This window comes from Tetrahymena thermophila, assembly GCF_000189635.1.
Source record: "Tetrahymena thermophila SB210 genomic scaffold scf_8254662, whole genome shotgun sequence".
Lineage (NCBI taxonomy): Eukaryota > Ciliophora > Oligohymenophorea > Hymenostomatida > Tetrahymenidae > Tetrahymena > Tetrahymena thermophila.
Window position 1 is genome coordinate 1 of NW_002476429.1, and position 56,407 is coordinate 56,407.

Below are 56,407 nucleotides of genomic sequence, written 5' to 3' on the forward strand. Positions count from 1 at the left end.
TTTTTAGTTGATTATTTGTATTTTAAATAAAAATTATTAATAAAATTTAATTAAAATAGTAAATAAATTAATTATTTTTGAATAAACTATTTAATACCATATTTCTTCCATTATTGCTATTCTCTGATAATTATTTCAGTAGTAGGAAATAAATATTTATTTAAAAAACCAAAATAAAATTTCAATAAAAGGACTTGAACAATTATTGGAGAATCTAACTTATTTAATTATTTTTATATAACTTTCTTTATAAAATTTACTTTCTCTATAAAGTTAAATCTAATTTGGAGATGAAGGATTAAGGCAGCTAGCTTTTTGTTTAAAAAGAAGCAAAATAAGAAATTTTTATCTTTATTTTGATTTTGATTGGTAAATTTTAAAAATATGAATTATGATTTAATTTTAACTAAATATCACTTTTTATCTTCAAAATTTTTGTTAAATCAACCTAAATTTATTATTAACTTAAATTTTAAGCTTTAATTATTTTTATTTATCTTACAGGCATAGACAAAAAGAGTCCCCATTTATTTAACTAATACAATCAATTAGAAAAAGCAGAAATTTAGTTAATTATACTCTTGCTTTTTGAAAAAAATATTCAATTTTATATTTTGTTGTTTTTATCAATTATTTATATACAAATAAGTATCTATCTATCTGTTTTGATTTTTATTAAATAAAATATCTATCTATCTATTGTGAATATTAAAACAAACAACAAAAAAAACTTTTTTAATTTATTTATTAGCTTTTTTTGTTTTATTTATTGATTTATTGATTTAAAATTTTATATTTTATTTAAAAATTTTATTATTTTATTTTTTTTAGTTATTTACACAAGCATATTTTTAAAAGGAAAATCTAAATCATAAAAAATAATATTTAGAAGTAAAGTATCTTAAATTAATAAGATTATTTGCCTTTTGTTTACTTTATTCGTGATAAAAAAATGGTGAAAAAAGAAGAACAAATTAAAATTATTTGAATAAAATAATATATAATATTTTTTAGTCAGATAATTTAGTCTAAAGGATAAATATATAGATTAATTTTTATTTTAATATTTAAATTAATTTTTGTAAGTTAATAAATAGCTTATTAAATAGAATAAAATTTAAAAATTAATACTTAAATCCTGAGTTTCGCAAAAAGTGATCAAAAATTTATTAATTGTTAGCTTCTTATTTTGTCTCATAAAATTAAATAAATGAGAAGATTTTATATCATAGATATAAATTAGTTGTATTGATAATATAAATTAATATTTTTAAGCATATCAAAATTTAAATAAAAATTAGTAAATATATAAAATATTTAAAAACATTTTAAATATAAAGACGAAGTGTATCAGTAAATTCATAGTATTTTCTTGTTTTATAATATTAAATATTGCTAATTCAGGTATTGAAGTTTGAATGCTAAGTAATTTCTTAGCCTCCTTGCTTTTTTTATTTTAATTTGTCAGAATTTATCTGACAGATCAATCTACCTTTGATTTTATTAAAAACAAAGGCCTTTTATTTAGTTTTTGCGAAAAATTAATCTTTTACACAATTTCCTTAAATAAAAATCTACTTATATTAGAATAATACTAATTAGAATTTTTAAGGTAATGATTAAAGTAATAGCTGATTAATTTAAATTATTAGATTAATAGTAAAGCACTTGCAACATTAAAAAATATTCATCACTATTTATTAGTAATAATTTAAATAATATTAGAAGTAAACATAATTAAAGATTAATAATAAAAAATATATTTTCTGATACATACATTCTAATAAATTAAACTAAAAAGAGTTAGTAAGTATGTCATCAAAATATTTAAAAATTAAAATTTTAAAATAGTTATATTGAATGGCTCTTAAATTAGAATAAAATTGAGATAAAGTACTTAAAAAAATTATGAAAAATTAAATTTTATAGCAATATTTATTGAAGAGTCAAAAATTTTTAACAAAAATCTTTGAAAAAATAATTAATTTAAATTCGCTCAAGGTTATCAAATCTTAATTAAGTGAGTTCATGATATATTTTAAAATAAATGATTTATTTGAAGATAAAATTATAAATATTTGTTAAATATAAAAATATAAGGCAAAAGAAAAAATAAATAATGGATTGTGAATAAATAAAAAATAAATTTAATAATGAATCACTTCAATATTTATCTGAACTCAAGCATAAGAATGATTATTTAATATAATAAGCTGAAGAACGTAATTAAATTAAAAGGAAAATAGGTTAACTTATACAACAATTGAATGAAAATAAAATTAGTTATAAAAAATAAAATAAAAATAAAATAGGTAGATTTGACATTTCTAAAATTGAAAAATGGATATTCTGCAACTATGCAAATGCTATTACAAAATTATAAGCTAAAACCTAAAAATAAAAAGATGATATTTTATATTCGCTAATTTAAATGAACTAACAAAAAAAGAAAAAATTAATGAAAGACAAGTTAGTTTATACTTAATAGTAAAAAGGAGATATATTATATTTGTTTTAAAGACATATAGCAAGATGCCATTCAAAAATTCAATGGTTTAGATGCCACTAATTATGAAATAGATTCTTTAGTTATTTATTAAAAAATCTGATTTTGATATTTTATAATAGAGTTATAGTTAATTAATTCATAATTTAATTTATAAAAATCAAAAATAAATATTTTTTTACATCAAAATTTTTAAATTTAATTAATTACTAGAATTTTTTCAAATATGACTAACTGGTCATCTCTAATTCCTACTATATATGTATTTTTTAAGAATATGTTTTAAATAAAAATGTTAAATTAATTTTTCTGTGATATCTATCTCTTCATAAAACCAAATTTATAAATAAATATTTGATAATTAATTAATTAATTATTTATTATATTTTATTTGTTCTTTTTATCTATTTATTATTAATTAATTAAATTTCATAAATTGTTATCCAAAATTTTTGAAAAAAAATAAATGATATAATAGATTAAATATTATAAAGAATTAGAAGAAGTAATTATTTGTTTTTTAATTAATATTCTTTAAATTTATATAAATTAATAAAAAAAGCTTCTAAACTCTTCACTTTTACCTCATTAGGTTCTCGATATTGATCTTAGGTATATTTTATACATTTATATTATTTTTATAGTTTTTAATATTTTTTATATATTTAACTTTCAATTTATTTTAATAAATAATTTTTATTATTGAAATTATCATCACCCCATTATTAAAAACAAAAATTATGAAGTTATCTTAACTTAAATTTTTAATTATTTATAATTCATTTTTTTTTTCTTCATTTTTGCTATAAAAACTTACATTTAAAAAAAGCAGTTTATTTGTTTTGGATTATAATATTTTTAATTATAAAAGTTAATTTAAAATACTTAATCTTATTATTCCATATTTTTTCTTCAGTTTTTCCTTCTAATTAACTATTTAATAATATATTTTTTCTTCAATATTTAAAAAGGAACAATTAAATTGGTAATGGAGGTGCATCAGGCTTAGGCTCTTCTTTAGCAAATTGCATTAATCTCTCAAATTTGACACTTGACCTTTGGTAAAAATAGTTTATTTGTTTTGGATTGTGATATTTTTAATTGTAAAAACTAATTAAAAACAATAAAGCTCTTTTTTCTTTTTCTTTTTATTGTGCTTGCATTTCTTTTCTCCTTTCTTTGTTAATTTAAAAACTCATCATTTTATTTTAAAATTTAGCTTTTATTATTAATTCATATTATTATTTCATATTTTTTCTTCATTTTTTCATTCTAATTAACTAATTAATGATATATTTTTTCTTCAATATTTAAAAAGTGGAAATTATATTGGTGCAATGGGTGCATCAGGCTTAGGTTCTAGTTTAGCAAATTGCATTAATCTCTCAAATTTGACACTTCTTCTTTTGTAAAAACAGTTTATTTGTTTTGGATTGTGATATTTTGAATTATAAAAACTAATTAAAGACAATAAAGCTCTTTTTTCTTTTTCTTTTTATAGTGCTTTGCATTTTTTTTGTCCTTTATTTGTTAATTTAAATACTCATCATTTTATTTTCAACTTTTGCTTTTATTATTAATTCATTTTATTATTTCATATTTTTTCTTCATTTTTTCATTCTAATTAACTATTTAATGATATAGTTTTTCTTCAATATTTAAATAGTGGCAATTAAATTGGTGATTAAGGTGCATCAGGCTTAGCTTCTGGTTTAGCAAAATGCATTAATCTCTCAAATTTGACACTTGATCTTCTGTAAAAATGGTTTATTTGTTTTGGATTGTGATATTTTGAATTATAAAAACAATAAAGCTCTTTTTTCTTTTTCTTATTATTGTGCTTGCATTTTTTTTGTCCTTTCTTTGTTAATTTAAAAACTCATCATTTTATTTTCAACTTTTGCTTTTATTATTAATTTATATTATTATTTCAAATTTTTTCTTCATTTTTTCCTTATAATTAACTATTTAATGATATAATTTTTCTTCAATATTTAAATAGTGGCAATTAAATTGGTGATGAAGGTGCATCAGGCATAGGTTCTGGTTTAGCAAAATGCATTAATCTCTCAAATTTGACACTTGATCTTCGGTAAAAATGGTTTATTTGTTTTGGATTGTGATATTTTGAATTATAAAAATAAATTAAAAACAATAAAGCTCTTTTTTCTTTTTCTTTTTATTGTGCTTGCATTTCTTTTGTCCTTTCTTTGTTAAATTAAAAACACACCATTTTATTTTCAACTTTTGCTTTTATTATTAATTCATTTTATTATTTTTTATTTTTTCTTCATTTTTTCTTCTAATTAACTATTTAATGATATACTTTTTCTTCGATATTTAAAAAGTGACAATAAAATTGGTGATGAAGGTGCATCAGGCTTAGGTTCTGGTTTAGCAAAATGCATTAATCTCTCAAATTTGACACTTGATCTTCGGTAAAAACAGTTTATTTGTTTTGGATTGTGATATTTTTAATTATAAAAACAATAAAGCTCTTTTTTCTTTTTCTTTTATTGTGCTTGCATTTTTTTTGTCCTTTCTTTGTTAATTTAAAAACTCATCATTTTATTTTCAACTTTTGCTTTTATTATTAATTTATATTATTATTTCAAATTTTTTCTTCATTTTTTCCTTATAATTAACTATTTAATGATATAATTTTTCTTCAATATTTAAATAGTGGCAATTAAATTGGTGATGAAGGTGCATCAGGCATAGGTTCTGGTTTAGCAAAATGCATTAATCTCTCAAATTTGACACTTGATCTTCGGTAAAAACAGTTTATTTGTTTTGGATTGTGATATTTTGAATTATAAAAACTAATTAAAAACAATAAAGCTCTTTTTTCTTTTTCTTTTTATTTTTATTGTGCTTGCATTTTTTTTGTCCTTACTTTGTTAATTTAAATACTCATCATTTTATTTTAAAATTTAGCTTTTATTATTAATTCATATTATTATTTCATATTTTTTCTTCATTTTTTCCTTCTAATTAACTAATTAATGATATACTTTTTCTTCAATATTTAAATAGTAACAATTAAATTGGTGATTAATGTGCATCAGGCTTAGGTTCTGGTTTAGCAAATTGCATTAATCTCTCAAATTTGACACTTGATCTTTCGTAAAAACAGTTTATTTGTTTTGGATTTTGATATTTTGAATTATAAAAACTAATTAAAAACAATAAAGCTATTTTTTCTTTTTCTTTTTATTGTGCTTGCATTTCTTTTTTCCTTACTTTGTTAATTAAAAAACTCATCATTTTATTTTAAAATTTAGCTTTTATTATTAATTCATATTATTATTTCATATTTTTTCTTCATTTTTTCATTCTAATTAACTATTTAATGATATACTTTTTCTTCAATATTTAAATAGTAGCAATTAAATTGGTGATGAAGGTGCATCAGGCTTAGCTTCTGGTTTAGCAAAATGCATTAATCTCTCAAATTTGACACTTGGAATTGAGTAAAAACAGTTTATTTGTTTTAGATTGTGATATTTTGAATTATAAAAACTAATTAAAAACAATAAAGCTCTTTTTTCATTTTCTTTTTATTGTGCTTGCATTTCTTTTGTCCTTTCTTTGTTAATTTAAAAACTCATCATTTTATTTTCAACTTTAGCTTTTATTATTAATTCATATTATTATTTCATATTTTTTCTTCATTTTTTCCTTCTAATTAACTATTTAATGATATATTTTTTCTTCAATATTTAAAAAGTGACAATAAAATTGGTGATGAAAGTGCATTAGGCTTAGGTTCTGGTTTAGCAAATTGCATTAATCTCTCAAATTTGACACTTCTTCTTTTGTAAAAACAGTTTATTTGTTTTGGATTGTGATATTTTGAATTATAAAAACTAAATAAAAACAATAAAGCTCTTTTTTCTTTTTCTTTTTATTGTGCTTACATTTCTTTTATCCTTACTTTGTTAATTTAAATACTCATCATTTTATTTTCAACTTTTGCTTTTATTATAAATTAATTCATATTATTATTTCATATTTTTTCTTCATTTTTTCCTTCTAATTAACTAATTAATGATATACTTTTTCTTCAATATTTAAATAGTAGCAATTAAATTGGTGATGAAGGTGCATCAGGCTTAGCTTCTGGTTTAGCAAAATGCATTAATCTCTCAAATTTGACACTTGATCTTCGGTAAAAACAGTTTATTTGTTTTGGATTGTGATATTTTGAATTATAAAAACTAATTAAAAACAATAAAGCTCTTTTTTCTTTTTCTTTTATTGTGCTTGCAATTTTTTATCCTTACTTTGTTAATTTAAATCCTCATCATTTTATTTTCAAATTTAGCTTTTATTATTAATTCATATTTTTTCTTCATTTTTTCATTCTAATTTACTATTTAATGATATATTTTTTCTTTAATATTTAAAAAGTGGCAATATAATTGGTGCAATGGGTGCATCAGGCTTAGGTTCTGGTTTAGCAAATTGCATTAATCTCTTAAATTTGAGACTTGGAATTAAGTAAAAACAGTTTATTTGTTTTGGATTGTGTTATTTTAAACTATAAAAATGAATACAAAACAAAAAAGCTCTTTGAATTTATTTGATAGCTTTTATTTAATTTATTTTTATCTTTTTTATTTGACTAATGTTATTTTATTCATTTATTAATTTAAGAAATAATTTATAATTTAAAAGTTTATTCTATTTGATATTTATTAAAAATTTTCACAAATTTATTATAAAATTTTTAGCTTAACGAATTAATCATAAGTAATCATAAGCAAGTGTCTTAAATTAAAAAGATTAGTTGCCTTTAAAAAATAATTCTGGTGATAAGCAAGTGGCGAAAAAAGGATGAATAAATATTAATTGTTTGAAAAATCGAATATTTTATGTTTTTTTACTTAAAAATAATATTACAGAATACAGCTATATTTAAAGGTACCACCTACCTTCATTCTCTGAATTTTAAAAGCTCTAAAAAGTAAAGTATAGTTAGTAAGTACTCTATAAATAAAAGCTTATTTAAGTTAATATTTAAATGCACTTATTTGGTAGATGTAATCAATATAAATTAAATAAAATTTGCTTGCAAAAAAAAACCAATGTGATTCAGAATAATTATAGATATTATAAATATTCCTATAATTACAAATCTAAAACAGAAAAATCTACTTATCAGAATTATTTTTATAAAATTTAAGAGCATTCATTAATTACTAGATTTTTTTCAAATATGACTAACTGGCCCCAAATTTATAAATAAATATTTGATAATTAATTAATTAATTATTATATTTTATTTGTTCTTTTTATCTATTTATTATTAATTAATTAAATTGCATAAATTGTTATTCAAAATTTTTGAAAAAAAAAAAATGATATAATAGATTAAATATTATAAAGAATTAGAAGAAGTAATTATTTATTTTTTAATTAATATTCTTTAAATTTATTTAAATTAATAAAAAAAGCTTTTTAACTCTTCACTTTTATCTCATTAGGTTCTCGATATTGATCTTAGGTATATTTTATACATTTATATTATTTTTATAGTTTTTAATAATTTTTATATATTTAACTTTCAATCTATTTTATTATTGAAATTATCATCACCACTAAATTAAAAAAAAATTATTTAGTTATCTAAACTTAAATTTTCTATTTTCAATTTTTAATTATTATTCATTTTTTTTCTTCTTCATTTTTGCTATTAAAACTTGCATTTAATAAAAGCAGTTTATTTGATTTATTATTCCATATTTTTTCTTCATTTTTTCCTTCTAATTAACTATTTAATAATATATTTTTTCTTCAATATTTAAAAAGTTATGATTCAATTGGTGATGAAGGTGCATCATGCTTAGGTTCTTGTCTAGCAAATTGCATAAATCTCTCTAATTTGACACTTAGCCTTTGGTAAAAATAGTCTATTTGTTTTGGATTGACATATTTTTAATTATAAAAACTAATTAAAAACAATAAATCTCTTTTTTCTTTTTATTGTGCTTGCATTTTTTTTGTTCTTTCTTTGTTAATTTAAAAACTTATCATTTTATTTTCAACTTTTGCTTTTATTATTAATTAACCTATCTTATTATTTCATATTTATCTTCATTTTTTCCTTCTAATTAACTATTTAACGATATAATTCTTCAATATTTAAAAAGTTACAATTAAATTGGTGATTAAGGTGCATCAGGCTTAGGTTCTTGTTTAACAAATTGCATTAATCTGTCAAATTTGACACTTTAACTTAAGTAAAAACAGTTTATTTTTTTGGATTGTGATATTTTTAATTATAAAAACTAATTAAAAGCAATAAAGGTCTTTTTTCTTTTTCTTTTTATTTTTATTGTGCTTGCCTTTTTTTGTTCTTTCTTTGTTAATTTAAAAACTCATCATTTTATTTTCAACTTTTGATTTTATTATTAATTAATCTATGTTATTATTTCATATTTTATCTTCATTTTTTCCTTCTAATTAACTATTTAATGATATGTCTTTTTTTCAATATTTAAAAAGTGGCAATTAAATTGGTGCAATGGGTGCATAAGGCTTAGGCTCTTTTTTAGCAAAATGCATTAATCTCTCAAATTTGACACTTGATCTTCGGTAAAAACAGTTTATTTGTTTTGGATTGTGATATTTTTAATTATAAAAACTAATTAAAAACAATAAAGCTCTTTTTTCTTTTTCTTTTTATTTTTATTGTGCTTGCATTTTTTTTATTTTTTCTTTGTTAATTTAAAAACTCATCATTTTATTTTCAAATTTTGATTTTATTATTAATTCATATTATTATTTCATATTTTTTCTTCATTTTTTCCTTCTAATTAAGTATTTAATGATATATCTTTTCTTCAATATTTAAAAAGTGGAAATTATATTGGTGCAATTGGTGCATCAGGCTTAGGTTCTGGTTTAGCAAAATGCATTCTTCTCTCTAATTTGATACTTGATCTTTGGTAAAAACAGTTTATTTGTTTTGGATTGTGATATTTTGAATTATAAAAACTAATTTAAACAATAAAGCTCATTTTTATTTTTATTTTTATTGAGCTTGAATTTTTTTTGTTCTTTCTTTGTTAATTTAAAAACTCATCATTTTATTTTCAACTTTTGGTTTTATTATGAATTAATTAATCTAAATATTTCATATTTTTTCTTCATTTTTTCCTTCTAATTAACTATTTAGTGATATACTTTTTCTTAAAAATTTAAAAAGTTACAGTTAAATTTGTGATGAAGGTTCATCAGCTTTAGGTTCTGGTTTAGCAAATTGCATTAATCTATCAAATTTGACACTTTAACTTAAGTAAAGACAGTTTATTTGTTTTAGATTGTGATATTTTGAATTATAAAAACTAATTAAAAACAATAAAGCTCTTTTTTCTTTTTCTTTTTATTGTGCTTGCATTTTTTTTGTTCTTTCTTTGTTAATTTAAAAACTCATCATTTTATTTTCAAATCTAGCTTTTATTATTAATTAATCTATCTATCTTATTATTTCATATTTTTTCTTCATTTTATCCTTATAATTAACTATTTAATATATATTTTCTTCAATATTTAAAAAGTTACAATTAAATTGGTGTTGAAGGTGCATCAAGCTTAGGCTCTGGTTTAGCAAATTGCATTAATCTCTCTAATTTGACACTTTAACTTTAGTAAAAACAGTTTATTTGTTTTGGATTGTGATATTTTGAATTATAAAAACTAATTAAAAACAATAAAGCTCTTTTTTCTTTTTCTTTTAATTGTGCTTGCATTTTATTTGTTTTTTCTTTGTTAATTTAAAAACTCATCATTTTATTTTCAACATTTGCTTTTATTATTATTAATTAATCTATTTATTATTTCATATTTTTTCTTCATTTTTTCCTTCTAATTAACTATTTAATGATATATTTTTTCTTCAATATTTAAAAAGTGGTAATTAAATTGGTGATGAAGGTACATCAGGCTTAGGCTCTGGTTTAGCAAATTGCATTAATCTCTCTAATTTGACATTTGATCTTCGGTAAAAACAGTTTATTTGTTTTATAAAAACTAATTAAAAACAATAATGCTCATTTTACTTTTTCTTTCTATTGTGCTTGAATTTTTTGTTCTTTCTTTGTTAATTTAAATAATCATCATTCTATTTTAAACTTTAGCTTCTATTATTAATTCATATTATCATTATATATTTTTTCTTCATTTTTTCCTTCTAATTAACTATTTAATGATATATTTTTTCTTCAATATTTAAATAGTGGCAATTAAATTGATGATGAAGGTGCATCAGGCTTAGGCTCTGGTTTAGTAAAATGCATTAATCTCTCTAATCTAACATTTGATCTTCGGTAAAAACAGTTTATTTGTTTTGGATTGTGATATTTTGAATTATAAAAACTAATTAAAAACAATAAAGCTCTTTTTTCTTTTTTTTTCATTGTTCTTGCATTTTTTTTGTTCTTTCTTTGTTAATTCTTCATTTTTTCCTTCTAATTAACTATTTAATGATTTACTTTTTCTTCAATATTTAAAAAGTGACAATTAAATTGGTGCAATGGGTGCATCAGGCTTAGGCTTTGGTTTAGCAAAATGCATTAATCTCTCAAATTTGACACTTGATATTCAGTAAAAACAGTTTATTTGTTTTGGATTGTGATATTTTTAATTGTAAAAACTAATTAAAAATAATGAAACTCTTTTTTATTGTGCTTGCATTTTTTTTATCCTTTCTTTGTTAATTTAAAAACTCATCATTATATTTTCAACTTTTGCTTTTCTTATTAATTAAACTATCTCATTATTTCATATTTTTTATTCATTTTTTCGTTCTAATTAACTATTTAATGATATACTTTTTCTTCCATATATAAATAGCCGCAATTAAATTGGTGATGAAGGTGCATCAGGCTTAGGCTCTGGTTTAGCAAATTGCATTAATCTCTCAAATTTGACACTTTAACTTTAGTAAAAACAGTTTATTTGTTTTGGATTGTGATATTTTTAATTATAAAAACTAATTAAAAGCAATAAAGCTCTTTTTTTTTTTCTTTTTATTTTTATTGTGCTTGCATTTTTATTGTTCTTTCTTTATTAATTTAAAACTCATCATTTTATTTTAAACTTTTGATTTTATTTTTAATTCATATTATTATTTCATATTTTTTCTTCATTTTTTCCTTCTAATTAACTATTTAATGATATTTTTTTTCTTCAATATTTAAAAAGTGGCAATAAAATTGGTGCAATGGGTGCGTCAGGCTTAGGCTCTGGTTTATCAAATTGTATTAATCTTTCTAATTTGACACTTGATCTTTGGTAAAAAAAGTTTATTTAATTTGGATTGTGATATTTTTAATTATAAAAACTATTTAAAAACAATAAAGCACTTTTTTCTTTTTATTTTTATTGTGCTTGCATTTTTTTTTGTTCTTTCTTTGCTAATTTAAAAATTCATCATTTTATTTTCAACTTTTACTTTTATAATGAATTAATTAATCTTATTATTTCATATTTTTTCTTCATTTTTTCCTTATAATTAACTTTTTAATGATATTCTTTTTCTTCAATATTTAAAAAGTAATAATGAAATTGGTGATGAAGGTGCATCAGGCTTAGGTTCTGGTTTAGCAAAATGCATTAATCTCTCAAATTTGGCACTTTATCTTCGGTAAAAACAGTTTATTTGTTTTGGATTGTGATATTTTTAATTATAAAAACTAATTAAAAGCAATAAAGCTCTTTTTTCTTTTTCTTTTTATTGTGATTGCATTTTTTTTGTTTTTTCTTTGTTAATTTAACTCATCATTTTATTTTCAACTTTAGCTTTTATTATTAATTAACCTATCATATTATTTCATATTTTTTCTTCATTTTTTCCTACTAATTAACTATTTAATGATATATTTTTTCTTCAATATTTAAAAAGTGGCAATTAAATTGATGCAATGGGTGCATCAGGTTTAGGTTCTGGTTTAGCAAAATGCATTCATCTCTCTAATTTGACACTTTAACTTAAGTAAAAACAGTTTATTTGTTTTGGATTGTGATATTTTTAATTATAAAAAGTAATTAAAAGCAATAAATCTCTTTTTTCTTTTTCTTTTTATTTTGCTTGCATTTTTTTTGTCCTTTCTTTGTTAATTTAAAAACTCATCATTTTATTTTCAACTTTTCTTTTATTATTAATTCATATTTTTATTTCATATTTTTTCTTCATTTTTTCCTTCTAATTAACTATTTAATGATATATTTATTCTTCAATATTTAAAAAGTGACAATAAAATTGGTGATGAAGGTGCATCAGGCTTAGGTTCTGGTTTAGCAAATTGCATTAATCTCTCAAATTTGACACTTTTTCTTTCGTAAAAACAGTTTATTTGTTTTGGATTGTGTTATTTTAAATTATAAAAATGAATACAAAAAAAAAAGCTCTTTGAATTTATTTGATAGCTTTTATTTGGTTTATTTTTTATCTTATTTATTCGACTAATGTTATTTTATTTATTTATTTATTAATTTAAGAAATAATTTTTAATTTAAAAGTTTATTCTATTTGATATTTATTTAAAATTTTCACAAATTTATTATAAAATTTTTAGCTTAACGAATTAATCATAAGTAATCAAAGTAATAAGCAAGTGTCTTAAATCAAAAAGATTAGTTGCCTTTAAAAAATAATTCTAGTGATAAGCAAATGGCGAAAAAAAGATGAATAAATATTAATTGTTTGAATAAATAAATATTTTCTGTTTTTTTATTACATAATATTTTTAAAAATTTTTAAATCTAAAATAAAAATAGATAAATAGATAGATTTTATTATTGTTTTTATGTTATAAATATCGTTTTTATTTTTGTAAATTAACAAATATTAATTAAATATTATCCATCAATAATATTTCTATCATTTTTTTATTTATAATAATTAATTAGATGGCATGATTCGGGGAGAATTCAAATTTTACTTTTTATATGAAAATTCTCCTAAAAATTCACTTACATTTTCGAAAACAAACAAACATTCTAAGCAAATAAAGAATGTTTTACACTTAAATTAATTTTTTAGATTATCAGATCTTTCATTTATTTAATAAATATATTTCAATATTTTATATTAACTTTCATATTTTTTCTAAACTTACTTTCCAACAATTCATTTCCATTTATCTTATTATTACTGATTATTTTTTAAAAGATATTTAGATTCTACATATTTATTAAATATTATTTTAACAATTAAATATCTTAAAAATTACCTTAAATTAAGATTTAATGTGGAGAGAGTAGGACATTTAGCTATTTCGGAAGCTACTGCTTTCGCCCCATCTGGGCCTATATTGTTATCACTAATTAAAATTTACAAAAATACTTAAATAAATAAATAAATATTCTTTTATTTTTTGATTTTTTTAATTATTTATTTAAACTATAAATTGAGAAAATGTGTAAAAAATTACTCAAGACCAAGACTTAAAGTGGAGAGAGTAGGACATTTAGCTATTTCGGAAGCTACTGCTTTCGCCCCATCTGGGCCTATAATGTTATTACTAATTAAAATTTACAAAAATACTTAAATAAATAAATATTCTTTTATTTTTTGATTTTTTTAATTATTTATTTAAACTATAAATTGAGAAAATGTGTAAAAAATTACTGAAGACCAAGGGTTAAAGTGGAGAGAGTAGGACATTTAGCTATTTCGGAAGCTACTGCTTTCGCCCCATCTGGGCCTATATTGTTATCACTAATTAAAATTTACAAAAATACTTAAATAAATAAATATTCTTTTATTTTTTGATTTTTTTAATTATTTATTTAAACTATAAATTGAGAAAATGTGTAAAAAATTACTATAGCCAAAGGCTTAAAGTGGAGAGAGTAGGACATTTAGCTATTTCGGAAACTACTGCTTTCGCTCCATCTGGGCCTATATTGTTTGATCTAATTAAAATTTACAAAAATACATAGAATTTTTATATTAATGAAAAAGTCTTTTAATAAAAGAGATTAAATATTTTTATTAACAATAAAATTACAGTTGAAAATTGGCTATCTTGCAATATAAAAAATTAGAGGTAATCTGTTTTTTGATAAAAAATAAAATAAAAAAAAGATTAAAAAAGTAATTTCTCGTCTAAATTTTCCTTATTAATTAATAGAGAGGAGGCAAATTTTGATTTTTTATTTAGAAATAAATAATTTGATGAAATTATCTAATAGGAAGTCTTTTATTTTTTCAAATTGAAAAAACGAGAATTGGAGAAATTATGGTAATAAAATAAATTTACATTTTTAAAAGAAGTAATTTCTCTAGAATAAAATTAATATCCATAATTTTAATGCAAATCCACAATAATTGTATTTAAATTTTATCTTTTTTCCTAATTAAATACTACGGTTTTTAGAATTATATCATAGATTTTTGTATTTCTTTTTATTAATTCATTTTTAACAAGATAACTTGGTTCAAATGGAATTTTAAAGCCATGTAGGGAATCAAGATTTTTTTATTTAAGAGATGGTTCCAATGTTTCAAAATTATCAATAACAGCTAAACAAACTCCTAGTGAAAAAATTTCACTCTATTAAATTTTAAATAAATAAAATATTTAACTTAATTAATATACTATTTATTTTACCTAGAATGTATATAATAAGGTGTTAAATATCTCAGGTGATATGTATCCAAGAGTGCCACACTTTTTATTATAATTTTAATTATTTTTTTTTTAACTAAAAAATTTTACTGCTCCTTTAACAGGTTGGAAGACTTTCACAATATCATCATAAATTCTAATATTTATGTAATACATTTTTCTTGCTTAATCAAAGTCAGCTAATATAAAAAAATATATTTGAAAAAAGCTAAATATTTAATATTAAAATTACTTAGTTTTATGATTGGAACTTAAGATTGACTGTCAATATAAAGGATATTCTCAAGTTTAACATCTCTATGTACAATATGATTGTAATGTAAGTAGTTAATAACATCGATTACTTGAATAGCTATTTGCATTTTCTCTTCATCATTAAGCTAAATCTTTTCTTTCTTCAATCTGTTAAAGTATTGTTTTAGGTTACCTTTAAAAATCAAAATAAATAATTTATTTGTTTTTCTATTTGAATTTATTTAATTTATTTGATACCAGAACATTTTTCAATTTCATATACTACGAAATCCTCTTTCTTGATAACATCTAGATAATAGAAACCATAGAACTTGATTACAAGAGGCATTTAGCAATCTCTGATTATTCCAATTTCTCTAATAATTTCATGCTTGGATGTAACTCTCTAGATTTTTAAAGCTGAGTGTCTTTTTTATGACTTGTTGTAAACTCCAAGAATTAAACCAGTAGCCCCAACAGAAATGAATTCGAAATTAGAATCATATTAAGTATTTTTTGAGAGTAAATCGAGAATAATTTGATATTCAAAAATTTCAAAAGGCTTTTCTTTCAACTATTTAAATTCTTAAATCAGCATTTCAAATTTTTAATCCTAAAAAATATTTTTTAATCATTAAATTTTATTAAATAATTAAATTTAATGATAACCTTGTAGATTTAAGAAATTTAAAGAAGTTCAATTTCTTCTTTTTTTGATTTTTCTACTATGCTCTTCTAAATTTAAGAGAGTTATTCTGCTTTTTTCTGTAGTTATTTCTTCATAAAAAATAAAAAAATTAATTTATGATTAATAAAAATAGTAAAATTTACCCTATTTAATATGGAAGAAATCTCAACATCTAAGTAGTTTTAATTCTAAATAATGAACTGAATGAGTAAATCGACAGCAGGTATACGATTTTTAGGATCAAATTCTAAACATTGCTAGGCTATCCTGTAAATTTAAGATTGTCTATTTATCTAAAAGCTTGTGAAAACCTTTCCAAATTAAATTTCAAGCTTTTCCTAATTTGTTGTTTTTGTGAAATCGAAGGTCTGAATGTTATCTAGTTCTAATAGCACTAAACCAACAGAAAATATATCTGACTAAATTATTAAAACAATTTTTATTTTGTTTGTTTGCATATGAGGAGATAATAATTTTTGAAATAAGATTTGTAATATTTTTAATTTAAAAAAGCTTTTGATCAAAAGAAGAATAAAAATTAAGTTAAAATAAAATAATAATTAGTAAATTAAGCAAATAATTTACAGATTTTTTGAATATTCCTTAATCTACTTCTGGTGCACAGTAAGATTGAGTTCCTTTCTATATTTAAACAAAAAATTAAGAAAAACAAATCAAATAATATTTTAAATACGAATTTTGAAAAAGAAATTCTAGATTCGTGGTTCTTTAGTGCAGATGCAAAAGCTAGGTCACCTATAATTAATTTTTTATTAAAATTTAAGATATAAAATATGCTAAAAAGAAAATCTTTTTCAGGAATTTTATAATTTATTGAGACTATTGTTAATTAAAGCATTTATTATCAAAATTTTATAAATTAAAAAACAAAATTTTAAATGCATTTGTTTGTTTATAAATTCATATTTTTAATTTCAGAATTAATTTAACCAATTAAGTTAAATTTTGTGCTGAAAACTATTTGGTTTATTATAATCTAAGTAACTTCGAAGTTTAAATTGTAATCAATTAAATAAATTATTTATTTAAAAATTAATATTTTTTTGAAGAAAGCTTAAAATTATTGCTGAAATAAATGATAATTTTATCTTATTTTTAAATTAAAAATTTTTCTAATTAAAATTTAAGAAGCTTTTATTATAAATTATACCTATTATTTTAATTAATTGAGCTAGAAATTTTACTAAAACTTTATTTTATTGCTTTATTTTAAAAAACATTTGCTTTTATTATTTCACATTTTAATTGATTTTCAAGATTATTAAAATTTACATTATGCTTATAATAAAAAATAAGCTATATTTACTTTAGCTTAATCGTCAAAGCCAAGAGATTAATACATTCTGTTAAAATATAAGTAAAATTTGACATGAACTGATTACTGATTTTATTAATACTTTAAATATTTTGAAAAATTATGTGAATTTATATGAATAAAATTGATAAATATGAATTAAATTTAAGATGATTGTGATAACTATAACTTTAATTTTAAATTTAAGTTTAATATTAATTAATAATAATTTTTTTCTTATGAAAAAAAAAATAAAAATTATAAGCAATCTGAGTATTTTCTAAATTTTAATTTCGTTTATTCAAATAATTAATTGCTTCTCAAAAATGAAATAATTACACATAAAATTAATAAAAGTAAATAAACCATTTTTACCTTAGGTTAATTGCCAAAAGAGAATGATTTATTAGCTTTAATTCCTTTTAATTTTTGGAAAAATAATTACTAATAGAATAAAATGGTAGAAGTATAAAAAAACAGTAGAAAAAATTGTTTCTAACTTATGAAATGGAAAATTTTAATTTAAAAATATAAATTGATATAAAGAATAAATAAATATAATATATGCTAGTAAGTAATGAACAATAATCTTTGTAAGAAAATAGTCAAATAGAGTTCATATTTTTTATTACAATTCATTTTTATATCTTTTATTTGATTAACTTTTCAATTTAAAATAACAAAATTGTAAAAGAAAAGTAAATAGATATTTTTACCAAAAGTCAAGATTCAAATTTGAGAGATAAGTAACACTCAGTCAAATTATTAAATAAATTTGATAAACCTTATTTATTAATTAAGTTTTAACCTTAAATATTTAGAGTTATTTGAGAGTTAATATGAAAAAAACAGAGAATTATAGATAAACCGATAGAAATTTGAATTATAAGTATCAATCTTAGATAGATATTTTAAAAAATAAATAAAGATTGAATCAATGAAAAAAATTTTGAAAATAAAAGCATTAAAGTAAATTTCATTAAAAGAAAAACAAAGTATAGAAGTTTAGCATATTTTTTTAATCAGTGATTAAAAAGGAGGGGGGTTTTTTAGTCAAAATCGTCAAAATATTTTTTTTGATGGAGAAAAATATGACTGTATTATTAATTAATTAATTAGTTTCTTTTTAAAACCAACCCTTCTTTAATTTTTTTATTATTAATTAAAATCTAAGTGAGTCAATATTTAAAAGTAATTTAATAAAAGGAAAATGGATTAAAAGAAAAAATAATTTGAATTCCCAGAAGATGTAATTAATTAAAATAATATTAACTACTTAATTTTATTTTTTATTAAAAAAAGTTTATAAAGTCTCCTATAGAAAATCTTTCTGTTCTTAAGATAATTGAAAGGTTTGAATTAAAAAAAATACATTTTTCTATTTAATATAATTAATGCTAATTAAGATTTCTTAATAAACCATAGCATAAATTTAATTGATGAGCAGATAGCTTCAAGTTTTATTTCTGCTTTAGAGAAACACGCTAATCTCTCAGCCATGGATCTTAATTTCCAGTAAAATAATTCGTTTTTTAAAATAATCTATATTTTAGAAAAATTAATTATTCAAAAAATAATGAAAATAAATTACTAAACTATTTGTTAGTATATTAAATATTTCATTCATTTATTTTCTTTTTTTAAATTATGTTGTATTCAAAAATTAATTGAATAATTTCTTCAAATATTTTTTCAATTTTTTCTAATAATAATTTATTTTCCTTGTTTTTTTTAAATAATAAGTTAAAATGAAAATCAACACAGCTAAGAGGGATTAAAACGCTTAGGTTCTGTTTTAGCTAAATGTCCTCTTCTTTCAACTTTGGAAATCAATTATTAGTAAAATTATATTTGTTTAATTTATTTATTGAATGATAAAATATCTTAAAAAATATTTAAAAAAGGACTTTAATGATTTTTTAAATTTAAAAAAAATAAAATCTGATGCATTTACTTTAATTTACAGTTTAATTTTACTTTAATATGTGCCAAAAGGCATCCATAAATTTTCTCTTTATCTAGATGTGAATGCATTTGAAATAAATTAGATAAATAATAAATTTTAAACACAGGATTTTTGAAAAATGAAAAATTTTCTAAATGAAAATATTTCTTTAATTTTATAAAAGCTAGAAAATTAAACTAAAATTTTTAAACTATTAATTATTAATTTGTTATCTAAAAAAAATACATAAAGCAAGATAGAAATTATTAAGCTATAAAATTAATGTTTTATTTAATTAGATTTTTCATTAAGAAACTAAATTTTCAAATTAATTCTATTTTTATATAAAAAAATTTTTTTTTTTTATATTAAGCGGGGATAATATTGGTAATATTGGTGCCTCGTGTTTAAAATCTTCTTTTGCAAACTGTCCGAACTTGTTAAACTTTACACTAAAATTAAGGTAGAAATAATTAATTTGCTTGCTCTTTTTCTTATTTTGTTTGATTTAATAACTTTTTTTGTTTTGACTCTTTTAATTAAACTTCAATAAATATAAATTAAAAAACACAACAACTTAAATCATCAAAGAAAATTAAATTTTAACAATAATCGACATAAAAATTATTTATTTCTAATAAAACACAATATTAAAAATATTATTTTAAAAGTGAGAATAAAATTAGTGATGAAGGTGTTTTAGACTTGAGTTTAGCTTTAACATAATTGAAGAAACTCTAATTTTTAGAACTGTGGCTTAGGTAATAAATTAAACCATTTAAAAGTTTTTTCATTATTAACCCAAATAATATCACATCTTACTCTGCCATAATGAAAATTAATCTTTTACATTTAAATTAAAATTAAATGGAATTAGAATTTTAATAGAAGTTTAAAATCCAAAAGTTTATAAACTTAAAATTTACTCTTAAATAATAAAAGCATCAATTAAATAAACGATAAAGGCGCATAAGATATTGGGGAAGCTTTGACTTAATTACCAAATCTTTCAACTTTAAAACTCTACCTTCGGTAAAAATATTTTCATTAATTTTTTGGTGCATAAACGGCCTAATTCAATAATTTTGATTACTAATCTGAGAGTACAATTTCTATTTAAATAATCCTATTTATCTATAACAAAATTTAAAAGTTACAATTAAATATGTGACCAAGGTTCATCAAGTTTAGGGAAATCTTTAGCAGCTTGCTCTAAACTCAAGAATTTGGATTTATGGGTTAGGTAAAAATAATTTATTTATATTTTAAATACTTCTGTTAATATTATCAGAAGTTATGAAATTCATTAAAGAATTTGTTAATTTTTTATTTAATTTACTATTAGGTTTGTTTATTAATTTTTAATATCGATTTTGTTTTCTATCAACATTTGTCTTAAAACTTTTTTAACTTTTTAATTTATTTTGTTCTTTAATTTGTGTTTATTATTTTATGATAAAAAGTGAAAATTAAATTGGTTACTAAGGATTATCAGCTTTATGTGGTGCATTATCAACAAAAACTAATCTCTCAAATTTAGAATTGCATTTTAAGTAAAAAAAATATAATTTATTTATTTTTCTTAAAACTTTAATTAATTTTTTTTTAATTCATGTTTCAATTGAAAATTATAATTTTTTCTAATTATTTTTTTATACTTTTAATTTTTACTTCACAATTCAATAAATATTTTAAAAATATTTAACAGTGCAAATTAAATTGAATAAGAAGATCTAAAAAATTTAACTTAAGATTTATCTGCTTTTATTCACTTGAAAATTTTGAATTTTGGCTTCAGGTAAAATTAGTTAGTTTATTATTTACATTAATTTATTTATTGATAAATAAAACTACTTGCATAATTATTACCTTTTAAAATTATTAATTAAAGATATTAAAAGCTTTATTTAATCCTTTTAATAAAATTTTATCTTAAAGTGGCTAACAATTTACTATGCAATCAAAGAAGAATCTCAAATAAAAGCTTCTAAAACTCAAGAGATTAGTGGCAAAAAATATTAATATTTATTGAGACTTTTGAAAAAGTTTTAATATTATCTTGATATGAATATAAATAAAATGAATAAATAAATAAATAAACTGTGATAGAAATTTGTGTAAAAATATTTTTATTAAAATTAAATAAAATTGATTATATGTTGCATTTTAAGTAAAAATTGATATCATAAAACAATCAAAAAAAAATAAATTTTATTTATTTATGCATATTTATATTTTTTAATTTTCTTATATTATCTAGTCCAGAATATATGTCTCCCCCCGTATAAAATCTTTAGATTCATTTATATAATTAAAATAAAATTTGATTTCTCCCTAAATTTGTAACCCCTCAGATTCCTTAATGCTACTGATGGATACTATTTAAGATTAAAATCTAAATGTTATATAAAAACTTAGCATTAAAATTATTTAACAAGATATAAAAAAACACTAAAAATTTCATATGGTTTAATCTTTTTTTTATTATTTATTAGCTATTTGTTAACTTATAATAATATGAATGATATTTATAAATTTAAAAAGAATAATAAAATCTATCTATTAATGCATCTATATAAAGGTTAAAACACTTTTTTTAAAATATCATATAATAAAATATATCATACTCAATCATACTATTTTAGCCACTTGTTTATCTCAAAGACAACTAATCTTTTTGATTTTAGACACTAGTTTATTACTTTGAATTTTTTTTCCATATAACTTTTATAATAAATTTGTGTACATTTTAAAAAAATAAATAAAATAAACTTTTTAATTAAAAATTATTTCTTAAATCAATAAATAAATAAAATAACATTAGTGGAATAAAAAAAGAGAAAAAAAATAAAATAAAATAAATTTAAGGAGTTTTTAGTTTAATATTTATTTTATGGTTAAAAATATCACAATCCTAAATAAATAAACTATTTTTACTAAATCTCAAGTGTCAAATAAGATAAATTAGTGCACTTTGCTAAAGCAGAACATAAGCCTGATACACCATTCTAACCAAAATTATTCAAACTTTTTAAATATTGAAGAAAAAATATATCATTAAATATTTAATTAGAAGTAAAAAATGTAGAAAAAATATGTAATAATAAGATAGATTAATTAATAATAAAAGCAAAAGTTGAAAATAAAATGATGAGTTTTTAAATTAACAAAGAAACTTACAAAAAAAAAGCTAGCACAATAAAAACAAAAAGAAAAAGAAAAAAGAGATTTATTGTTTTTAATTAGTTTTTATAATTAAAAATATCACAATCCAAAACAAATAAACTATTTTTACAAAAGATTGAGTGTCAAATTAGAGAGATTAATGCAATTTACTAAAGCAGTACCTAAGCCTGATGTACCTTCATCACCAATAGAATTATCACTTTTTAAATATTGAAGAAAAAATATATCATTAAATATTTAATTAGAAGTAAAAAATGAAGAAAAAATATGAATTAATAAGATACATTAATTAATAATAAAAGCAAAAGTTGAAAATAAAATGTTGAGTTAAATTAAAAAAAAGCAAGCACAATAAAAACAAAAAGAAAAAAAAAGAGCTTTATTGTTTTTAATTAGTTTTTATAATTAAAAATAAGAAAAATAAAAAAGATTAAAAAAAACACCTAATAAATACATAATAACAATATAAAAAAATATATATATAAATATAATATAAAAAAAATTTTTTTAATTTTAAGATGTATTCTGAGTGCATTTATATGTGCGAGTATTTCTATTCTATTCTATCATCAATATAATTGCAACTTTTTAAATATTGAAGAAAAAATATATCATTAAATAGTTAATTAATTAGAAGGGAAAAATGCAGTAAAAATATGAAATAATAAGATAGGTTAATTAATAATAAAAGCGAAAGTTGAAAATAAAATTATGAGTTAAATTAACAAAGAAAGAACAAAAAATAAGCAAGCACAATAAAAAGAAAAATAAAAAAGAGTTTTATTGTTTTTAATTAGTTTTTATAATTCAAAATATCATAATCCAAAACAAATAAACTGTTTTTACTGGAGATCAAGTGTCAAGTAAGAGAGATTAATGCACTTTGCTAAAGCAGTACCTAAACCTGATGCACCGATTGCACCAATTTTATTCCAACTTTTTAAATATTGAAGAAAAAATATATCATTAAATAGTTAATTAGAAGGAAAAATGAAGAAAAAATATGAAATAAAAAGATAGATTAATTAATAATAAATCAAAGGTTGAAAATAAAATGATGAGTTAAATTAACAAAGAAAAGTAAGCACAATAAAAAGAAAAATAAAAAAGAGTTTTATTGTTTTTAATTAGTTTTTATAATTAAAAATATCACAATCCAAAACAAATAAACTGTTTTTACCTAAGGTCAAGTGTCAAATTTGTGAGATTAATGCATTTTGATAAACCAAAAGATAACCTTGATGCACTTTCATCATCAATTTAATTGGTACTTTTTAAATATTAAATAAAAAATATATCATTAAATAGTTAATCAGAAGGAAAAAATGAAGAAAAAATATGAAACAATAAGATAGATTAATTAATTATAAAAGCAAAAGCTGAAAATAAAATGATGAATTTAATTAACAAAGAAAGAACAAAAAAAGAGCAAGCACAATAAAAAGAAAAATAAAAAAGAGCTTTATTGTTTTTAATTAGTTTTTATAATTAAAAATATCTTAATCCAAAACAAATAAACTGTTTTTACGCAAGATTAAGTGTCAAGTTAGAGAGATTAATGCACTTTGCTAAAGCAGCACCTAAATCTGATGTAATGATTGCATCATTTATTTGCAAACTTTTTAAATATTGAAGAAAAAATATATCATAAAATAGTTAATTAGAAGGAAAAAATGAAGAAAAAATATGAAATAAAAAGATAGATTAATTAATAATAAAAGTAAAAGTTGAAAATAAAATGATGAGTAAAATTAAGAAAGATAGAAGAAAAATAAGCACAAGTAAAGTAAAAAAGAAAAAGAAAAGTAAATCAAATAAAAAGCTAAAAAATAAATTCATCAAGTTTTATTATTTAAAATTATGTTTTAAAGGTAAAAATATTCCAATCTAAAAATAATAAGATGTTTGTATCAAGAAAAAGTTTAGAATGAAAAAATGAATAAAAAATTTCAAATAATAAAAAATGGATAATAAATTTAAAAAATTTTAAATGAAAATTAAATTAAAAAAACTAAAAAAACATTTTAAAAAAAATGTACTAAAATAGGGGACAATATCTATTAGAAAAATAAAAATTTTTAATCACAGAAAGTTAAATATATAGAAAATATTAATAGTAATAAGAATGATATTTATTAATTAAATATACGACAGATTAATACAGAGAAACTAATGAGACTAAAGTGAAGACTTTAAGAACTTTTTATATTAGCAAAAATAAATTTAAAGTTTATTAATAAAAAAATAAATAATTACTTTTTCCAATCTATTGTAAAATTTAATCTATTATATTGATTTTTTTTTTTTTTAATATTGAATGCAACCCATGAAAATTTAATTAATTATTAGTAGATACAAGAAAAAATAAATTATATGAATTTATAAATTTACTTTTAGTAAGAGAAATCACAAAAAAGTAAATTAGTGTAACATTTATTATTAAATCTTAATATTTCTATTTAAAATGCTTACTTAAAAATATAGTAGGAAATAGAGATTGGATATAAATGATAACTAAAATGCGAACTCACTAGAATGAAATAAATATTGGTGTAATTAATTAGATTCTTTTATAGTTTAAATTCATTTTAAACTATACTTGCTCACTATAAATAATCTAAAATTCAATAATTTGTATACTTAATAAGCATAAAAAAAAAAAAAATAAAAATATAAATAAATATTATAAAATAGTTAATTTAAGAGTTATTCTGAGTGCATATTTATGTGCGAGTATTTCTATTCTATTCTATCACCAATTTTATTGCAACTTTTTAAATATTGAAGATTGAAGAAAAAGTATATCATTAAATAGTTATTTAGAAAGAAAAAATGAAGAAAAAATATGAAATAATAAGATTAATTAATTAATAATAAAAGCAAAAGTTGAAAATAAAATGATAAATTTAATTAACAAAGAAAGAACAAAAAAAAAGCAAGCACAATAAAAAGAAATAGAAAAAAGAGCTTTATTGTTTTAAATTAGTTTTTATAATTAAAAATATCACAATCCAAAATAAATAAACTGTTTTTACCCAAGATCAAGTGTCAAATTAGAGAGATTAGTGCACTTTGCTAAAGCAGAACCTAAGCCTAAAGCACCTTTATCACAAATTTAATTGCGACTTTTTAAATTTTGAAGAAAAAATTTATCATTAAATTGTTAATTAGAAGAAAAAATATGAAATAAAAAGATAGATTAATTAATAATAAAAGCAATTGTTGAAAATAAACTTATAAGCTGTTAAATTAACAAAGAAAGAACAAAAAAAAAAGCAAGCACAATAAAAATAAAAAGAAAAAGAAAAAAGAGTTTTATTGTTTTTAATTAGTTTTTATAATTAAAAATATCACAATCCAAAACAAATAAACTGTTTTTACCTAAGCCATAGTGTCAAATTTGAAAGATTAATGCAATTTGTTAAAGCAGAACCTAAGCCTGATACTCCTTCATCACAAATTTATAATTTTAAGTTGTATTAGTGCTTTTATATGTGCGAGTATATCTATTATGTTCTATCACGAATTTAATTGCTACTTTTTAAATATTGAAGAAAAAATATACCATTAAATAGTTAATTAGAAGGAAAAAACCAAGAAATGATATGAAATAATAAGATGGGTTAATTAATAATAAAAGTAAAAGTTGAAAATAAAATTATGAGCTAATAAATTAACAAAGAAAGAAAATAAAAAAAAGCAAGCATAATAAAAAGAAAAGAAAAAAGAGTTTATTGTTTTTAATTAGTTTTTATAATTAAAAATATCACAATCTAAAACAAATAAACTGTTTTTACCTAAGATAAAGTTTCAAATTAGAGAGATTAATGCATTTTGCTAAAGCAGAACCTAAGTCTTGTACATCTTCTTCATCAAAATATTTTACTTTTTAAATATTGAAGAAAAAATATATCATTAAATAGAGTAAATTTCCATACGAATTTACAAAAAGAGAGTTTGATATACCGGTTTTTAAATTTAAAAAAATTAAAATTTTAAATATTTTTTATGAATTTTCCTATGAATTCACTGTGAACTCCTCTTTTTTGAAAAATACCCATTTTTTTTGGACATTGTTAGAGTCAATATAGAGGTAAAATTTTTCAATATTTATTTTTTTCAAAAAAAATGATATTTTATAAGAATATATGGCATGAAAAAATTATTTCAAATTTTACATTTTGTGAATTTAAAGCATTCTAAAAACTCAAAAATAAACTATTTAAAGCTAATTTAGCTTTATTTATTATGTTATTAAGATCTATTACATTTAGCCTTTTATAAATTAAAAAGGCATTTCACTCTAATTAATTATAGGAGGAAAAAATGATAAAAAATATGAAATAATAAGATTAATTAATAATTAATAAAATTAACATAGAATGAAAAAATAAGAAATTGTAAGTTTTAATAGCAAAAAATGAATAAAAAATATCAAATAACAAAAAATGAATAATAAATAATTAATTAAAAATTGAAATGAAAATTTTGTTAAAATAGCTAAAAAATTTTTGTTTTAATAAAAATCAATAAATAAATAATGATGATAATTTCTATATTAGAAATTATTTATTTAAACAAATTGAAAGTTAGATATACAAAAAATATTAATAATAATAAAAGTAATATTTATTAATTAAATATACATCGGACTAATATGGAGAAACTAATGAGATAAAAGTGAAGAGCTTAAAAACTTTTTTATTAATTTATATAAATTTAAAGGATATTAATAAAAAAATTAATAATTACTTCTTCTAATCTATTGTAATATTTAATCTATTATATCATTTATTTTTTTCAAAAATACTGAATAGCAATTATGAAATTTAATTTATTAATTAATTATAAATGGATAAAAAGAACAAATAAATATAATAATTATATATTTGGTTTTATAAAGAGATACCGCAGAAAAATTAATTTAGCATTCATTATTTAAACTTAATATTTGTATTTAAAACATATATATGGAACTTTTTTTGGGCAAAAATACTTAGGGAATGCCTTAATTAATGAGCATTTACAGTATATATTAAATGATATTTAATTAAAAAAATATTTTATTATTTTCTAAAAATCTAATCTGAAACCATTTTCAAAAATAAATATTATGTATGACTTTATACTACTAATTAAAAATTTTATTTTCTCTATTATCAGATCATTCATTTATTTAATAAATACATTTCAATATTTTATATTTACTATCATATTTTTTCGAAATTTAATTTCCAATAACTCATCTCCATTTAGCTTATTATTACTAATTATTTTTAAAAAGTATTTTAATTCGATAAATAAATATATTAAATATTATTTTAACAATTTAAATATCTTCAAAATTACCTTAAATTAAGATTTAATGTTGAGAGAGTAGGATATTTAGCTATTTCGGAAGCTACTGATATTCCCCCTTCTGAGCCTATATTGTTATCACTATTATAAATTTACAAAAATAATTAAATATTCTTTTATTTTTTAATTTTTTTATTTATTTATTCAAGCTATATATTGAGAAAATGTATAAAAAATTACCCAAGCCAAAGGCTTAAAGTAGACAGAGTAAGACATTTAGCTATTTCGGAAGCTATTGCTTTTGCCCCATCTGGGCCTATTTTGTTTGATCTAATTTAAATTTACAAAAATACTTAAATAAATAAATATTCTTTTTTTTAAATTATTTTTTAATTGAGAAAATGTGTAAAAATTACTATAACCAAAGGGTTAAAGCGGAGAGAGTAGGGCATTTAGTTATTTCGGAAGCTACTGCTTTCGCCCCATCTGGGCCTATATTATTATTACTAATAAAAATTTGCAAAATATTAATTAAATAAATGTTCATTTATTTTTTGATTTTTTTAATTTTTATTTTCACATTAAATTGAGAAAATGAGTAAAAAATTACCTAAGCCAAAGGGTTAAAGTGGAGAGAGTAGGGCATTTAGCTATTTCAAAAGCTACTGCCTTCGTCCCATCTGGGCCTATATTGTTATCACTAATTAAATTTTATAAAAATACTTTAATAAATATTCTTTTATTTTTAAGTTTTTTTAATAATTTATTAAATCTATAAATTGAGAAAGTAAGTAAAAAATTACTCAAAATCAAGAGTTAAAGTGGAGAGAGTAGGACATTTAGCTATTTTGGAAGCTACTTCTTTTGCCCCATTTGGGCCTATATTGTTATCACTAGTTAAAATTTATAAAATTACTTAAATAAACATTCTTTCATTATTTTTTAAGTTTTTTAATAATTTAATTAAACTTTAAATATAGAAAATGTGTAAAAATTACTATAGCCAAAGGGTTAAAGTGGAGAGAGTTAGACATTTAGCTATTTCTGAGGCTAATCCTTTCGCCCCATCTGAGCCTATATTGTTATCACTAATTCAAAATTTAAAATATACTTAAATATTCTTTATTTTTATATTTTTTAATTATTTATTAAAATTTTAAATCAAGAAAGTGTGTCAAAAATTACCCAAGCCAAAGGCTTAAAGTAGAGAGAATAGGACATTTAGATATTTCTGAAGCTACTGCTTTAGCCCCATCTGAGCCTATAATATTTGATCTAATCAAAATTTACAAAAATGCTTAAATAGATATTCTTTTATTAATTACTAGAGGTAAAGGCTTAAAGTGGAGAGAGAAGGACATTTAGCTATTTACGAAGCTACTGCTTTTGCCCCATCTGGGCCTATATTGTTATTACTAATTAAAATTTACAAAAATACTTAAATAGATATTCTTTTATTTTTTAAACTATTAATTATTTATTTTCAACCATAAATTTAGAAAATGTGTGAAAAATTAATTACCCAAGCCAAAGGCTTAGAGTGAATAAAGTAGGACATTTAGCTATTTCTGAAGCTGCTGCTTTTGCTCCATCTGGGCCTATATTATTATTACTAATTAAAATTTACAAAAATTTTTAAATATTTCGATTTTTATAATTATTTATTTATTTAAATTATAAATCTAGAAAATGCCTAAAAAACTACCCAAGCCAAAGGCTTAAAGTGGAGAGAGTAGGGCATTTGGCTATTTCAGAAGCTACAGCTTTTGCCCCATCCGGGCCTATATTGTTATCACTAATTAAAATTTACAAAAATATTTAAATAAATATGCTTTTATTTTTTAATTTTTTAAATATTTATAAAGGCTATGAATCGAGAAAATGTGTAAAAAATTACCCAAGCCAAAGGCTTAAAGTGGAAAGAGTGGGACATTTAACTATTTCAGAAGCTACTACTTTCACCCCATCTGAGCCTATATTATTTGATCTAATTAAAGAAAACAAAAATACTTAAAATATTCTTTTTTTGATTTTTTTAATTATTTATTTAAACTATAAATTGAGAAAACGTGTTAAATATTACTATAGCCAAAGGGTTAAAATAGAAAGAGTAGGAAATTTAGCTATTTCTGAAGCTACTGCTTTAGCCCCATCTGAACCTATATTGTTTGATCTAATTAAAAATTTACAAAAATACTTAAATAAATAAATATTCTTTTATTTTTGATTTTTTTAATAATTTATTGAGGCTATGAATGAGAAAATGTGTGAAAAATTACCCAAGCCAAAGGCTTAAAGTGGAGAGAGTAGAGCACTTAGCTATTTCGGAGGCTACTGCTTTTGCCCCTTCTGGGCCTATATTGTTTGATCTAATTAAAATTTTCAAAAATACTTAAATATTATTTATTTATTTAAACTATAATTTGAGAATATGTATAAAATTTACCCAAGCCAAAGGCTTAAAGTGGAGAGAGTAAAACATTTAGCTATTTCTGAAGCTACTGCTTTTGCACCATCAGGGCCTATATTGTTTGATCTAATTGAATTTGCAAAAATACTTCAATAAATATTCTTTATTCTTTTATTTTTTGTTTTTTTAAATATTTATTACTATAGCCAAAGGCTTAAAGTGGAAAGAGTAAGACATTTAGCTATTTCCGAAGCCACTACTTTTGCCCCATATGGACCTATATTATTATTACTAATTAAAATTTACAAAAAAATACTTAAATAAATATACTTTTATGATTTTATTTTTTTAAATATTTATTTAAAATTTAAATTTAAAAAAATATGTAAAAAATTACCCAAGCCAAAGACTTAAAGCCGAGAGAGAAGGACATTTAGTTATTTCAGAAGCTACTCCTATTGCGCCATCTGGGCCTATATTGTTATCACTAATTTAAATTTGGAAAAATACTTAAATACATGTTCTATTATTATTTAATATTTTTAATTATTAATTTAAATTATAAATCAAAAAAATGTTTAATATGTTACTCAAGCCAAAGGGTTAAAGTGGAGAGAGTAGGACATTTAGCTATTTCTTAAGCTACTGCTTTCGCCCCATCTGAGCCTATATTGTTTGATCTAATTAAAATTTACAAAAATAAATATTCTTTCATTTTTTGTTTTTTTCAAATCAAATATTTAAATTATAAAATGGGTAAAAAATTACTAAAGCCAAAGACTTAAAATCGAGAGAGTAGGGCATTTAGCTATTTCGGAAGCAATTGCTTTCGCACCATCTGGACCTATATTGTTTGATCTAATTGAATTTACAAAAATACTTAAATAAATATATTTTATTTTGTTTTTGATTTTTTTAATAATTTATTTAAACTATAAATTGAGAAAATGTGTAAAAAAATACCCAAGCAAAAGTCTTAAAGCTGAGAGAGTAGGACATTTAGCAATTTCGGAAGCTACTGCTTTCGCCCCACCAGGGCCTATATTGTTTGATCTAATTAAAATTTACAAAAGTACTTAGAGTTTTTAATTGAATGAAAAAGTCTTTTAATAATAGAGATTAAATATTTTGATTAAAAATAAATTACAATTGAAAATTGGCTATTTTGCAATATAAGAAATGAGAACTAATCTGTTTTTAGGTAAAAAATAATATAAAAAAGATTAAAACTGTAATTTTTCATCTAAAGTTTCCTTATTAATTAAGAGAGAAGAGTTAAATTTAGGTTTTTAATTATTTTAGGAAGTCGTTTATTTTTTCAAATTTGAATTATGAGAATTGGAGAAATTATGGTGGTAATAAAATATATATATTTACATTTTTAAAAGAAGTAATTTCTTTAGAATAAAATTAATATCCATAATTTGAATGCAGATCAGCAATAATTGAATATAAATTTTTTCTTTTTTCCTGATTAAATGCAACGGTTTTTAGAATTATATCATAGATTTTTGTGTTTCTTTATACCAACTCGTTTTTAATAAGATAACTTGGTTCAAATGGAATTTTAAAGCCATGTAGGTAGTCAAGATTTTTTTATTTAAGAAATGGTTCCAATGTTTCAAAATTATCAATAACAGCTAAGCAAACTCCTAGTGAAAAAATTTCACTCTATTAAATTTTAAGTAAATCAAATATTTAACAAAATTAATTAATATTATTTATTTATTTATTTTACCTAGAATGTAAATAATTAGGTGTTAAATATCTCAGGTGATATATATCCAAGAGTGCCACACTTTTATTTTAGTTTCAATTGTTTATTTTAAACTAAAAAATAATTTATTTACTGTTCCTTTAATAGGTTTGTAATCTTTAACTAAGTTTCCATTAATTCTAATCCAATTATAATACATTTTTCTTGCTTAATCAAAGTCAGCTAATTATAAAAAAATATATTTAAGAAAAATTGATTAATAAATTATTAAAGATTTAATTACTTAGTTTTATGATTGGAATTTAAGATTGATTATCGTCGATATAGAGGATATTTTCAAGTTTAATATCTCTATGTACAATATCATTTTAATGTAAGTAATTAATAACATCGATTACTTGAATAGCTATTTGCATTTTCTCTTCATCGTTAAGCTAAATATTTTCTTTCTTTAATCTGTTAAAGTATTGCTTTAGGTTACCTAATAAATAATTTATTTATTTTTTTATTTGAATTTATTTAATTTATTTGATACCAGAACATTTTTCAATTTCATATACAACAAAGTCCTCTTTTTTGGTAACATCTAGGTAAAAGAAACCATAGAAGTTGATTACAAGAGGCATTTAACAATCTTTGATTATTCCAATTTCTCGAACAATTTCATGCTTGGATGGAACTCTTTAGATTTTTAAAGCTGAGTGTCTATTTAATGATTTGTTGTAGGCTCCAAGAATTAAACCAGTAGCCCCAACAGAAATGAATTCGAAATTCGAATCATATTAAGCCTTCTTTAAGAGTAAATCAAGAATAATTTGATATTCAAAGATTTCAAAAGGTTTTTCTTTCAACTATTTAAATTCTTAAATCAACATTTCAAATCTTTAATCCTGAAATAATTTTTTTCATTTTTTAAAAATTTAATAAATAAAATTAAATAATTAAGTTTAAATTAAATGATAACCTTGTAGATTTAATAAATTTAAAGGAGTTCAATTTCTTCTTTCTTTGATTTTTCTACTATACTCTTCTAAATTTAAGAGAGTTATTCTGCTTTTTTCTGAAGTTATTTCTTTGCAAAAAAAATAAAAAACTAATTTATGATTAATAAAAACAATAAAATTTACCCTATTTAATATGGAAGAAATCTCAACATCTAAGTAGTTTTAATTCTAAACTATGAACTGAATGAGTAAATCTACAGGAGGTAAACGATTTTTAGGATCAAATTCTAAACATTACTTGGCTATCCTGTAAATTTAAGATAGTCTATTTATCTAAAAGCTTGTGAAAATATTTCCAAACTAAATTTCAAGCTTTTCCTAATTTGTTGTTTTTGTGAAGTCGAAGGTCTGAATGTTATCCAGTTCTAATAGCACTAAACCAAAAGAAAACATATCTGACTAAATTATTAAAAGAATTTTTTATTTTATTCGTTTTTATATGAGGACAAAAATAATTTTTGAAATAAGATTTGTAATTTTTTAATTTAAAAAAGCCTTTGATCAAAAAATGAATAAAAATTAAGTTAAAATAAAATAATAATTAGTAAATTAAGCAAATAATTTACAGCTTTTTTGAATATTCCTTAATCTACTTCTGGTGCACAGTATGATTGAGTTCCTTTCTTTGTATATTTAAACAAAAAATATAAAAAATGATTAATTAGAATTTTAAATACGAATTTTGAAAAAGAAATTCTAGATTTGTTGTTCTAAAGTGCAGATGCAAAAGCTAGGTCACCTATAATTAATTTTTTATTAAAATTTAATGTATAAAATATGTTAAAAACAAAATTTTTTGTATTAGTTTTAGAGTTTATTGAAACTATTGCTAATAACATCATTTAAAAACAAAATTTGATAAAAAATTATATTTCAAATTTATTTGCAAAATTCTAAAAGTGTTTGATTCTTTGTTTGTTTACAAATTAATATTTTTAATTTAAAAATTAATTTATAGCCAAATGCCTTTATATTTTAATAGCGTTTTTACAGCGTTAAAATATTAATAATAATTTTAATTTTAAATCAATTCAATTAAATTAAATTCAATTTTTTTATAAGTTTTTTAATTTTTAGCTTTTTAAAAATATTTTACTTCCATAAATAAAAATTAAGGGATTGAAATTTGTAACCTCTCAAATTAAATTGGTTAATATGATAGGGTATATAAAATATTTAAAATTAAATACTTTAATTGTTTTTAGTTAAAATTGAGGGCTGATTTTAAAGAAATTCATTTATCTAAGTATATTTAATTTATAAATATTGGTTTATTTATTAAGTTACCAAAATAAATATGATATTCATAAACATAAAAATAATAAATAATACATCTAACAACTATCAATATATATTTTTGGTTAAATTATCTTATTACAAAGTATTATTTTCTATTATTCAAATATTATGCATGTATTTATTCATCCTTTTTCACTACTTGCCTATCACCATGGCCATAGAAAAGATAAGAATTAGATTTGAATGACAACTAATCTTTTTGATTTAAGATACTTGCTTTTTACTTTCAATTATTATGATTTATTGATCGTATTTTCACTTTTATATTATATCAAATTAAAATAAAATACTAAAAAAATTAAATAGAAAAAAATTATTTAATTAAAAATCAAGTTTAAAATTTAAAAAAAATTAGCAAAATAAAAAAGAAAATGAAATATTTTTCAAATAATAACTAATTAAAAGAGATAAATAGATAGGTATATTGTTTTAAATTCAATTTTATAAATAAAAATGTCACAATCAAAAATAAATAAACTGTTTTTACCAAAGGCGAAGTGTCAATTTTGAGAGATTAGTGCAATTTTATATAGCAGGACATAAATTTATTGCACCCTCAATACCAATTTAATTGTTACTTTTTAAATATTAAAGAAAAAATATTTAATTAATAAGTTAGTTAGTTAGTTATTTAGAAGGAAAAAATGAAAAAAAAATATGAAATAATAAGAAATTAATTAATTAATAAATAAATAAAGCAAATGTTGAAAATAAAAAAATGAAGATAGAAGAAAAATAAACACAAGTACAATAAAAAGAAAAAGATAACAAAATCAAATAAAAAGCTAATAAGCAAATATAAAGGGTTATATTGTTTTAAATTCGATTTTATATGAAAAATATCACAAACTAAACAAATAAGCCGTTATTACTTAAGATTAAGTGTCAAGTTTGAGAGATTAGTGCAATTTACTATTGCAGAACCAAAGTTTGATGTACCTTAATCACTAATTAAATTGTGACTTTTTGAATATTGAAGAAAAAATATATAACTAATTAGTTAGTTAGTTATTTATTTAGAAGGAAAAAATGAAGAAAAAATATGAAATAATAAGAAATGAATTAATAAATAAATAAAACAAATGTTGAAAATAAAAAAATGAAGATAGAAGAAAAATAAACACATGTACAATAAAAAGAAAAAGATAACAAAATCAAATAAAAAGCTAATAAGCAAATATAAAGGGGTATATTGTTTTAAATTCGATTTTATATGAAAAATATCACAATCTAAAACAAATAAGCTGTTATTACCTAAGATTAAGTGTCAAGTTTGTTAGATTAGTGCAATTTACTATTGCAGAACCAAAGTTTGATGTACCTTAATCACTAATTAAATTGTGACTTTTTAAATATTGAAGAAAAAATATATAACTAATTAGTTAGTTAGTTAGTTATTTATTTAGAAGGAAAAAATGAATAAAAAATATAAAATAATTAGTTAATAAATAATAAAAGCAAATGTTGGATTTAAAAAAATGGGTTAAGTTAAGAAAGATAGATAGAAGAAAAATAAATGCTAGTAATGAACAAACTTTTTTACTCAAGATAAAGTTTCAAGTTTGAGAGATTAGTGCAATTTGCTAAAGCAGAAACTAAGCTTGATGCACCTTAACCATCAATTTAATTTTCACTTTTTAAATATTGTAGAAAAAATATATCATTAATACATTAATTCATTATTTAGAAGGAAAAAGTGAAAATAAAAATATGAAATGATAAGAAATGAATTAATTAATAATAAAAGCTAACGTTGAAAATAAAAAAATGAGTTAAATTAAGAAAGGTAGGGAAAAAAAAAAGTAAGTACAATAAAAAAGAAAAAGAAAAATAAATCAAATAAAAATTGTATGTGTAATTAATTATATCACAATTTAAAACAAATAAGCTATTTTTACCTAAGATCTAATGTCAAATTTGAGAGATTAGTACAATTTGCTAAAGCAGAACCTAAATTTGATGCACCAATTACACCAATTTAATTTATACTTTTTAAATATTGAAGAAAAAATATCTTATTTATTTGTTGAATAGAAAGAAAAATTAAGGAAAATAAGAAATAAAAAGAAAAGAATTAATAAGTCATAAAACCAAATACTGAAAATAAAAAAATGATTTAAATTAAGTAAGAAAGAAGAAAAATAAACACAAATACAATAAAAAAGAAATAGAAAAGATAATAAATAAATAAACAAACAAATTAAAAGAGCTTTATTGTTTTAAATTCAATTTTATATGTAAAAATATCATAATTCAAAATAAATAAACTGTTTTTACGAAAGTTCAAGTGTCAAATTTGAGAGATTAGTGCAATTTGCTAAAGCAGAAGCTAAGTCTGATGCTCCTGAATCACCAATTTTATTGCTACTTTTTAAATATTGAATAAAAAATATATCATTAATTAGTTATTTAGATGGAAAAAATGAAGAAAAAATATGAAATAATTAGTAATAAATTAATAAATAAATAAATAAACAATAAAAGCAATTATTGAAAATAAAAAAAGAATTAAATTAAGAAAGATAGAAGAAATATAAATGCAGGTACAATAAAAAAAAAAGGAAAAGTAAAAAAAAAAGATAATAAACAAATTAAAAGAGTTATATTTATTATTTTAAATTCAATTTTATAAGTAAAAATATCACAATCTCAAACAAATAAACTGTTTTTACCAAAGATCAAGTGTCAAGTTTGAGAGATTAGTACAATTTGCTAAAGCAGAAACTAAGTTTGATGCATTAAAATGATCAATTTAATTGTGACTTTTAAATATTGATGAAAAAATATTTACTTACTTAATTAATAGTTATTTAGTAGGAAAAAATGAAGAAAAAACATGAAATAACCAGAAAATAATTTATAAATAATAAAAAAATGAGTTAAATTAATTAAGAAAGATTAATAAAAATAAACACAAGTACAATGAAAAAGAAAAAGAAAAGTAAATTAAATAAAAACTAATAAACAAATTAAAAGAGTTAATTATTTTTTATGTATAAATATCATAATCTAAAACAAATAAGATGTTTTTACTTAAGAAAAAGTGTCAATTTAGAGAGATTAGTGTTATTTACTATTGCAGAACCAAAGTTTAATGTACCTTAATCACCAATTAAATTGTTCCTTATTAGATATTGAAGAAAAAATATATCATTAATTAGTTAGTTAGTTAGTTATTTAGAAGGAAAAAATGAAGAAAAAAGAAGAAATGAATTAATAAAATAAATAATAAAAGATAGCAAATGTTGAAAATAAAAAATTAAGTTATATTAATTAAGAAAGATAGATAGATAGATAGATAGATAGATAGATAGATAGATAGAAGAAAAATAAACACAATTACAATAAAAATGAAAAAGAAAAAGAAATATAAATCAAATAAAAAGTTAATTAATAAATTAAAAGAGCTCTCTTGTTTTCAATTCAATTTTATAAGTAAAAATTTCACAATCCAAAACAAATAAACTGTATTTACTCAAGATAAATTGCCAAACTTGAGAAATTAGGGCAATTTGCTAAAGCAAAACCTAAGTCTGATGCACCTTAATCACCAATTTAATTATGACTTTTTAAATATTGAAGAAAAAATATATCATTAATTAATTTGTTTTTTAGAAGGAAAAAATGAAGTAAAAACATGAAATAATTAGAAATGAATTAATTAATAAATAAATAAGAAAAGCAAAAATAGAAAATAAGAAAAGCAAAAATAGAAAATAAAAAAATGAGTTAAATTAAGAAATAAAGAAAAAAAATAAGCACAAGTACAATAAAAAAGAAGAAAAAAGTAAATCGAATAAAAAGCTAATAAACAAATTAAAAGAGATGCATTGTTTTAACTTCAATTTTATAAGTAAATATATCACAATCTAAAAAATGCAATTAAGCTGTTTTTACTTAAGTTTAAGTTTAAAGTTTGAGAAATTAATCCAATTTGATTAAGCATGACTTAAGCATACTACACCTTAATCACCAATTTTATTCTTTCTTTTTAAATATTAAAGAAAATATATATTGCTATTCTAGAATAATTATTTCTCTAGTAGGAAATATAAAAATAAATATTGAGTAGAATAGTTAATAATATTATTATGTAAATTTAAACAAAATTTAAAATGATAAAAAAAGGTATCGAACCTAAACAAACAAAAATGTTTAATCAAATATTATTTTTGATGAAGAAATCTAAATACATTTTAAATCAAACAAACATATAATCTTTAGATTTAAGCCTTTTTTTAATATATTTTATATGTAAAAATATTAATCAAAAAGAAAATATCTTTTTTCAAAATAAAATTGAATCTGGTAAAATATAAAGCGCGCGAAAAAATATGAAATTTATTTATTTAATAAATTCTTTTTGTATTTTTACTAAAAGTTAAGTAATAGTATCAAAATGATAGAAATTAGAATGTTTTCAATTGAAAATAAAAGTATCAGTTAAAATATGGTGATATTTTTAAAATGCTTTTGAAATAAATAATTTTTGGTTTAAAGAGCTAAGACAGACTATTAGCACAATAAATAAATAAGCTGGGTTATCCAATTAGTTTTATGCTTATGAGATCATTTTATTTTTTTAAGACCCTATTTCGAATTAATGAAAGAAAATATCTTTTCAAAATTAAATTGAATCTGGTAAATTAAAAAGAGCGAAAAAAATAATAAATTCATTTATTTAATGAATACTTCTTAAATTTTTATTAATAGTTTAAAAAAATGAAAATGATAGAAATTAGTATGTTTTCAATTGAAAATAAAAGTGTTAGTTAAAACATGGTGATATTTTTAAAATGCTTTTGAAATAAATATTTTTTGGTTGAAAGAGCTAAGACAGACTATTAACACAAATAAGCTGCTGGATTATCCAATTAATTTTATGCTTATGAGATCATTTTATAATTTATAGGACCTTATCTTCTAATTAATCAAAAAGAAAATTTCTTTTAACAAAATAAAATTGAATCTGGTAAAATATAAAGCGAGCGAAAAATATGAAATTTATTTATTTAATAAACTCTTTTTGAAGTTAAGTAATAGTATCAAAATGATAGAAATTAGAATGTTTTAAATTGAAAATAAAAGTATTAGTTAAAATATGGTGATATTTTTAAAATGCTTTTGAAATAAATAATTTTTGGTTTAAAGAGCTAAGACAGACTATTAGTACAATAAATAAATAAGCTGGATTATCCAATTAATTTTATGCTTATGAGATCATTTTATTTTTTTAAGACCCTATTTCGAATTAATGAAAGAAAATATCTTTTCAAAATTAAATTGAATCTTGGTAAATTAAAAAGAGCGAAAAAAATACTAAATTCATTTATTTAATGAATACTTCTTGAATTTTTACTAATAGCTTAATAACAAAATGATAGAAATTAGTATGTTTTCAATTGAAAATAAAAGTGTTAGTTAAAATATGATGATATTTTTTAAATGCTTTTGAAATAAATATTTTTTGGTTGAAAGAGCTAAGACGTACTATTAGCACAAATAAATAAATAAGCTGGATTATCTTATTAATTTTATGCTTATGAGATCATTTTATTTTTTTAAGACCCTAAATCGAATTTGTGAAAGAAAATATCTTTTAAAAATTAATTGAATCTGGTAAATTATAAAGCGCGCAAAAAAAAATACTAAATTCATTTATTTAATAAATCTTTTTTGAATTTTTAGCTAATTGATAAAATAGAATATTTTTCGAAAAGCAAAGCTGAATGCTATTTGAGTCTATTTGTATGACTATTATCAGTAATTTAAGTAAATTAAAATAGTATAATGCTGATACCAGAAAAAAATTTTACAAATATTATATTTATTGAAAAAAACTTCATATTTTTTAAGATTGGGAGGGAGATCATATAAAAATATCTTAAAAACTATGAAGAAATTATAAAATAAAATAATCTGTTCAAATTTAATTAAAACTGATCAATTATTAAGCGCGCGTGAAAAATTGCTATAAGACCTTGCTTGGTCTGTCTTCCCAAATATATCAATTTAATTAAAAAAAATACAAAATAATTAAAAAAAATTGCTTGAAAAGAAAAATGAATTTTGAAAATTTGAAAGTTTTACAAACTAGCTTCATTAAGTTATGCCTTAATTAGCACAAACCTCATTTAGAATTAAAATAAGTAGAATTTATGAATAAAAAATTAAAATATTCCTAAAATTAAATCGAAATATATGATTTTGGGCACGCTAAAGTATTTGATCATCAAGAACAAATTCATAAATTACTAATTATTTGCCTATATAAAGGATATGAAAGTTAAACTGAGTTTTACTTAAGAGTTATGAAAACTGCTGTAAGAAGTGATATCCTTTTAAACTTAGTTAACCACTATTACTTAGATGATAATCAACTTTTCTATGTTTTTGAAATGGAATGTTTTGATGAGACATTAAATGCATTTTAGTAAAAGCATTTTGTTGATGGCTAAATTATTAACTCTTTGAAAGATTAAATTACTTAATACTTCTTCAAAACTCAAGAAATAATTTAAGATTATAAATAAGATCTTCAATTCTACCAATTCTACATTAAATATACATAATAAAAATAACTCTAAATTAAGGTTAATTTGATAGATCCAAGTTTGAGTGATTAATAATTAAAGTAAAAATAAAATTAACAAAGTATAGGTGAATAAGAATGTGAAGGACGCTTAGAAAACTAAGATGAAATTTTAGTAAATAAATAATAAAATTTAGACTAAAGTTAAAATAAAACTTAGATTGATATTGAAGATGAAGAAAAATAAAATTTCTTAGAAGCAATAAATTATATTAGTAATTCAATCAATATGCAAATTTAAAAAAATGATCTTGTGAGCTCTGTTTAACACTTTTACTCAAATATTTTAAATTTTCATCCTTTGGAAATCTTCAAAACTGTTTAAGAGTACCCTATGTATTAAAGTTTCGAGGAAATCTCTTTCGGTGAATAAACCTTTTAAATGAAGGTTCAAAAACGAGGATAGACTATTTTACTAGAAGGAAGTAAATATAGTTCTTTTGATTAAGCTTAACAGATAGCAAAGTAATATGAAAGTTTAATCAAAAATAACCAGTTTTTTACTACATTTATTAACATAGAGTTAATCGTAATTAATTGCTTACAAAATTATGTTTTGGTGGAAAAAAAATATATTCAATAACTTGAAAAATAAAATAATAATTTGTATTGCTTTGAAAAAGAATATAAGTTTAACCAAGATAAAAAAATTTTAATTACATTGAACAACTTAATTAATTTCAGCTATTTATTACTGATTAAAAATTAAATATAAATTACTAAAATCAATCCTAAAAATATAATTTGGAATAAATAATAAGATTTGGTTGTAGCTAATGTGAAAAACTAACATAATGATAACTCTAACTTTGAGTAAAATGATTTTGGACTTTAAATTGATTCATTTAGCTTTTAAGAATCTTCAGAATTTTATGTTTTCATAATTGAATCTAAAATTTAAAATTGCCTTAAAAAATTAAATAAAGAATATAGCAGCTTAAATAACCTGAGAAAAGCTACAGGAAATGCTGTAAAATAATTTATCTTGAGTATTTCTTAATGTGAATTAGAAATGGCTTTAGATTAATATAATAAAATTCAAAACATATTAAATAATTTAACTTCGCTTAATGATTTTAGATCAAGAAGTATTTAATATTCAAAAACAGACATGAATAGAATTTAAATAACATTTAACTTGAATAAATCTTCAGTGAAAGGAGAGAATAATTTATAAAAAATATAAAATTTACATATAAATAACCCTTCGCTCCAAATTTATTTAAAATTTCATGCAATGAGCTTTGAAAATTTTATTTGTACAAAAAAAGTTATTTTAGAAAACCCATCTATTCATTAAATTGAAGAAATGAAAGAAATTTTTTCAGAATACCATAGCAAATTATTGGAAGATTTGAAAGAAATTATTTCTAAATACAAAGGCATATTATTGGAAGAATTTTTCGATAAATTAATATAATTCATATAAACTTAATTTGAACTAGAATTCTCATTACAAATTCTAGATTAATAATTCTTAGATCTTGAAATAAGTCAAATTATAAATAAAAATGATTTAACAGAATACTAAATTTAGTAAATACAAAATTAGAATTACACTGTTTTGTAGTTTGATTTCTCTCCTAATGGATATATAGATTAATTGAAGATATTATTTTTAGATGAAGGTGTATTCTTTTTGCTTGGTGAATGCCCATACCTTCTACTTAAATACACATCATCTAAACAAATAAGCAATATGATCAAAACTATTTTTTATTTAAACAAATATAAAACTATCTTTGGATTGGATTATCTACATAAATACTATGCCTATTAGACAGAAAAATAAGAAGTATGGATATTAAATGAATTAAATAGTTTAAATTTAAAGTAATTGACTTTGAATTTTTATGAGACTGACTATGCGTTTAACATTTCAGGATTTAATTCTATCATTTAATTAAATTTAGAATTTTTTTATTTTGATTATTATAAAGATAAACTTCCTTAAATGGTAGAATAAATTTAATTAACAAATTTAAATACTATCAAATTAACACTTATAGAATCTTTTTATAGGCAAATCTAACCCAAAGAAAGGTAGCTTTGTGCTTTATACAAACTTAAGAACCTTGTAAATGTTATTTTTTAACAAGATAAACATGATATTACATATGGTTAAGAAGGATTTGATTCAATGACATATATTGATAATTCTTTTTGATTAGAATTTATATCATGAAGCGAATTATAAAATATATAATTTAATTTAATGAAGATAAATAAATAATAATTGGTCATATTAATATAAATGTATTTGTTTTTATGTGTTTTTTATTTCAATTTAAAAAGTGATGAAAAATAATCAAATTCAATATTAATTTTAAAAACCATATTTATTAGCTTAAATGTAAAAATTTAATTCTCATTCTTTAAAAATTTGTCTCTGAAATTCAATTAAATTAATTTTCAAAAATTTCAATTAAAAATGAAAGTATGAAACATGTAAAATTTAAAAAATAATTTTAAAGTAGATATTTTTTTGTTGAAAGAACTAACTATAATGTTAGCATAAATAAGCTGAAATAAACTACTGATTTTATGCTTATTAGATCATTTTAGAATTTTTACTTACGACTTTATCTTTGAATTAATGAAAGAAATATCTTTTTTTCAAAATAAAATTAAATCTAGTCGCTAAAAAATATTAAATTAGTTTATTTAATAAATTCTTCTTGAATTTTCAAGAAAATTTAAATTATGATATAAAAATGATAGAAATTAGAATGTTTTAAATTGAAAATAAAATTGTTAAAACATAGTGAGATTTTTAATATGCTTTTAAAATAGATAATATTTGGCTTAAAGAGCTAAGAATTTTAGTACAATTAAGCTTGATTATTTGATTAGTTTGATGTTTATGAGATCATTTTATAATTTATAGGACCTTATCTTCTAAGAAAATATTTTTTTTTTTAAATAAAATTGAATCTAGTAAATTATAAAGTGCGAAATATATTTAATTAATTTATTTAATAAATTCTTCTTTGAATTTTCACTAAAAATAAGTAATAAAATGAAAATGATAGAAATTAGAATGTTTTTAATTGAAAATAAAAGTGTTAGTTAAAATATGGTGATATTTTTTAAATATTTTGAAATCTATAATTTTTGGTTGAAAGAGCTAAGACAAACTATTAACACAAATAAGCTGCTGGATTATCCAATTAATTTTATGCTGAGATCATTTTATTTTTTTTAAGACCCTATTTCGAATTAATGATAGAAAATATCTTTTCAAAATTAAATTGAATCTGGTAAATAAAAAGCGCGAAAAAAATACTAAATTCATTTGTTTAATAAATCCTTCTTGTTTGCTAAATATCTTAGAGTTTTTCTTTTAATTGATAAAATAAAATAGCTTTCAAAAAAAAGCTGAATTTTAATTGAGTCTATTTGTATGACTATTATCAGTAATTTAAATAAATTAAAATAATATACTGATAACAGAAAAAAAATATTACAAATATTATATTTATTGAAAAAAACTTCATATTTTTAAGGTTGAGAGATCATATAAAAATATCTTAAAAATGATGAAGAAAATATAAAAGAAATAATCGTCTTAAAATTTAATTAAAATTGATCAATTATTAAGCGCGCGTGAAAAATTTTAATTTGCTATAAAACTTTGGCCTTCTCAAATATATCAATTTAACTAAAAAAAATACAAAATAATTAAAAAAAATTGCTTGAAAAGAAAAATGAATTTTGAAAATTTGAAAGTTTTACAAACTAGCTTCATTAAGTTATGCCTTAATTAGCATAAACCTCATTTAGAATTAAAAGAAGTAAAATTTATGAAAAAAAATTTTTAATATTCCTAAAATTAAATCGAAATATACGATTATGGGCACGCTAAAGTATTTGACCATCAAGAACAAACTCAGAAATTACTAATTATTTGCCTATATAAAGGATATGAAAGTTAAACTGAGTTTTACTTAAGAGTTATGAAAACTGCTGTAAGAAGTGATATCCTTTTAAATTTAGTTAAACACTATTACTTAGATGATAATCAACTTTTCTATGTTTTTGAAATGGAATGTTTTGATGAGACATTAAATACATTTTAGTAAAAGCACATTGTAGATGGTTAAATTATTAACTCTTTGAAAGATTAAATTACTTAATACTTCTTCAAAACTCAAGAAATAATTTAAGATTATAAATAAGATCTTCAATTCTACATTAAATATACATAATAAAAATAACTCTAAATTAAGGTTAATTTGATAGATCCAAGTTTGAGTGAATAATAATTAAAGTAAAAATAAAATTAACAAAGATTTCAAAGTATAGGTGAATAAGAATGTGAAGGACGCTTAGAAAACTAAGATGAAATTTTAGTAAATAAATAATAAAATTTAGACTAAAGTTAAAATAAAACTGAGATTGATATTGAAGATGAAGAAAAATAAAATTTCTTAGAAGCAATAAATTATATTAGTAATTCAATCAATATGCAAATTTAAAAAAATGATCTTGTGAGCTCTGTTTAACACTTTTACTCAAATATTTTAAATTTTCATCCTTTGGAAATCTTCAAAACGGTTTAAGAGTGCCCTATGTATTAAAGTTTCTAGGAAATCTCTTTCGGTGAATAAACCTTTTAAATGAAGGTTCAAAAACGAGGATAGACTATTTTACTAGAAGGAAGTAAATATAGTTCTTTTGATTAAGCTTAACATATAGCATAATAATATGAAAGTTTAATCAAAAATAACCAGTTTTTTACTACATTTATTAACATAGAGTTAATCGTAATTAATAACCTTCAAAATTATGTTTTGGTGGAAAAAAAATATATTCAATAACTTGAAAAATAAAATAATAATTTGTATTGCTTTGAAAAAAAATATAAGTTTAACGAAGAAAAAATAAATTTAATTACATTGAACAACTTAATTACTTTCAGCTATTTATTGCTGATTAAAAATTAAATATAAATTACTAAAATCAAATCCTAAAAATATAATTTGGAATAAATAATAAGATTTGTTTGTAGCTAATATAAAAGATTAATAAAATGATAGCTTTAACTTTGAGTAAAATGATTTTGGATTTTAAATTGATTCATTTAGCTTTTAAGAATCTTCAGAATTTTATGTTTTCCTAATTGAATCTAAAATTTAAAGTTGCCTTGAAAAATTCAATAAAGAATATAGCAGCTTAAATAACCTGAGAAAAGCTACAGGAAATGTTGTAAAATAATTTATCTTGAGTATTTCTAAATGTGAATTAGAAAAGGCTTTAGATTAATATAATAAAATTGAAAATATATTCAATAATTTAACTTCGATTAATGATTATAAATTTTGTATATAGCTATCAAAAAGAGATATTGATAGAATTTAAATAATATTTTACTTTAATAAAAATTTTTTTTTAAGATAGAATAATTTTTAAAAAATAAAAAATTTACCTATTAATAACCCTTCGCTCCAAATTTATTCATTCAAATTCCATGCAATATATTTTTTAAATATTATTGATATTGAATATCCGTCTTAGGTTTAAATTTAATAATTGAAAGAAATTTTATCAGAACACCATGGTAAATTATAAGAATTGAAAGAAATTATTTCTAAATACAAAGACATATTATTGGAAGAATTTTTGGATAAATTAATATATTTCTTCTAAGCTTTATTTAAACTAAAATTCTCATTACAAATTCTAGATTAATAATTCTTAGATCTTGAAATAAGTCAAATTATAAATAAAAATGATTTAACAGAATATTAAATTTAGTAAATACAAAATTAGAATTACACTGTTTTGTAGTTTGATTTCTCTCCTAATGGATATATAGATTAATTGAAGATATTATTTTTAGATGAAGGTGTATTCTTTTTGCTTGGCGAATGCCCATACCTTCTACTTAAATACGAATCATCTAAACAAATAAATAATTTGATCTAAACTATTTTTTATTTAAACAAATATAAAACTATGTTTGGATTGGATTATCTACATAAATACTATGCCTATTAGACAGTAAAATTAGAATTATGGATATTAAATGAATTAAATAGTTTAAATTTAAAGTAATTGACTTTGAATTTTTATGAGACTGACTACGCGTTTAACATTTCAGGATTTAATTCTATCATTTAATTAAATTTAGAATTATTTTATTTTAATTCTTATCAATATAAACTTCCTTAAATGATAGAATAAATTAAATTAAAAAATATAAATACTATTAAATTAACATTTATAGATTCTATTTGGGAAATCAAGCCCAAAGAGAGGTAGCTTTGTGCTTTATACAAACTTAAGAACCTTGTAAATGTTATATTTTAACAAGATAAAAATAGTAAAAATTGTGATTATGGAAGGTTTGATTCAATAGAATATATTGATTATTCTTTTTGATTAAAATTAGTATAATGAAGTGAATTATAAAATATATAATTTAATTTAGTGAAGATAAGTAAATACTAATTGGTCATATTAATATAAATGTATTTGTTTTTGTGTGGTTTTATTTTAATTTAAAATCTGATGAAAAATTCAATATTATTTTTAAAAACAAACTATATTTTTCAACATAAACATAAAAATTAAATTCTTATTTTTTATAAAATATATATTAAATACAAATACAAGGGTTACAATAAAAAAAATATCTATATTTAATTAAAAAATTTTTGATATTTTCAACAATTTAATTTGAAATTATTTTATAACAAGTAATAGGAATATCTGCTATTTATTAAAAAATCTATTTTCACTATTAGCAAATCATTCATTTTATTTAATAAATATATTTTCAGTATTATATATTAAGTATCATATTTTTTCGAAACATATTTTCCAACAATTCATCTCCATTTAGCTAGTTATAACTAATTATTTTTAAATTGTATTTTAATTTTACATATTAAATGTTATTATAAGAATTTAAATATCTTCAAATTACCTTAAGTAATTTAAATTTACAAAAATACTTAAATAAATAAATATTTATTTTATTTTTTGATTTTTTTAATTATTTATTTAAACTATAAATTGAGAAAATGTGTAAAAAATTACTCAAGAGCAAGGGTTAAAGTGGAGAGACTAGGACATTTAGCTATTTCGGAAGCTACTGCTTTCGCCCCATCTGGGCCTATATTGTTTGATCTAATTAAAATTTACAAAAATACTTAAATAAATAAATATTCTTTTATTTTTTGATTTTTTTAATTATTTATTTAAACTATAAATTGAGAAAATGTGTAAAAAATTACTAGAGGTAGAGGCTTAAAGTGGAGATAGTAGGACATTTAGCTATTTCGGAAGCTACTGCTTTCGCCCCATCTGGGCCTATTTTGTTTGATCTAATTAAAATTTACAAAAATACTTAAATAAATAAATATTCTTTTATTTTTTGATTTTTTTAATTATTTATTTAAACTATAAATTGAGAAAATGTGTAAAAAATTACTGAAGAGCAAGGCTTAAAGTGGAGAGAGTAGGACATTTAGCTATTTCGGAAGCTACTGCTTTCGCCCCATCTGGGCCTATATTGTTATTACTAATTAAAATTTACAAAAATACTTAAATAAATAAATATTCTTTTATTTTTTGATTTTTTTAATTATTTATTTAAACTATAAATTGAGAAAATGTGTAAAAAATTACTAGAGGTAGAGGCTTAAAGTGGAGATAGTAGGACATTTAGCTATTTCGGAAGCTACTGCTTTCGCCCCATCTGGGCCTATTTTGTTTGATCTAATTAAAATTTACAAAAATACTTAAATAAATAAATATTCTTTTATTTTTTGATTTTTTTAATTATTTATTTAAACTATAAATTGAGAAAATGTGTAAAAAATTACTGAAGAGCAAGGCTTAAAGTGGAGAGAGTAGGACATTTAGCTATTTCGGAAGCTACTGCTTTCGCCCCATCTGGGCCTATGTTGTTTGATCTAATTAAAATTTACAAAAATACTTAAATAAATAAATAAATAAATATTCTTTTATTTTTTGATTTTTTTAATTATTTATTTAAACTATAAATTGAGAAAATGTGTAAAAAATTACTGAAGACCAAGGCTTAAAGTGGAGAGAGTAGGACATTTAGCTATTTCGGAAGCTACTGCTTTCGCCCCATCTGGGCCTATATTGTTTGATCTAATTAAAATTTACAAAAATACTTAAATAAATAAATATTCTTTTATTTTTTGATTTTTTTAATTATTTATTTAAACTATAAATTGAGAAAATGTGTAAAAAATTACTAGAGGTCAAGGCTTAAAGTGGAGAGAGTAGGACATTTAGCTATTTCGGAAGCTACTGCTTTCGCCCCATCTGGGCCTATATTGTTTGATCTTATTAAAATTTACAAAAATACTTAAATAAATAAATATTCTTTTATTTTTTGATTTTTTTAATTATTTATTTAAACTATAAATTGAGAAAATGTGTAAAAAATTACTGAAGAGCAAGGCTTAAAGTGGAGAGAGTAGGACATTTAGCTATTTCGGAAGCTACTGCTTTCGCCCCATCTGGGCCTATATTGTTTGATCTAATTAAAATTTACAAAAATACTTAAATAAATAAATATTCTTTTATTTTTTGATTTTTTAATTATTTATTTAAACTATAAATTGAGAAAATGTGTAAAAAATTACTGAAGAGCCAGGGTTAAAGTGGAGAGAGTAGGACATTTAGCTATTTCGGAAGCTACTGCTTTCGCCCCATCTGGGCCTATATTGTTTGATCTTATTAAAATTTAAAAATTTATGATTCTGAGTCTTGAAATAAAAAAATATTTAAAAAGTCGATATATATTTTAATTAAAAATAAAATTACAATGCAAAATGAGCTATTTTACGATATTAGAAATCAGAGGCAATCTGTTTTTAGGTAAAAAATAAATTAATAAAAAAACAAAACCGTAATTTCTCTTCAAAAATTTCCTTGCTAATTAAGAGAAAAGAGAAAAATTTAGGATTTATAAAAGGAAATAGTTTTTTTTTTTTTTCAAATGAAAATTAAGAGAATTGGAGAATTTATGGTAATAAAATATATTTACATTTTAAAAAAAAGTAAATTCTTTAGAATAAAATTAATATCCATATTTTTAATGCAGATCAGCAATAATAGAAGATAAATTCTTTCTTTTTTCCTGATTAAATGCAACGGTTTTTAGAATGATATCATAGATTTTTGTGTTTCTTTTTATCAATTCGTTTTTTACAAGATAGCTTGGTTCAAATGGAATTTTAAAGCCATGTAGGCAATCAAGATTTTTTTATTTAAGAGATGGTTCCAATGTTTCAAAATTGTCAATAACAGCTAAACAAACTCCTAATGAAAAAATTTCACTCTATTTGATTTTAATTAAATCAAATATTTATTATAATTAATATATTATTTATTTTACCTAGAATGTATATAATAAAGTGTTAAATATCTCAGGTGATATATACCCAAGAGTGCCACACTTTTTATTATAATTTTAATTATTATTATTTTTTAATTTAAAAATTTACTGCTCCTTTAATAGGTTTGTAGTCTTTAACATAGTTTCCATTATCATTAATCAAATTGTAATACATTTTTCTTGCTTAATCAAAGTCAGCTAATTATAAAAAAATATATTTAAGAAAAAAAAAGATAGATATATAATTTTTTATTTAATTACTTAGTTTTATGATTGGAACTTTAGATTTATTGCTGTCGATGTAAAGGATATTCTCAATTTTAATATCTCTATGGACAATATCATTGTAATGCAAGTAGTTAATAACATCAATTACTTAAATAGCTATTTGCATTTTCTCTTCTTCATTAAGTTAAATCTTATCTTTCTTTAATCTGTTAAAGTATTGCTTTAGGTTACCTAATAAAATAAAAATAAATAATTTGCTTGTTTTATCTATTTCAATTTATTTAATACCAGAGCATTTTTCAATTTCATATACGACGAAGTCCTCTTTTTTGGTAACATCTAGGTAAAAGAAACCATAGAATTTTATTACAAGTGGCATTTAGCAATCTCTAATTATCCCAATTTCTCTAACAATTTCATGTTTGGATGAAACTCTCTAGATTTTTAAAGCTGAGTGTCTTTTTTATGATATGTTGTAAACTCCAAGAATTAAACCAGTAGCCCCAACAGAAATGAATTCAAAATTAGAATCAAACTAAGTATTTTTTAAGAGTAAATAGAGTATAATTTGATATTCAAAGATTTCAAAAGGCTTTTCTTTCAACTAGTTAAATTCTTAAATCAACATTTCAAATTTTTAATCCTAAAATACAGTTTTTCATTATTATAAAAAATAAATAAATTATATTAGAAAATTAAATTTGAATTTAATGATTACCTTGTAGATTTTAGTAATTTAAAGTAGTTCAACTTCTTATTTCTTAGATTTTTCTGCTACACTCTTCTAAATTTAAAAGAGCTATTCAGCTTATTTCTGTAGTTATTTCTTAAAAAAAAAACTAATTTATGACTTATTAAAACAAAAAAATTTACCTTATTTAGTATGGAGGAAATCTCAACATCTAAGTAATTTTAATTCTAAACAATGAACTGAATTAGTAAATCTACAGCAGGTGTACGATTTTGAGGATTGAATTCTAGGCATTGCTTAACTATCCTGTAAATTTAAGATTGTCTATTTATCTAAAAGCTTGAGAAAATATTTCCGAACTAAATTTCAAGTTTTTGCTAATTTGTTGTTTTTGTGAAATCGAAGGACTGCATATTATCTAGCTCTAATAGCACCAAGCCAACAGAAAATATATCTGACTAATTTATTAAAATAATTTTTATTTAATTTATATGTTTATGAAGAGATATATTATTTTTGAAATAGAATTTGTTATATTGATCAAAAAAAGAATAAAAATTAAGTTGAAATATTAATTATTAAATTAAGTAAATATACAGCTTTTTTGAATACTCCTGAATCTACTTCTGGTGCACAGTAAGATTGAGTTCCTTTCTATATTTAAATAAAAAATATAGAAAACAAATCAAATAGAATTTTAAATACAAATTGGGAAAAATAGATTCTAGATTGCTTGTTCTATAGTGCAGATGCAAAAGCTAGGTCACCTATAATTAAATTTTTATTAAAATTTAAGATATAAAACTTATTAAAAAAAAATTATTTGAAGGAATTTTATTAAGGTTATTGAGACTTTTGTTGATTAAAGGTCATTTAAAAATAGAATTTTAAAAATTTTATATTTTAAATTTGCAAAAGTTTAAATGTGTTTGCTTGTTTGTTTACAAATAAATATTTTATTTTCAGAACTAAATTAATCAATTTAATAAAACTATTTGTTGCAAATTATTAAGTTTAATATTAATTATCTAAATAAATAACTTTAAATTAAAGGTTTTGAAAAATTCTGTCACCTCCCTTCATGCATAACTGTGATTGTTTCCCTTAAGAGAAAACACTTATTTTACCATCTTAAATTTGAGCCGTCTCTTAAATTAAAAGAATTATGGTATACACTTAAAAAATTTATATTCTGAATCATCATATGTTTTAGTAAAATATGTGCATTTAACCTTTAAAATTCAAAATTAATTATCTAAAACAATATTTTTAATTAAATTTAAATGAGAGAGTAAAAAAAATTATTATTTCTCTTTAAATTTATTTACTAATTATTTAATATTTTTTTTTCCATCATTATTAATAAAATATGGAATGGTATAATATTTTCATTGAAAAAAACCAGAAAATAATTTTTTAAGAAGGTAAAAACTAAATTAATTGTAAATAAAATAATTTATTCTTCTCTAAAATAGCCATTCTTACTTTACTGAATATTAAAAATCGAATTTAAAAGTCAAACTATGAATAAAATTACCCTAACTACAAACAAAACAAAAAAATAATAATAATAGTATGCAAATTATTTAAATTCAACTTTAATACTTCATAAAATTAAAAATTAAAATTAAATTGTAAAGCTAAAATCATAAAATAAAATGAATCAGATAAAAAGAAGTAAGAATAAAGAAACTCAATAAAATTAATAAATCTAATTAATACCTTTATTCAACTTATGTCAATTTCAAGAATAAAGAAAAAATATAAAAAGCTTTTTGATTATTACTATTACTATTAAAATATTATAGTTTTGCTACTCCTTAAATAAAAAAGCTTTAAAATTATCAGAATTTATTAATTTAAAATTTTAAAAATTTAGCTATAAACGAAGACATTCGTGTAAAAAAACAAGAATAACAATTAAATGTTATTAGAAAGTAAAGATCAAAATTAATAATTAGTAAAAATGTAGAAATTCATAAAAGCAAATTAATCTTTGATAATTCTTATTCCAAAAAATGAAGACATTTTTTATTATGATCGTTTTTGAGGTGATCTTCTTACCCTTAAATGTTTTGATAATTCTAAAATAAAAAGGCAAAAATAAAATCAATTTAAATTAATGAAATTATCAAATTAATCAGAATTTATTTATTAAAAATTAAAATTATAATTTTAAAAATATAGCTTTTAATTTAAATATCCAAATTAAGTTAGTGAAATTATCAAAAATTATTAGAATTTATTTATAAATTTAATTTTAAAAATAAGCTTTTAATTTAAATATCCAATTTAAGTTTGTGAAATAAATTATCAAAAATTATTAGAATTTATTTATAAATTTAATTTTAAAAATAAGCTTTTAATTTAAATATCCAAATTAAGTTAGTGAAATTATCAAAAATTATTAGAATTTATTTATAAATTTAATTTTAAAAATAAGCTTTTAATTTAAATATCCAATTTTAATTAGTGAAATTATCAAAAATTATTAGAATTTATCTATTAAAAATTTAAAAAATTTAACTTTTAATATAAATATCATAAACTACATACGTGTAACAAAAACAACAATTAAATTTTTATATAAATTCAATTTTATAAATTATTAAAAATTTAATTAAAAAGTAGAGATAAAAATTAATTCTAACTAAAAAAAAGTATGATTAAGTTAATAATTAAATAGTGAAAATGAAGAAATTCATTTAAGTAAATCTTTATTAGATAATTCTTGTACTTAACCTAAAAGATAAAGCATAAAAATTCTAATCATTATTATTATTATTATTATTATTATTATTATGGTTGAGATGACTTTTTACTACTGAATTTATAATATATGTACTCTTTTAATAAATGAATTACTTTTCTTATTTATGGAAACCTCCTATTGAATCTATTTAGTCGTTTTACATATGCTAAAAAAGTTATCTAAATGGGGATATTTTAATATCTATGTAATTTTCATAATGAAATAATTATATATCAGATATCTTCCTTTGAATTCATTTGATTTTAAATTATTATAGCTTCTAGCAATTCTATTTAAAAGTTTATAATTTATTTTTTATATTTTGAAAGCTGCTCTTTTATATTAGTGTTATTTAAAAATCTGCTTTGAAATTTATTTATGGTACATCTTATTTATAATTTCAAGAGTTATTGAGTAAGCCTAATAAAAATCACTGTATTTTTTTGCTTAGAGAAAATATAAAACCTTACTAAAATTAAATATTGCTTTTAAATTTTAATATAAATTAATTTTAAACTTTTAATTAATATGTAATTTTTTGTCAATTAGGATAAATCTTATCAATATCGATTTACATAAATGAGAAAAATAATTGAAAATAAAGAGTTGATTTATATTAATTAAAAAATAAATAAATAATCTAAATTTAAATAAAATAATTTTTATTTTCTAATATTTATTAATATATTTTATTTTTAATTTTAATGAAATTATTAAAAAACATAAATTAATAAAATTTTTTAATTTTAGTATTTTCTCATTTTATCAAAATACTAAAAAAATTAACTGTATTAATTAAAAAATGCTAATTTTAACAAATATAATTTGAAATTTTTTATAACAAGTATTATGAATTTCTGCTATTTATTAAAAAATTTATTTTCTCTATCATCAGATCACTCATTTATTTAAGAAATATATTTTCAATATTTAATATTTAGTATCATATTTTTTAGAAATATATTTTCCAACAATTCATCTCCATTGAGCTTGTTATTACTAATTATTTTTATATTGTATTTTAATGTAAGAATTTAAATATCTTGAAAATTACCTTAAATAAAGATTTAAAGTGGAGAGAATAGGACATTTAGCTATTTCAGAAGCTACTGCTTTCGCCCCATCTGGGCCTATATTGTTTGATCTAATTAAAATTTACAAAAATACTTAAATAAATAAATATTCTTTTATTTTTTGATTTTTTTAATTATTTATTTAAACTATAAATTGAGAAAATGTGTAAAAAATTACTCAAGACCAAGGCTTAAAGTGGAGAGAGTAGGACATTTAGCTATTTCGGAAGCTACTGCTTTCGCCCCATCTGGGCCTATATTGTTATCACTAATTAAAATTTACAAAAATACTTAAATAAATAAATATTCTTTTATTTTTTGATTTTTTTAATTATTTATTTAAACTATAAATTGAGAAAATGTGTAAAAAATTACTATAGACCAAGGCTTAAAGTGGAGAGAGTAGGACATTTAGCTATTTCGGAAGCTACTGCTTTCGCCCCATCTGGGCCTATATTGTTTGATCTAATTAAAATTTACAAAAATACTTAAATAAATAAATATTCTTTTATTTTTTGATTTTTTTAATTATTTATTTAAACTATAAATTGAGAAAATGTGTAAAAAATTACTCAAGACCAAGGGTTAAAGTGGAGAGAGTAGGACATTTAGCTATTTCGGAAGCTACTGCTTTCGCCCCATCTGGGCCTATATTGTTTGATCTAATTAAAATTTACAAAAATACTTAAATAAATAAATATTCTTTTATTTTTTGATTTTTTTAATTATTTATTTAAACTATAAATTGAGAAAATGTGTAAAAAATTACTCAAGACCAAGGGTTAAAGTGGAGAGAGTAGGACATTTAGCTATTTCGGAAGCTACTGCTTTCGCCCCATCTGGGCCTATATTGTTTGATCTAATTAAAATTTACAAAAATACTTAAATAAATAAATATTCTTTTATTTTTTGATTTTTTTAATTATTTATTTAAACTATAAATTGAGAAAATGTGTAAAAAATTACTGAAGATCAAGGGTTAAAGTGGAGAGAGTAGGACATTTAGCTATTTCGGAAGCTACTGCTTTCGCCCCATCTGGGCCTATATTGTTTGATCTAATTAAAATTTACAAAAATACTTAAATAAATAAATATTCTTTTATTTTTTGATTTTTTTAATTATTTATTTAAACTATAAATTGAGAAAATGTGTAAAAAATTACTAGAGGTAGAGGCTTAAAGTGGAGAGAGTAGGACATTTAGCTATTTCGGAAGCTACTGCTTTCGCCCCATCTGGGCCTATATTGTTATCACTAATTAAAATTTACAAAAATACTTAAATAAATAAATAAATATTCTTTTATTTTTTGATTTTTTTAATTATTTATTTAAACTATAAATTGAGAAAATGTGTAAAAAATTACTATAGACCAAGGCTTAAAGTGGAGAGAAAAGGACATTTAGCTATTTCGGAAGCTACTGCTTTCGCCCCCATCTGGGCCTATA

At 20.1% G+C, this 56,407-nt stretch overlaps 10 protein-coding genes across 10 annotated transcripts; 5 read left to right on the forward strand and 5 right to left on the reverse strand. All coding sequences in view use genetic code 6, as the record gives it.

Moving 5' to 3' along the window:
- Window positions 1–2,972: 2,972 nt before the first annotated feature.
- TTHERM_001263929 (kinase domain protein, putative) lies at window positions 2,973–13,177 on the forward strand (the record flags this gene model as incomplete). Its single annotated transcript, XM_012797348.1, has 28 exons — window positions 2,973–3,011; window positions 3,069–3,118; window positions 3,478–3,567; window positions 3,825–3,914; window positions 4,173–4,262; window positions 4,509–4,598; window positions 4,855–4,944; window positions 5,190–5,279; window positions 5,543–5,632; window positions 5,890–5,979; window positions 6,237–6,326; window positions 6,588–6,677; window positions 6,920–7,009; window positions 8,321–8,410; window positions 8,662–8,751; window positions 9,017–9,106; window positions 9,370–9,459; window positions 9,720–9,809; window positions 10,072–10,161; window positions 10,425–10,514; window positions 10,750–10,839; window positions 11,027–11,116; window positions 11,366–11,455; window positions 11,717–11,806; window positions 12,069–12,158; window positions 12,417–12,506; window positions 12,763–12,852; window positions 13,090–13,177. 28 exons carry the CDS (start codon window positions 2,973–2,975, stop codon window positions 13,175–13,177), a joined length of 2,427 nt encoding a protein of 808 aa, XP_012652802.1.
- A 414-nt stretch (window positions 13,178–13,591) lies between these two features.
- Window positions 13,592–17,432, reverse strand: TTHERM_01263930 (kinase domain protein; the record flags this gene model as incomplete). The annotated part of the gene is made up of 16 exons (XM_001029868.2): window positions 13,592–13,667; window positions 13,747–13,836; window positions 13,948–14,037; window positions 14,145–14,234; window positions 14,342–14,431; window positions 14,527–14,570; window positions 14,779–15,072; window positions 15,130–15,189; window positions 15,238–15,326; window positions 15,380–15,574; window positions 15,640–15,994; window positions 16,051–16,158; window positions 16,213–16,488; window positions 16,655–16,711; window positions 16,764–16,825; window positions 17,363–17,432. 16 exons carry the CDS (start codon window positions 17,430–17,432, stop codon window positions 13,592–13,594), a joined length of 2,046 nt encoding a protein of 681 aa, XP_001029868.2.
- A 1,162-nt stretch (window positions 17,433–18,594) lies between these two features.
- TTHERM_01263940 (cyclic nucleotide-binding domain protein) lies at window positions 18,595–21,361 on the forward strand (the record flags this gene model as incomplete). The annotated part of the gene is made up of 11 exons (XM_001029869.2): window positions 18,595–18,633; window positions 18,687–18,736; window positions 18,810–18,899; window positions 19,128–19,223; window positions 19,703–19,792; window positions 20,001–20,090; window positions 20,272–20,361; window positions 20,483–20,572; window positions 20,793–20,882; window positions 21,038–21,127; window positions 21,268–21,361. 11 exons carry the CDS (start codon window positions 18,595–18,597, stop codon window positions 21,359–21,361), a joined length of 909 nt encoding a protein of 302 aa, XP_001029869.2.
- A 1,232-nt stretch (window positions 21,362–22,593) lies between these two features.
- Window positions 22,594–33,337, reverse strand: TTHERM_01263960 (kinase domain protein; the record flags this gene model as incomplete). Its single annotated transcript, XM_001029871.3, has 31 exons — window positions 22,594–22,714; window positions 23,362–23,451; window positions 23,696–23,785; window positions 24,044–24,133; window positions 25,551–25,640; window positions 25,897–26,052; window positions 27,865–27,954; window positions 28,054–28,143; window positions 28,230–28,319; window positions 28,424–28,513; window positions 28,617–28,706; window positions 28,812–28,901; window positions 28,999–29,088; window positions 29,139–29,228; window positions 29,336–29,425; window positions 29,519–29,608; window positions 29,711–29,800; window positions 29,897–29,986; window positions 30,093–30,182; window positions 30,260–30,349; window positions 30,814–30,903; window positions 30,992–31,081; window positions 31,187–31,276; window positions 31,371–31,414; window positions 31,601–31,894; window positions 31,962–32,021; window positions 32,074–32,162; window positions 32,224–32,421; window positions 32,476–32,830; window positions 32,905–33,012; window positions 33,068–33,337. The coding sequence occupies 31 exons, from the start codon at window positions 33,335–33,337 to the stop codon at window positions 22,594–22,596; spliced, it is 3,585 nt and encodes a 1,194-aa protein (XP_001029871.3).
- Window positions 33,338–34,389: 1,052 nt separating this feature from the next.
- Window positions 34,390–35,369, reverse strand: TTHERM_001263961 (transmembrane protein, putative; the record flags this gene model as incomplete). Its single annotated transcript, XM_012797349.1, has 3 exons — window positions 34,390–34,501; window positions 34,731–35,028; window positions 35,090–35,369. The coding sequence occupies 3 exons, from the start codon at window positions 35,367–35,369 to the stop codon at window positions 34,390–34,392; spliced, it is 690 nt and encodes a 229-aa protein (XP_012652803.1).
- A 4,936-nt stretch (window positions 35,370–40,305) lies between these two features.
- TTHERM_01263970 (hypothetical protein) lies at window positions 40,306–43,002 on the forward strand (the record flags this gene model as incomplete). Its single annotated transcript, XM_001029872.1, has 1 exon — window positions 40,306–43,002. The coding sequence occupies one exon, from the start codon at window positions 40,306–40,308 to the stop codon at window positions 43,000–43,002; it is 2,697 nt and encodes an 898-aa protein (XP_001029872.1).
- Window positions 43,003–44,542: 1,540 nt separating this feature from the next.
- Window positions 44,543–46,413, forward strand: TTHERM_01263980 (MNN4 protein, putative; the record flags this gene model as incomplete). The annotated part of the gene is made up of 3 exons (XM_001029873.1): window positions 44,543–45,497; window positions 45,847–46,043; window positions 46,387–46,413. 3 exons carry the CDS (start codon window positions 44,543–44,545, stop codon window positions 46,411–46,413), a joined length of 1,179 nt encoding a protein of 392 aa, XP_001029873.1.
- Window positions 46,414–46,616: 203 nt separating this feature from the next.
- Window positions 46,617–47,219, forward strand: TTHERM_001263981 (hypothetical protein; the record flags this gene model as incomplete). The annotated part of the gene is made up of 1 exon (XM_012797350.1): window positions 46,617–47,219. The coding sequence occupies exon 1, from the start codon at window positions 46,794–46,796 to the stop codon at window positions 47,217–47,219; it is 426 nt and encodes a 141-aa protein (XP_012652804.1). The 5' UTR covers window positions 46,617–46,793.
- Window positions 47,220–47,616: 397 nt separating this feature from the next.
- Window positions 47,617–51,549, reverse strand: TTHERM_001263982 (kinase domain protein; the record flags this gene model as incomplete). The annotated part of the gene is made up of 18 exons (XM_012797351.1): window positions 47,617–47,692; window positions 47,880–47,969; window positions 48,077–48,166; window positions 48,274–48,363; window positions 48,471–48,560; window positions 48,668–48,757; window positions 48,873–48,962; window positions 49,070–49,159; window positions 49,267–49,356; window positions 49,463–49,552; window positions 49,644–49,687; window positions 49,867–50,160; window positions 50,218–50,277; window positions 50,327–50,415; window positions 50,479–50,676; window positions 50,734–51,088; window positions 51,164–51,259; window positions 51,319–51,549. The coding sequence occupies 18 exons, from the start codon at window positions 51,547–51,549 to the stop codon at window positions 47,617–47,619; spliced, it is 2,253 nt and encodes a 750-aa protein (XP_012652805.1).
- A 3,262-nt stretch (window positions 51,550–54,811) lies between these two features.
- TTHERM_001263983 (kinase domain protein) lies at window positions 54,812–56,361 on the reverse strand (the record flags this gene model as incomplete). The annotated part of the gene is made up of 9 exons (XM_012797352.1): window positions 54,812–54,887; window positions 54,943–55,032; window positions 55,140–55,229; window positions 55,337–55,426; window positions 55,534–55,623; window positions 55,731–55,820; window positions 55,928–56,017; window positions 56,125–56,214; window positions 56,333–56,361. 9 exons carry the CDS (start codon window positions 56,359–56,361, stop codon window positions 54,812–54,814), a joined length of 735 nt encoding a protein of 244 aa, XP_012652806.1.
- Window positions 56,362–56,407: the final 46 nt, after the last annotated feature.